This window comes from Oryzias latipes, chromosome 15 (assembly GCF_002234675.1).
Source record: "Oryzias latipes chromosome 15, ASM223467v1".
Classification (NCBI taxonomy): domain Eukaryota; kingdom Metazoa; phylum Chordata; class Actinopteri; order Beloniformes; family Adrianichthyidae; genus Oryzias; species Oryzias latipes.
The window spans coordinates 12,690,315-12,759,731 of NC_019873.2; the positions used below are offsets into that span (position 1 = coordinate 12,690,315).

Genomic DNA, 69,417 nt, shown 5'->3' on the forward strand with positions numbered 1-69,417 from the left:
TCTCCCACCATTGACTCTGCTCTCTTCATAACTGCAGTGGTGGAGAGCATGAAGGAAAGACTGTTTACAACAACAGCCAACAAAGCACAAAGTAGCGTGACAGCTGACCGCAAGGAGGCTTACAACAGCCTTATCAATCAGATGGCAGTCCTTCACCCAGAAAACTGGGATCAAGACAATCCTCGATTTGGAGAAGAGGAAGTCAGAACTTTGTGTGAACGTCTCAACATCAATGAGCAAGAGGCCCATCTTGGGTACGTTGAGTTCAAGGCTAGTGGAGGGAGAAGTATCCCTCCTCCATTAAAAAAATTACTTCTGGCAGTAGACACACTCTCAGCCAGTAATGCAGATTGTGAAAGAGGGTTTAGTACCATGAATAACATAATGACTGACCTCAGAGGCACCATGACGACAAAAAATGTCTCAAACCTCCTGTTCATCAGCTCATTTGGACCTCCCTTTATGAAGTGGGATCCAATGCCATACGTCAAAACCTGGCTAGGAAAAGGCAGGAGACCAGCGCACACAACAAGTGGCATGGCCCGCAGATCCCCTAAAACTGATGAGGAATATTACCAGCCTCTTTGGGACATTATGACTTAGTTCAACTAATTAAGGATGACTCAAGTTCTGATCAATTCGGATGTTCACATTTTTCATGTTCTGAAAAATTCACAATGTTCAATTAAAGATTGTTTTCACAAAAACACCTTGTCTACACACGTTATTTATGTATAAAATTTGATATCAAGTGCATTTATTTCCTTTAACTGCTTTAAAAAATATATATTTGGAAATAATTTGTCATAGTACCGGCAAAAGAAAAATTCTACTTTCACCCCTGGATGAGGGTCAGCAGCGCTAAATCTGAGGCCATGCTTCTTGACCAGAGAAAGGTAGTTTGCCATCTCTCGGTGGGTTGAGTGACCCTGCCCCAGGTGGAGGAGTTTAAATCTCTTGGGTGCTGGATACCGCGTTGATCAAGCAGCAAGAGTCGCGGTCAACCCCCACCCACCCACCCACCGAACACAGAATTCCCCGGTGGCCCTGTCGCAAATAGATACAATGGAAATTAATAATTACAACGCAGTATTCTTTATTAACAAATAAGAGTAACAACTAACTATCTAACTAATTAACTAACTGTATAGGTGTTAGAATGAGTATGTGGATATGCTGAAACCAGTGTGTCAGCGCGCTGCGTGTGTAGGATGAAAGAGGAGGGAGCACGTGCAGCGCAAGAGTGTTGGGAGTGCGCGTTCATGTTTGGTGTTACGGAGTGAAGGAGAACAGTAATAAAAGGTTTCCCCCAGAAGAACGGTGATTGATTCTTTATTATTTTACTTTATTACTTTATTATTATTATTAAGCCGCACTGGAGTAGAACTGTGACTGTGGGGGATTTTTAATCACTGCAGTGATGTAGCAACAAGAGTCGCTAGAGATTGGAGCAGCGTCAGTAGTTATGCGGTCGCTGTACCGGTCCGCTGTGGTGAAAAGAGAGCTAAGCCAGAAAGCAAAGCTCTGAATTTACTGGTTGATCTTTGTTCCAGTACTCTTCCACAGTCATGAGCTATGGGTCATAATCGAAAGAACGAGGTCCCGAATACAAGCGGCTGAAATGAGCTTCCTCCGTAGGGTGACTGGGCGCTCCCTTAGAGATAGGGTGAGAAGCTCGGTCAACCGCGGAGAGCTCAGAGTAGAACCGCTTCTTCTCCACATCCAAAGGGGCCAGTTGAGGTGGCTCGGGCATCTAGTCCGGATGCCTCCTGGACGCCTACCTGCCAGCGTGCAGGAATACGAGGAACTAGTCAAACAGGTGAGTCCACCTGTGCTCCTGTTGTGGTTCTGTTGAGCATGCCTCCTCCTTGGAGCCCAACACCTGCTGCTCATCTCTACAATCAGCACCTCCCCACCTGCAGGCCATCACAGACTCTATTTATTCCTGAGGAGGATCTCCAGCCAGCGCCAGATTATTGTTCACCCTGTGGTAACAAGTCCTTGGCTTTGAACAATCCTTCACACTCAAGAGCAACTAAAATAACTTTTGCATCTCTTTCCAGTCTGCCTGCCTGCCTGCCAGGTACAGGCCCTGCTAATCGCCTTTTTGTGCCAGACTCTGTTCGCTCACAGGTCATCCAGTGGGGTCACACCTCTCGCCGTACCTGTCATCCTGGTGGGGCCCGCACCTGCTCGCTGCTGAGACGCAGATTCTGGTGGCCGACCTTGGAGAAGGACGTACGGCAGTATGTTGCTGCCTGCCCAACGTGTGCTCGTAATAAGGCCTCGCATCAACCCCCTGCTGGTCTCCTCCGTCCTCTACCCGTTCCTGGCCGCCCTTGGTCTCATATAGCTTTGGATTTTGTCACCGGTTTGCCCTTGTCTCGAGGTAACACCACCATACTTACCATTGTGGATCGTTTCTCCAAAGCTGTCCATTATGTGGCCCTTCCCAAACTACCCTCTGCTACTGACACTGCCAACCTCCTTGTCCATCACGTTTTCCGTCTTCACGGGCTTCCTGCTGACATTGTGTCGGATAGAGGCCCTCAATTCACGTCCCAAGTTTGGAAAGCCTTTTGTCGGTCCATCGGTGCTACCGTCAGTTTGTCCTCAGGTTTTCACCCTCAGACCAACGGACAGGCCGAACGCGCCAACCAGGATCTGGAGACAGCCCTGCGGTGTGTGACTGAGGCAAACCCCTCCTCCTGGAGCGATTACTTGGACTGGGTTGAGTATGCCCATAATTCCCTCACCTGCTCTGCTACAGGTCTGTCACCATTTGAATGCTCTCTGGGGTTTCAGCCACCCCTGTTTCCAGCCCAGGAGGAGGAGGTTTCTGTGCCATCTGTCCAGCTGCACATCCGCAGGTGCCGTCGAGTGTGGAGATTGGCTCATCGGGCACTCCTGCGTGCTCGGGAACGTAGCTGCCGCGTGGCTGATGCCCGGAGGTCTTCTGCTCCCTGCTATAGCCCTGGTCAGAAGGTGTGGCTGTCTTCCAAGAATATCCAACTCCGTACTGACTCAAGGAAGCTATCTCCCCGTTACTTGGGCCCCTTTGAGGTTTTGGCTGTCATCAACCCGTCTGCGGTCAAGCTCCGGCTCCCTGCCTCCATGAAGGTTCATCCCGTTTTCCATGTCTCACACCTCAAGCCGGTCTGTTCCAGTGCCTTGGTCCCTCCTTCCAAGCCCCCTCCTCCCGCCCGGTTGGTTGGTGGCCGGCCCGCCTACTTTGTCCGACGTCTTCTGGATGTTCGTCGAAGTGGTCGAGGGTTCCAGTACCTCGTTGACTGGGTGGGGTATGGCCCGGAAGAGCGTGCCTGGGTTCCTCGGTCCTTTATCCTGGATGACTCCCTGATCCGGGATCTTCGCAGGCGTCGTCCAGACCGTTTTCCATCGCCTGGTGGCTCCCGTTGAGGGGGGGGTACTGTTGTGGTTCTGTTGAGCATGCCTCCTCCTTGGAGCCCAACACCTGCTGCTCATCTCTACAATCAGCACCTCCTCACCTGCAGGCCATCACAGACTCTATTTATTCCTGAGGAGGATCTCCAGCCAGCGCCAGATTATTGTTCACCCTGTGGTAACAAGTCCTTGGCTTTGAACAATCCTTCACACTCAAGAGCAACTAAAATAACTTTTGCATCTCTTTCCAGTCTGCCTTCCAGTCTGCCTGCCTGCCTGCCTGCCTTCCAGTCTGCCTGCCTGCCTGCCTGCCTTCCAGCCTGCCTTCCAGTCTGCCTGCCTGCCTGCCTTCCAGTCTGCCTGCCTGCCTGCCTTCCAGTCTGCCTGCCTGCCTGCCTTCCAGTCTGCCTGCCAGCCTATCAGTCTGCCTGCCAAGTCAAATTAAATAACCTAACTTCTATCAGTTTGTGTCTGCACTTGGATTCAGTTATCCACTCCCCTCTCCCAACAGCTCCTCTGTTAGAGTGCTCTAGTGGGACATTTATGATCTCTTGCCATGGTTACTTATCTCTTCCACCACAAACCACAGACAGGTGTGCTCCGGTCACACTCGTGGGGTTTGATGTTTCAGGACAGAAAGTAAGCTGACTGTCAGAGCTGCAGCTCAACAAGATCCAGAAGAACATGAAGGTGAGCACGGAAAGAGGCGAGACACTGACCACAGACTTGATCATCTGCTGCACCGGACTCAAGATCAACTCTGCTGCCTATAGCTTGGGTCTCAGTGAGTATGCTGCACTTTCACTGACTGAACACATGAGGGCAGCAGCTGCTCTTTGTCCTCATCACAGTGAGGACAAATTACCTGCCTAAGGTGCCCTAAAGTTGTCGCCAAACTGAGAAGCTCTCTAAGAGGGTTGTTCCACTACCTGGACTCCATGGGGATGGCTGGGAAAGGTTTAAAATGATTTATTTTTGGACTAAATACATGTGCTCTTACACATCACATATGATTATGGGGGTTTTAGCTAAAATGAAAAAAGGGTTGTAACATAGTTACATAGTGTCTGCAGAGCGGCAGGAGTTCATTAGAAATTTACCTCTGAATTGTGGGCAAGACTGTTGGCGCGGAGTAAGCCTGTCCCTACATCCTGACATTCATATGTTTACACACTCTCCCACTAAACCCCAACCTAGCATTACCTGTGCAACAAATATGGCAAGCAGTATTGGAGCTATCAAGCTGTGACGTTTTGATCCAGATGCCAGCTCGCACAAAAAAAATAAAGACGTACATGTGTTGTCTGGTGAAACCTTTTCCTGTCATTTTTTGCATGCTTTTGTGTTGAAGTTTGTTTTTGATGGAGGAAGTCTTCTCTGATTTTTGTTTGCATGTTTGTATGGTGGAGTTGGTTTTTGTGTTTTGTGTTGTTTCACCCCCATGAAGACTGAGTCCCAGATTGGACACACCTGGGTGTCCAATCAGTAAGCTGATGGCCCCACCCATAAAGCTGCACTGGCAGCAGGAGAAAGGAGGAAGAGCAGCTGGTAGCCGTTGAAGGACACAGCACTGGAGCAAACTGTGTGGCTGGAGCTGCAGTCGGTGTAGGAGTCTTCTCCAGGACAGGAGTGCCACAGCGCGACGTACACTCATAGGCAGGGTGAGGAGCCCTGCCGGTGTGTAGATGTTGGGAGGAACACCCCACCGCGCCTGCAAAGGGTGGACAAAGACAAGACTGTGGCTGACTGCAGGACCTGTCTCCCTGGTGTTTCATGGACTATTTCTTTTAATTATTTTAACAATGTTTTTATGAGGTCCCTCTTTAAAGTTTTTACTGTTTTTACTACCTTTTTAAACATTTGGTCTTAGTTATTTAGGTTTTAACCGTTCGGGCTTTGTCGTGTTGTGGCTGCATGTTTTTATTGGATTAAATTATTGCAGTTTAAAAAACAATTGTTCCTTGGGTTTTCTGTGTGGCGCTCTTTCCCTGGTCCTGAATCTTTTGGGTGTAGCAATTTAACCGGACCCCCCTATTTGGCAAAGGTGGGGCCTGACATAATTTTGGCGTTGTCGGCAGGACCAGGTTTTAAGAGTGCCCGCAGTAAACTACGGCACATATCATGATGATGCCAGTGTACCCTGGGGCCCCTTGGCTCCCAAAATTTAAAGGTGTTGATGACGATGTAAAGTACTGTGAATGGAAAGAACAAATGTTAGGCTTGTTGGCTTCACAGGACCTGTCAGAAACCCGGAAAGTTGACATTTTATTGGGTGCGTTAGTCGGGGAGGCAAAACGACAAATTAATGTGCTGGAAGATAATGAGAAGGATACAGTGCGGAAAATTGTTTTATATTTGGACTCATTATATGGGGATACAACCCCCATTCCTGTCTTAAAAGCTCAGTTTTTTAGATGCACGCAAAGATCCGATGAACCAGTATCCTTGTATATCCTCCGGTTAAAAGAGCTGTATTGCAGGTTGCGGCCTTACGACCCTGATGATGCCCCCTCTGATGCAGCCTTAAAAGAGCAATTGCTGTTGGGACTGCAGGAGGGTCCTTCGGCCCAGGCCCTGAGGACTTATGCCAGACACAACCCAGACCAAGACTTTTCCTCTATCCGGAAAGAGGCTCTGCTATTGGACACTGACCGAGAGACTCTACAGCCTGAGGTAACATGCGCAGCAGTAAGTGGCCCATGCGCACCTCTGTCATCACAGGACACCAGCTGGCGGGAGACTCTGAAACGAGAAATTATGGAGGATGTAAAAACGCAAATGTCCGGCCTCACACAGGAATTGCTTCGAGAGCTTAAGCCTCTTCTACAGCAACAGGTTGCAGAAAGACAACCCCCTTCCCAAGCCAAGAGGGGACGGCAACGACAACATCCAGCAGCAGCGATAAATCAATGGGATGAGCAAGGTAGACCCATTTGCCGCCTGTGTAAACAATCTGGTCACATTTCCAGGTTTTGTAGGACACCGACCACCTCACAGTCACCGTTAAACTAGACATCCCTGCTGCTGAGGTCCAAGGGGCAGAGATTGGACCCATGGTGGAAAAGAGGGCCCCAGAGGCTGTCATTGGTGACTGTCCCAATATTCGTGTGGGTATAGAGGGAGTGGAGCTGACCGGACTACTCGATACAGGGTCCCAGGTGACATTAATGCAGCAAAGTCTCTTCGAGCAGCATTTTACCCCAGCTAAGCTAGGGAAGGTCCCTGTAGTTTTTCAGTTGCGGGCGGCCAATGGTCTCGAAATCCCTTACACTAACTATGCAGTGTTAGATTTCGTGATAGAAGGTATTGAGATACCTGCACGTGGGGTTGTGATTGTAGAGGATGGTAATTGCTCGCACCCCCTTATTGTTGGGATGAGTGTTGTGGCTGCTTGCTGGGACACCCTTTTTAACTGGCCAGCTAGACACACTGCCCCCCCACCAGACTTGCAGAAGCAAAAGGCGTGGAGAGATGCTTTTGGCACATGCCGGAAAGTCAGGGCCACCATGGCAGCGGATGGATTCTTGGGATCTGTACGGCCAGACAGCCGGCACCCCATTAAAATCCCCCCAAGAGGCGAATTGTTGGTGCAGGGACGAGCTCAGATGGGCCCCGGGGGGACGGACTACTGCGCGTTAGTTGAAGCAGGGCCTAAAATGCAAAATATTGATGCGGCTAGGACGCTTGCTGTGGTTAAGAATGGCAGAGTCCCAGTGAGGCTTTTAAACCCACATCCTTACCCGGTTAGCATAGGTCGCTACCAGGAGCTGGGCAAGCTCTATCACGTAGAAGACGTGGATGTCCACGAGATCTGAGCTTGGCTACTAAATGTGACTCTGTCGTTGAAGTCCGTCTGGTGGATACAGCAGCTGTAGATGGCCAAAAGTCATCCACAGAGGTGGATGCACCCATCGATCAGTCACACCTCACAGAGGATCAACAGAAGGACCTACAGAGCTTGCTGCAAAAGTGGGCAAAGGTATTTGCACAACACGATGAAGACTTTGGGCACACTGATTCGGTGCAGCATACTATACATCCAGGGGATGCGCCACCGATTAAAGAACGTTACCGACCACTCCCTCCTACAATGTACCGAGAAATGAAGATATTACTGGCTGACATGCTTGAAAAAGGAGTGATTAGAGACAGTTGTAGCCCGTGGGCTGCCCCTATTGTGCTGGTCCGAAAAAAGAATGGCAGCTTGAGATTCTGCGTGGACTACAGAAAGTTAAATGCTGTCACTCACAAAGATGCCTTCCCCCTTCCCAGGATTGAGGAGACCTTAACCAACTTGACACATGCTGAGTGGTTTTCTACTCTCTATTTGGCCAGTGGTTATTGGCAGGTTGCCATGGACGCCAAAGATCGCGAAAAGACTGCTTTTACCACACCACTTGGCCTCTTCGAGTTTAACCGTATGCCTTTTGGACTCTGTAATGCACCAGCGACCTTCCAGCGCCTGATGCAACAGTGTTTGAGCAGACAACTGTCAGAGTCTCTATTGGTGTACTTGGACGATATCATCATCTACTCACCTGATTTCTCCTCACACTTGCAGGACTTGGAAAGCGTGTTCGAAAAACTGTGGTACCATGGCTCAAAGCTGCGCCTGGATAAATGCAAGCTGCTGCAACAGGAGGTAAAGTTTTTGGGCCATATAGTGGACCGAAAAGGGGTTAAGCCAGATCCAGAGAAAACTTCAGCTGTTCAAGACTGGCCACCTCCTACTACCATAAGGCCGGTGCGACCATTCCTGAAACTAGCTGGTTACTATTGGCGCTTTGTGTCTAACATTGCAAAAATTGCACGCCCATTAAACCAGCTATTGACAGGCATTCCAGCCAGTAAAAAGACCGAAGCCAGGGGAGTGTGTTGGTCTACAGACTGTCAAGAAGCATTTGACACACTGAAAACTGCCTTAACGCAAGCACCCATTTTAGCTTATGCAGACTACTCATTACCTTTCCTTGTTTATACGGATGCCAGTCATCAAGGGCTGGGTGCGGTTTTAGCGCAGGTTCAAGAGGGACGAGAACGGGTGATAGCCTACGCTAGTCGTAGTCTTCATCCAAGTGAAAGAAATGACGCCAACTATAGTTCCTTCAAACTTGAACTCCTGGCTCTTAAGTGGGCTGTGACAGAAAAGTTCAGAGATTACCTGGTTGGAGCAAAGTTCACGGTGTTCACAGATAACAACCCAGTTGCTCACCTGCAGACTGCACATCTAGGTGCGACCGAACAGCGATGGGTTGCACAGTTGGCTTCGTTCGACTATGAAGTAAAGTATCGGCCTGGGAAGAGCAATGCCAATGCGGACTCACTGTCAAGGAATCCAAGTAGCACCTTGCCAACACAGCCCCAGACAGGGGAGATGGAGATGGCTCCAGTGACATTGGCAATCGAGCTGGCCCCAGAAGGGAGCGGAGCAGAGATCGGTGGACCTGAGTGGCAGGAGACCCAAGCGGCTGATCTGGACATACAAGCAGTGAAGAGGTATGTGGAGACTCAAACCATGCCAAGTAAGCCAGAACGTCTGGCATTATCCCTCGGGGCCCGCCAGTTGTTGCAACAACACAAGAAATTGAAAATGCGAGACAAAATACTCTGTCGTCGAACCATTAACCCATTTACACACGAGTTGAGTTTCCAGATTGTCTGTCCACGCGCCAAGAGTCACAAAGTGTGGAAGAGGATGCATGAGGCTGCTGCACACGCTGGCGTTGACCGAACTCTGACTCGACTGCGTCAACTATTCTTCTGGCCTAACATGGAACAAGAGGTGCGTCAGTTCCATCGACGTTGTGTCGCCTGTAGCCTGCAAAAAGAGCAAGCAGAACCTAGGGCCCCGTTAAATCCTATTACAGTCTCATACCCACTTGAAATAGTGGGTATTGATTTTCTTTCGTTGGGTCGACCTGCAGATACTTACCCAAATATTTTGGTTGTAACCGACTTGTTCACCCGATTTGCCTGGGCTATCCCTACACGGGACCAGACGGCTCAGACTACTGTTAAGGCCCTTTGGACTAAGGTTATTCAGCCTTTTGGCTGCCCGGCTAGATTCCATTCAGACCAGGGACCCAATTTTGAGTCGGCGCTTATGAAAGAACTGTGTGAAACTTATGGCATAGCGAAAAGTCGCACCACACCGTACCACCCTGCCGGGAACGGCGGCGTGGAGCGACTTAACCAGACTTTGTTGGGAATGCTTCGTTCACTGGAGGTCTCAAAGCAAGACCGCTGGCATGAGTATTTACCGGAACTCTTACATGCTTACAATAATACCATGCACAGCGTGACGGGCTATACCCCTGCGTTTCTCATGTTTGGTAGGCATTTGAGGCTACCAGTAGATGTAGCGCTGGATGTGAGCCCTCAACAGACGAGGCATAACTTGGGTGGCTGGGTAGCTGACCATCAAAAAAGGCTCTCATTTGCCTACAGTTTAGTCAGAAAAAGAGTAGACAAGGCCACATCTAAAAGTAAACGGTTTTATGACAAGAGGGCGAATGCTCTGCCACTGGCGCCCGGGGAGCGTGTGTGGGTCAGAGACTGACCTGCAAAGGGTGGACAAAGACAAGACTGTGGCTGACTGCAGGACCTGTCTCCCTGGTGTTTCATGGACTATTTCTTTTAATTATTTTAACAATGTTTTTATGAGGTCCCTCTTTAAAGTTTTTACTGTTTTTACTACCTTTTTAAACATTTGGTCTTAGTTATTTAGGTTTTAACCGTTCGGGCTTTGTCGTGTTGTGGCTGCATGTTTTTATTGGATTAAATTATTGCAGTTTAAAAAACAATTGTTCCTTGGGTTTTCTGTGTGGCGCTCTTTCCCTGGTCCTGAATCTTTTGGGTGTAGCAATTTAACCGGACCCCCCTATTTGGCAAAGGCGGGGCCTGACACATGAATCTATTTGTCTGCAAGTGGATGCATCCGAATGGAGCAGAACAGAGAGCCTGTGGCTTTCCAACTGTAGCACCTACATCACTACAAGCTTTTTCCAACGGCCTTTTTTCATTTGCTCCTGATTTACAACAATTTGAAAAAAAGAAATTCTCAGAAATCCAGTTTAGACCTTTTTTTTGTTAATATACTGTATGAACATGCTAAAAACACCAAAAATGGGATTTTCATTTGGACATGGCCTCGAAGACCATGATTAACCAAAATGAAGTAGGACAGCACACTAACCAGTTTGTTCTGCTCACCTCAACAACATACCGAAAATGGGCGATTTGGTAGGAGAAAATTAGAGTTATGTTGCGTCCATCCATCTGCCAATCAAAGAACTCACCCCTAAAAAACACATTTAGCCCTGACAAAATTTATATTAATGATTTTTACAAATCAAGATTTACTAACCTCCACTAATGTAGCCAAGAAGGGGCCCAAGCCAGGGTCTCATTGTGCCGGTTCCAAGCCCAGATAAAAATGGAGGGTTGTGTTCGTGAGGGCAGTAAAATCTTTGCCATACCAAATATGCCAATCAGACCTACGATATTCATACCAGATCGGTCGAAGCCCGGTTAACAACGATCGTAATCAGTGCTCTACACCAACAGGGTGTCGGTGGGAATTGGACTTTTGTGGGTCTAAGAAAGAGAGGAGGAAGGCACATTTGTAGGGAAAGAGAGAAGAGGAAAGTCACCAGTGTTAGACTGATAGGAACTTTGAATGTTGGAACTATGACAGGAAAAGATAGAGAGTTAGTTGACACGATGCAAAGGAGGAAGGTAGACATACAGTGTCTAGGAGACCGGGTGGAAAGGTGGCACAGATAAAAGCTTAGGAGCATGGGCCACGTTGTTCTATCATGGTGGAGATGGGAAGAGAAATGGAGGAGTTATCTCAATAGAGGAGTTTGTTAGGAGTGTTTTGGAGGTAAAAAGAGAGTGAGAGTGTTTTTAGAGAGCGTCAGACGGTGGTATGTAAGATGACTCTGGTGATGAAGAAGAGGAAGGAAGAAAGAAAGAAAGAAAGAAAGATTTTTTTGATTTTTACAAAATGTTAAAAAACAAGGGTTCTTCGAGTATCCACAGTCCGGGAGTGGCATCCTGAGCACGGATAAACTTTAGAGCTCTCCAGGCTTCAAGAACTGAACTATAAAAAGGAGAGTGACCACTTAAATCTAGATGCCCTCTGGTCAAAAGGAAGAGCTGCTTGTCATAGCCAAGACCTCCCGCTCTTCTTAGGAGGATTCTGGCAGTGTTGAGCCATCGCATGCCGCTGTGTGTTATAGATCTGAAAACACTCATTAAGGGCGGTGACATCATCTTGATTGGTCAAAAACACAGTGACATCGTCGGCGTAGGCACTCACTACCAATGAAGAAGCCATCCCACCCAAACCTGGCAAAGAAACCCCGCTCATCTTAAGTCGTAGTCTACACAAGAGAGGTTCAATGGCCAAAACATACAGCAGTCCAGAAATAGGACAGCCTTGGCGTTTACCATGGGAAACTGGAAAAGGTCTACTAACACCGCCACCAACCTTCACCAAACACTCAGCACTATTATAGAGCAGTTTCACCCAATAAAGAAAAATCCCACCAAACCCAAAGGTACTTAAAGTAGAAAACAAGTAGGTGTGGTCTACTCTGTCAAAAGCTTTTTCTTGGTCTGAAGAAATTTTTCCACAGTGAAACTTAGCTTCGGTGCACAAGTCAAAAGCATCCCTCATAAGAAAGAGGTCGTCCATAATGTGTCTGTCAGGGACACAATACATCTGGTCTGGTCTCCATGCAAGTCAGGACCAGGAAAACAGAAATCTGAGCTGCTGCACTCACCCACTTTGTCTCCCACCATTCTTGCTAGCCTGTCCATGCCTGCAGAGTGTGTCAGTGGGAATAACAGCCGTCAGTCAGTATGTGTTTGAACAGAAAGACGAGACTGAAGCAGTGGACGCCACTCAGGTATCTTGGTTGCTATACAGATGTTGCAGACAGGGCCAACCTGTTCCACCAGCTGTGACATTCAAACATGATTCAAATGTGCTGTGTTCATGTACACGAGCTGCTGCTGCCCTGAGAGCTGACTTCAGGTGGCTGCGTCTTAGGGAGGAGGCACACCTCTGCAGGTGTGGGTGTTTCTCATCTTTGATGAAAAGATGATTCACAGGTGAACTATGTGGCACATAAACCAAAGTGATCCCCTGGATCAGGCAGACGTATTAAAACAAAACTGACCCTGACGTTGTGGGTCTGCTGAGTGAGATGAAGTTGGAAAAAGAGCCGATTGGCAGGAGGGAGGGGTCATAGACCTCAGATTGGTGATTAGATACTGTTTTTGTTTTCATTTTTTCGCACGGAGCCCTTCCAGAGCAGAGCTGTGCACAATCTTTGTTTCTGATAATATGTGAATGCAGTGATGTTTAACTCAAACTCCCATTTTAAAGTTGCTCTGGTTTTCTTTCCAACAGATCTAAAAGCCCTTCCACGCATGGAATACTCGAGTACATAGGAGGTAACTTCTGTGATCTTCAGAGAAGAATAATCTCTAAAACAAATGTATTCTTTCATAAAAAAACTCTAAGATTACTTTACTTTTAGGAAAGCAAATGAAGTCTTGCTTCATCATGATCCAAGTGTGAGTGGAAAAAAAATGCAATTTTACTCTAAAACTTAGAGTTCAGTAAAAGCGTGTTTTGGACTTGTTGAATTTCTTGCATCGATTTCTAAAGAACATTAAAAAAATGTTTTTTTCTCCTTTTGCTCCAGGTTTATCTCTGTATCTTGTTTGCTGCAAAATAAAAAATAAAAAGCAAGATTTGGTTGTGGTCCCCAGCCAAACTAAAATATCAGCTCATGTCAGCTGTCAGACTTCTGCATGAAGGATCTGAGTTCAGATCATTACAGATCTTCCCTTTAGTTTATGACCACAGCTGACTTTCCGGGGGTTCACTGCAGAAGAACCCAGTTCCTCTTCACCTTCAGACAGAACACAGCTTAAAGCTTCCATCTATTACAGTAGGAACAGAGTGGTCATTTTTCAGCTTCTCTTTTCCTCTCTTTGATGTGACTTTGAAAGTTTAATATTTGTGTGAAATGTGAGAAATATTCACATGTTCTGTTTCAGCTCCTTTACACTACTCAATCCCCTCTGGTAATATCTAGCTAATCTGCTGTTAAAACCATCAACTTTAATGTTTTTCACTTTTATGGATTTCTAAAGCTTAAACTGTTTCATGATTATAGAAAATGAATGAAAAATCTTCAAATGTTGTGCTCCATGCGAGCTGAAGACTTTTGCAACTTTCAACTGAAAAAAACCTTCAGACTTTGATTATTCAGACACCAAACTTGATTTGGCCCTTCCAGTCAGAGTGATTACAGGTGTGAAGACACCCTTGTGTGACAATTTTTTGAGGGGGGTGTCAACATTTCTTTGTGTTGAGAGTTATGCAGGAGTCATCCATCTAAGTGGATATCTGTTTTTAAACTTTTGGTTAATTTTTTAAGGACTTGAAAAAAGATTTTACATGAACCACAGTGTCATCAGCGTACATCAGTAGACACAACTCTGGATGTTTATTAGTTTCAAGACTGAAAGAAATGGTTAAATAATGAATTCTGGTTTCAATTCCGACTTGTGCTTTTTTCCAACTATCTGGAAATGGAGATTAGACTTTTCTTTGTGCTCAGTTTTGTGACGTTTTTGTGGGTTTGTCTCTCATAACTGAGTAAGGTGGTGTCAATTTGTGACATCTTCACAACTTGGTGTTTATGAGGAAAACACAGGAGAACATTTGACTTAAAGAAATTTATTTTTGTTGAGTACGTCACAGGAAGTTGATGGTCTTTCATGTAGGAAATCTGACATAAAAATGTGGACTCAGACTTCAGTTGCTCCTGTGGCAGACATGGATGAAGCTGATGAAGATTCTGCTGAGTTTTTACAGACCGAAGCTTCCCAGGAACCCTTTCGAACCTGAGAGCACACAAACATGAAAGTGTAAACTGTTGTGGTTCTGCCCTGGCAGATTGTGGGACATTTGTCATGAGGTGGGGCTACTACACCCACAGAAACAACTGTTTGGGTGGATTTGTAGGTCAAAAGGTTCCTTCTCCATAAATCTGCTCAGGAATGGCCGGAAGAACCTGACAGATCTTTCTGAAATTCTGCCCCTTCTTTTTGTGTCATGCCATTTCTTTCTGTCTTTAAAACTTACCTCCCTAAAATTTGCCCATTGTAGAAAGTGCGTCATCAAGACCAAAGCCCCCTTTTCCTTCCACCTTCGCTTGTGCTCCTCCTGCTTGTCCTTCCACCTTCACCCCTGCCTGTCCTCCTGGTTCCTTCTTTCCTTTCTGTCCGTCTTTCCCACTCAAAGCAGTCTTCACCGTTTGCTCCACCATTTGACCTGCAGAAAAGCACATGGTGAGCTCTGTCTGTCCTGTGTCAGTCAGTGAAAACATCTGCATAAGCATCAGAGCTACAGCATAGACTTCAGTCAAGTCGTCATCAAAACGGCAAAAGAACAGACCAAGTCAAGTTCTGGTCAGCGCATGATTTTTATTCATTTCATTTTTCCTAAATTCTTGTGCTGAATCACCACCTTCCAGCTGGATCACTAAAGGCAGTTGGATTTATATCATTAACCTTTAGTTTAACTATAGATCTGGACCTTCACGGTCACCTTCTCCAGTTCATGTGAAGAGATGCAACAATGTTCCCAGACCAGCAATCAAACGGAAACACTGAATCCATGGAGACAATTCTGAAACATCTCTGCTGGAGGCTAACTGGAGCCAAAAAGTGAAACAGTCTTAGAAGCTGACCAGAGTGAACTTGGCCCACCTTTAATATACCAATGTTTAAAAAGAAAAATTATAATGAGAAAAAAAAATGTTATTCACAATAATGACAGTGCAACAATAAATGCTTTAGAAAAATATTAGAAAATGACAAAAGAAAATCAGTTTTTATAAATTCATCAAAATCCATAAAACCCATCACTAGAATACCTCAGATAGCTAAAAAAGAATATAGAATTATGCAAAACATAGACCAATCTCAAAAATTAAAATAAAAAAATCAACATCTGAAGCTAAATTACCTGAAAAAGTTATCTCAAAAGAAGGTAAATAATCATATATTGTTACACCTTTCAAAAGTACAAAAAAAAAAAAAAAAATTTGGATCAGCTGAAGCAGACAGGAACTGAACACGTTTTTGTTTGACGCAGAAACACAGACAAAAAAACTGACAGGCTCACGCGAAAACTCACCTGCTTTCTTGCCGGCTTGTTCGACGACATCAGGATTTGATCCCACCATTGACTTGAGTTTATCCATGGCTGCTGAAGGATGTGTGCAGATTTGTGTGTGAGCAGTGAACAGCTCCCATTTTTATACTGTCGCTGTCTGATACTCCTCCTGCAGGAACCAGGTGTGGCTGCAGAGTCTGCAAACTGCCAAGGGAGGCACAACCCTGTTTGACTTGATATAGGTATGTTAGTGACTCATAAAAAATTTCATTTTGGACACACTTCTTTGTCACCTTGTGTGGCACTCACAATGGCTGGCGTGGCTCCTGTACCTTCTCTTTTAAACAATCCCAAAAAATTCTGAAGCAACACATTGCATTTTTCCAAAATTAAAATTAAAAATGTTCTCAACGAGCAATGTTCTGGCTTCAGGAATGCAGAAGGGGCACAAAAAGATTCTGTATTGAATACCAAAAAAATGACATTTAAAATCATGTGCAAAGAGCAGGATTGAAGTGAAGATTCATTGCCTACTGTGGTTTCACTAAGGAGAGCAAAGAAGAGAAGGAAGGTGACTAAAAAATGAAATTTAACTTTATTCAAATAGATATTTGTGGAAATAATATGGACTTTAATGTAGGAGAACTGTTTCTAAGAAAAGGGACATTTCCTCATAAAAATAAGTGCAAAGCAGCAGAAGGCATGATAGTGCTTTTCAACCTTGCTGCCATTCATAGAAACCATCTGTAACCACCAGGAGAATGTGGGGTTCAGTGTCTTTCTCAAGGACAACTTTGACTGATTGGTAGGTAAGGCGAGAGCTGAACTTGTGAGCTTCAAATCAGTGGTCGACCACTCTACCTCTGCACCACAGCCGCCCCAATGCAGCTTAGAGGAGCTAATGACTGTAAAAACAAAATAAATGGCTCAACCATTCTGGAAAATATAAATACAAACTTATTGTTGAGCTTTTCAATTTCACCAGCAAAAACCTTGAAGAGAGTTTAAAAATTCTTCTTCAGCCTTCTTTGCGTCGGTACACGTCAACAGACGTCTAAGGTTTTGTAGCCTCTCTATACATTTTACTAGTGATTGTCAATATGCTTTTTTCAAGGCTGTACCAGATTACCGGTACTATAAGTCAAATCCAGCCAATACCCGATATGAGTGGCCAAAATTAATTTGCAGTATAAGTATAAATGTTGGCATCACAGGGTTGCGGGAGCCTATCCCAGCTTCAGTTGGGTAAAGGCTGGGAACACCCTGGGCAGGTTGCCAGTCCGTCGCAGGGCCAAAACAAAAACAAATGACAAATAACGCACACTACACCACATCACATGCTACAAAGGCTAAATACTAAAAGTATACTAAACACGTAAATAACTATTTAGTATGATCTCAGTCTGCCCTAATCTGATATTGATGCCTGCTGAGAGCCCCAGGACCGTGACTACAATTCAGGTCCACGTGGATCTGTGAGAAGTCGGCTTCTGTTTGATGATTTCTACTTCCAGCTCCTCAGAATGGGGCTCATGAGAGAAGCATAAATAGAAAATTAACTCAAGCGTTTCAAAGAGAACAAACTTCAGAGAAAAACTGTTTCCATGATAGAGGGCTGCTGTTTTTGGCCTTTTGTTTCTTTTTTTTCTTGTTTTATTGAGTTGCAGAATTACTTTTTCACCTCCAACATTCCTTTAAAGCAGGTGCCGCTGAGATCTGATTGGCTAAGAAGCTGAGCTATCTGTGAGATATTTCAAAACAATAAACTAGTGGGGGGAACATAGGCGTGTTCAAAAACAGAAATAATTAGCATGGGTACCCAACAGCCAAAGAGCCTAAAGGGACAACTGTAGACTATCAATCAGTCGACATGTGATCTAAGATTAAAATGAATAAATTCCAACACCTTTTTTTCACATCTGAGCTGTTGTTTCATTGGTTTTTAATGCAACTGAAATTAAACTCAAACTCAAACATGACCTTCACAAAGATGGGAATTGAACAGCAGCAGCTTCTTCAGCACAAAAAGATACTGACTGACTGACTTTCTGAGCTGCTAACAGGGGAGAACACTTTTAAAGACAACGGGTTTGAACTGGCAAATTAATTCTGGGAGTTTTTATTTCTCTGATACTTTTGTGGTTGAGTTGACTCAGCCTGTCAGTCCACAAACACCTTCACTGTTTTACGTTCTAAAGCTCCAGGAGCTGTGATGTCTGTGTAGAGTCTCACATGGGGCCCAGATGGTGACCCAGACTAAAAGTGCCTCAGAAACCGTGTCACCTGGACCTCATGGTCCAACCAAACTTTTACAGTCATGAAAATAATTAAAAACAGCTCCAAAACCATCAGAATTTTGTACCTACTCAACAAATTCTATTTTAGCTGCATCAAAAACCTGTTTTCTATATGTAAGAACCTTTCACTTGTTCTGTCGGGCTGTTTCTGCAATGGTTCTGGTCTTGTGTTGAGAAGGTTTTTGGGCGTTCAGACAAACGGGTTGATAAAACGCGTTTGTCAGGAAACGCCTCAGTGGCTCTTGTTCTTGTAGTGTTTCTTTAAACTGGCAGCAAAAACCTGTTTGTGAAACAAGAAAGGATCATATGGTGTCTTAGTAATGGGATGGTACTTAATATTATAATATTTTAATTTTGTAAAAAAAAAACTTTGAGACCACAAATTGTAGTCTTTTTATTCCAAACAAAAATTCTAAAAGAAAGAAAAACTCTTTATGTTTAAATAAAATACTAATTTCAGAGATCTGCAGCTGCAGGTCATCAAACAGGAATGTTTCCTCAGACTCCCATGAATGGATTCATTTCATTATGCATTAGTGTTAAAGCCACAGATGCAAATAATATGTGCTGGAACACATTTCTTCTCGCTGGAACTAAAACAGTTGCAACACATCAACATACACTGAATGGCCATTTTATTGGACAAACTTTTCCAACTGCACATTAACACCAATTTCTAATTACCCAATCATATCACAGCAACTCGATGCATTTAGATATGTAGACATGGTCAAGACGATCTGCTACAGTTCAAACCGAGCATCAGAATGGGGAAAAAAGGTGACTGAAGTGACTTTGAATGTGGCCAGACGGGCTGGTCTGAGTATTTCAGAAACTGCTGAACTACTGGGATTTTCACCCACAACCATCTCTAGGGTTTACAGAGAATGGTCTGAAAAAGAGAAAATATCCAATGAGTGGCAGTTCTGTGGACAGAAATGTCTTGTTGGTGCCAGAGGTCAGAGGAGAATGGTCAGACTGGTTCCAGCTGATAGAAGGACAACAGTAACTCAAATAACCACTGGTTACAACTGAGGTCTGCATACTTTTGAGGTTGAAGAACATCTGTGAATGCACAACACGTCCAATCTTGAAGCAGATGGGCTACAGCAGCAGAAGACCACACCAGTGACACTCCTGTCAGCCAAGAACAGTGACTAAGGCTGCCATTTCGGTCGAGGTTTAGACCTCACCACAGTACGGAAACTGCACTAGTTAGAGTCTCTAATGACTTGTTATTGGCCTCAGAAAAGGGTCTACTTTCTATTCTTGTCCTATTGGACCTCAGTGCAGCCTTTGACACTATCGACCACAGTATTTTACTCCATAGACTAGAGCAGGACATAGGGATCAGAGGATCTGCTCTCCAGTGGTTTAAATCCTATCTGTCCGATAGGTATCAGTTCGTTAATGTAAATGGCCATTCCTCTCAGTGCACTCGAGTCAACTATGGAGTCCCACAGGGCTCAGTCTTGGGAACGATCCTGTTTACGCTTTATATGCTACCCCTAGGAAACATAATCAGGAAACACAGCATTAATTTTCATTGTTATGCCGACGATACGCAGTTGTATTTATCCATGAAGCCTGACCAGAATGACCAGATAGAGAAACTGAACGCCTGCATCAGTGACATCAAGACCTGGATGACAATTAATTACCTCCTCTTGAACCCAGAAAAAACTGAGGTCATTATACTTGGTCCTAAAAACCTCAGAGATACTCTGTCTGCTCAGAAAGTCTCCCTGGATGGCATAAGTATAGCCCCCAATTCCACAGTTAGAAACCTTGGGGTTTTACTTGACCAGGATTTATCATTTAAGGCTCACATATCTCAGGCGTGCAGAACTGCCTTTTTTCACCTGCGGAATATTGCTAAGATCAGAAATATACTTTCTAAGAGTGATGCTGAAAAACTCATCCATGCATTTGTTACGTCGAGGCTGGATTACTGTAACTCCTTGTTAGCAGCGTGTCCTAAGAGTTCCTTAAGAAGTCTCCAGCTTGTTCAGAACGCAGCAGCTAGATTGTTAGCTGGAACTAGCAGAAGAGATCACATCACTCCTGTGTTAGTTTCGCTCCATTGGCTCCCAGTTGATTCCAGAATCAAGTTCAAGATCCTCCTGTTAACCTATAAGGCCTTACATGGAATGGCCCCGTCCTATATTAAGGACCTCATAGTCCCTTACCATCCAATGAGAACACTTCGCTCGCAAAATGCAGGACTGCTTGTGGTTCCTAGAATTAGTAAAAGTACGGTTGGAGGTAGAGCGTTTAGTCACCAAGCCCCTGTCTTATGGAATAAACTCCCAGCTCATGTAAGAGAGGCCGACTCAGTTTCTACATTCAAAGCTAGACTGAAAACATTCCTCTTTGGACAGGCTTATTGTCAGACTAGTTAGTATTCAGAGATTATTTAACTTAATGTTAATTTGTTTAAATTAATAATAACTATTTCTTTTAAAAGGCTGCTAGAAGTTGAAGCTGGGGTAACTATGGTGCACTGGGGTTCTGTCCTCTTTCCTGTTTTTACTTCTACCCTTCCTCTCCTCTATTCTTGATCATAATTTATCATTTAGTTCTGGGGTTCTGTCCTCTTTCCTGTTTTTACTTCTACCCTTCCTCTCCTCTATTCTTGATCATAATTTATCATTTAGTTCTCCATGCCTCTGTTTGGTGCAGTGCGATTCATGTATTGTCCCTCTTTTCCTCTCCCCTCCTGGGGAGTGGGAGTGCTTCCAGACTCTAGTTGGCTCATCCGTGCTCCAGTTCCTGACCGTTTACCTCACCTTTGCTCCTGCTCCTACACCTGGCTGTGGATCCTGCCTCTGGCTCATCTCTGGCTCGTCTCTGCTCTGTACCTGACCGAGTACCTCGCCTCTGCTCCTGCTCCTACACCTGGCTGTGGTTCCTGTCTCCGGCTCGACTCGCGCCTTTGACTGTCCCCACAACCACGGCTGGATGAAGCTCGTCTGCTGGACTTTTATATATGTAGTTGTAGATTTAGATAAGTTAATTCTTCTCTAAGATTTCTGGTAAATCGCCTGTCCGTCCTGGGGGAGGATCCCTCCTTCATGTGGGCACCCCTGAGGTTTCTTCGTTTTTTCCGGAATCCGGTTTTTTTGGGAGTTTTTCCTTACCGCGAAGGGGGGTCTAAGGGCAGGGATGCCAGTATAGCTTAGTCAGTTTGTTAGTTCATTTTAGTATTTTTCTATTGAACTCTTTGTATTCGTGATCCTTTTGAGTTCATGTTTTACTTCGAAGCCCATCGAGACGACTGTTGTTGTGATTTTGGGCTATACAAATAAAATTGAATTGAATTGAATTTCACACAGGCTCACATTAGACAATAAAAGATTGGAGAAAATTGTCTGCTCTGATGAATCTCCATTTCTACTGCGACATTCAAATGGTAGGGTCAGAATTTGGCATCAACAACATGAAAGCATGGATCTATCCTTTCTTGTAGCAACAGTTCAGGTTGGTGGTGGGTGGTGGGGGATTATTTTTTAGAACACTTTGGGCCCCTTAGTACCATTTGAGCATGGTTACAACACCACAGCCTGTGCTTAAATTGCCTCCACAGTCACCAGATCTCAACCCAATAGATTTGCTCCAATTTCACAAAAACTTAAGTGTGATCGTCATACTTTTAAGAGATTTGTGGCTGAGTCAGAGCCAATAGCAGCTAGCACATATTTGACGCTGCTTGTGTCTCTGGGGTCAAGCCTTCTATTCAGCCACCCCTAAACAACACTCACAAGCAGAAATGGCTGCAGTGGGCCCCAACACACATAAAGACTCATTTCAAACAGTTCACTGATGTGTGCCATGCAACCCTGGATGGTCCAGCTAGATGGAGTAGTTGGCGGTTGGTGGATAGTCACTGTCATGTTTTGGGCTGGAATCATGGGGAGAAAGCTGGTCAATCCCTTTAGGGTCCCTGAAGGTGTGAAAATGACCTCTGAAAAGTATGTTACTGACTACTTTATTTCACTGTATAAGAAGAACCTAGCTTTCTGTAACAAAATCATCTTCATGTATGGCAATGCACCATCTCTTGGTGCAACGCATAACTCTGCATCATTGGCTGCTATAGGTATAACAGGATATAAACTGATGGTGTGCCCCCCATCCTCCCCTGATCTAAACCCTACTGAGAACCTTTGGAGCATCCTCAATCAAGCAAAATATCTGTGAGGCTGGGAGGCATTTCACATCCAAACAGCGGCTCTGTGAGACTATTTTTAAAGCAGAAACTCCAAAAGTTCAATGGATGCGAGAATTGTGAAACTGCCACAAAAGAAGGGGTCCTTTGTTGAAATGTAACCTTTTAAGATGTTTTTATTGGAATAGCTTTTGAGTTTAGTAATTACAACCTCCTAATGCAACACATTTTAAGTTCTTTGGAATTTATCAAGTATTGTGGAGCTCTGTCATTCGTAATGTTGTGGAACGGTGCGTTTTAAGGTTTTTATTAAAAAAAAATACTGTTATCTTTAGGAGTTTTTTCAATAACATTTAACATATACCCTGATGGTTAGTCACTTGAAAATTATGCTGAATTTCATTTGCATTGAGTATTCAAAAAATCATACAAAAATAGAATTTGCATTATTTGAAACACACTGTACAGTCAAAAGTTGCAGAAACTACAGGAGAGTTTCAGGTCCCAAGTTTTGAGAGTCCAGCAGCACCTGAATGCATCAGGAGAGCCCCACCCCTCGCAGAGAGCTGATGCCGTGCCCCGTTAATGGTTTTGTAAGAGCTAAAGTTTTCCTGGGTCCACTCAGACTGGGTGGATATCAGATTCGGATCAAGTACCTAAACAGGAACGGAACCAGATCTGTAGCGAGAAGAACCTAATCCAAGTCCTACAGAATTCCGGTGAGCGAGACTCTGAATGGTTGATTGTTTTTTTTCTGTTTTGACTAGGTGTCATGTGAATCTGAACTCTCTCTCCTTTTCTTTACTAAACATCACTTTTAAGCTGAATTTGATCTTACTTTTTCAGAAATGTCCTAATTCTATACAGAATATTATTCCATATGACATTATTTGGCAACTTCTTGGTGTAAGTTTTTTTTCTTTTTTAACTATGTAAATAAGCTTCCATTCAAATTTTCTGCTGTTCCTCGCCCGGCTTTCCTTTTACTCATTTACAAACACAACTTTTTCTCCTCACAGTTATATCATCTGGAACAACAAAGAGATTCTTTACAAACACAAATGTCTCTTCCTGGATTCCTGCTTTCCAAACAACATTAATTTTGGTTGATCAACTCTTCAACACAAAAGGTAATTTATTTTCTTACACTGACCAAAAATATAAACGCAGATCAGTTGTATCACACAGCACAATGCCACAGATGTCGCAAGTTTTGAGGGAGCGAGCAATTGGCATGCTGATAGCAGGAATGTCCACCAGAGCTGTTCTTGGGGAATTGAATGTCCATTTCTCCACCATAAGCCTTCTCCAAAGGCGTTTCCGAGAATTTGGCAGAACATCCAACCGGCCTCACAACCGCAGACCACATGTAACCACACCAGCCCAAGACCTCCACATCCAGCATATCCACCTCCAAGATCGTCTGAGACCAGCCACTTGGACAGCTGCTGAAACAATCGGTTTGCATAACCACAGAATTTCTGCACAAACTGTCAGAAACCGTGTCAGGGAAGCTCATCTGCATGCTCGTCGTCCTCATCGAGGTCTTGACCTCACTCCAGTTCGTCGTCGTAACCAACTTGAGAGGGCAAATGCTAAATTGCAATGGCGTCTGGCGTCTTGTCGGGCAGTGGAAGGAATACTTTGAGGATCTCCTCAATCCCACTGACACGCCTTCTTTTGAGGAAGTAGAAAATGAGGACTTTGGGGTGAGGCTGTCTATCACCCAAGCTGAAGTCGCTGAGGTAGTTAGTCAATGAGCTACTCAGTGGCAAGGTTCTTGGAGTGAATGAAGTCCTCTCTGAGTACCTCAAGTCTCTGGATTCTGTGGGAGTGTCTTGGCTGACACATCTCTGCAGCATCGCGTGGCAGTTGGGAACTGTACCACTGGACTGGCGGACAGAGGTGGTAGTTCCCCTTTTTAAGAAGGGGACCGGAGAGTGTGTTCCAACTACCAGGGAATCACACTTCTCTGCCTCCCTTGGAAAGTCTATGCCAGGGCACTGTAGAGAAGAGTCCGTCCGATGGTTGAACCTCAGATTCAGAAACAACAGTGGGGTTTCCCTCCTTGTCTTGAAACAGTAGACCAGCTCTACACCCTCTTTAGGGTGCTGGAGGGTTCGTGGGAGTTTCTTCACCATATGTGTTTCATAGATTTGGAAAAGGTGTTTTGACCGAATCCCTTGTGGTATCCTGTGGAGGGTGCTCTGGGAGTATGGGGTCCGAGGAGCCCTACTGAGGGCTGTCCGGTCTGTGTATGACCGGAGCAAGAGCTGTTCGCAGTCAGACCTGTGGATGTTGGACTCCGGCAGGGCTGCCCTTTGTCACCAGTTCTTTTCATAGTTTTTATGGACAGAATTTTTAGGCGCAGCCAGGGGCCGTAGGGGATCTGGTTTGGGGAACACAGGATTTCCTCTCTGCTCTTTGCAGATGATGTTTTGCTGTTGGCTTCATCAAGCCAGGACCTCCAGCGCGCATTGAGGCGGTTTACGGTCGAGTGTGAACCGGCTGGGATGCGGGTCAGCACCGCTAAATCTGAGGCCATGGTTCTTGACCGGAGAAAGGTAGTTTGCCATCTCTCGGTGGGTGGAGTGACCCTGCCCCAGGTGGAGGAGTTTAAATTTCTTGGGGTCTTTGTTTACGAATGAGGGAAGACCAGAGCCTGACATTGACAGGCGGATCGGAGCAGCATCCGTAGTTATTTGGTCGCTGTACTGGTCCGTTGTGGTAAAGAGAGAGCTGAGCCAGAAAGCGAAGCTCTCAATTTATTGGTCGAACTTTGTTCCAGTACTCACCCATCGTCATGAGCTGTGGGTCATAACCGAAAGAACAAGGTCCCAAAGACAAGCGGCTGAAATTAGCTTTCTCTGTAGGGTGGCTGGCGCTACCTTAGAGATAGGGTGAGAAGCTCTATCCCCCGCAGAGAGCTCTGAGTAAAACCACTCCTCCTCCACATCGAAAGGGGTCAGTTGAGGTGGCTCTGGCATCTAGTCCAGATGTCTCCTGGACGCCTCCCTGGGGAGGTGTTCCGGGCATGTCCCACTGGGCAAAGTCCCTGAGGCAGAGCAAGGATACGCTGAAGAGACTACGCCTCTTGGGTGGCCTGGGAACGCATCTGGGTCCCCCCAATAAAGCTTTCCCATAAAGATTTCCCCATTGTGGGATGAATAAAGTTATCTAATCTAATCCAATCTAATCTAATCTAATCTAATCTAATCTAATCTAATCTAATCTAATCTAATCTAATTTGAATTGAAATTGCTACTGCAACCTCACTTTGCCCATTCATAGAACTTGAACTTGACCCCGCCCCCCATCAAAACGGAAAAATGACAAAAAGGTTAGGTAAGAAAAATTTTGATCCAGAATGCAGCGTATTTAACCTAGGAAGTTGATCAGAGAGAGCAGACAGTGGTGTCTACTAGGCTAGCCTCCTGAAAACCTTCAAAACTGGATTATAAGGAAAGAACACAAAAAACGTTAAGAGACTGTTCATATGAGTCATTTAAGAGATTCTGTTCTTACAACTGAAGTTGACCATTTACCTAAGATTGTGCATGGATAACAGAAGCTTGATTTCTGTGAGCAACCCACAGAGATTTATTAGGTCATTGATTTTCTAAAATCTAAGATACTGTTACTACATATTTCCTGACTTTTTATGTAAAGAACCCAGAGAGGGTTGTATATTTTTTACTGATTGTCTTATTATATATTTGCTGATTATTAAAATTTTTTCTTCTTGGTGAAGAACTCAGAGAGGGTTATTTAATGTCAGATTTGGGTTATTAATATTTGTTATGTAAGGCTTTCAGTTTACATTTAGGCACCCCTGCAACTGTCACACTTTTTCTGTTTCAATCTGACCCCGGCCCCTGATCAGAGAATGGAAACATTGTGTGGCCCTCGCTGGAAAAAGTCTGGGGACCCCTGGCTTAGATCATCAAACTGATTTGTCTACGTGATGTGTATGTGTGTCTACAGATGGGGGGACAGGTCTCCATACCAGAGGGTGTCCACGTGGTGGTGGTGGGCGGAGGATTTGCAGGCATAGCAGCAGCACGGCAGCTGAAATCTCGGGGGGTTCCATTCACTCTGATCGACATGAAAGAGGCGTTTCATCACAACTTGGCTGCGCTCAGAGCATCCGTGCAGCCGGGTGCGAGGGAATTTGTGCTGAGTCACTGTTTGCAGAACACAAAGCGGGGCTGGAGCAGAGGGAGGAGCTCGGTCCTGAAGTGTTGTCTGGGGCCTGAGAGATGAAACTCCTGAACTGCTGAGTCATCATGTTGTGGAAGAAATAGTTTTTTGTAAAAGTTTGTCAGTTTGTTATTTTTAAATCTCCTGTTATGTTTTTTGTTATATCAACCCATTTTTAAATTTAAAAATAGTATAAAGTTTTTTCACTTTGAAACTTCTCCTGCTTGTCTTGTTTAGTTTAATCAGAATACAAAAAAAGGTTCAGTTACTCTATTTGTAATTCAGATCAAACAAACAGTGGTGTCACACAGAAAAGAACATGACAGGAGGGCAGGAGGGGTTGGACAGATCTAGATCATTTTTTAGCTGTGGCCATGCAGACATGCTTAGGGGGGCGTGTTCAGGCTGACTTTAGTTTCTTCCACCAGGCTTTGCTCAAAGGACCTTTATCCCGTTTGCTAAGACGTTTGGATCCAGCTTCGTTCAAGGCCGCGTGGAGCATGTGGACCCGGAGCGGCAGGCTGTGTTTCTGCAGGGTGGAAGGGTAAGGACAGCTGAGTGGGTGGGGGGGTGTTCACCTGCTGGTTCTGCTGCTGTGAGACGTGTGTTTGTGTGGCAGGAAATCCAGTATTCCCACCTCATCCTGTGCACCGGCACCAGTGGTACATTTCCTGGGAAGGTCAATGCAGTGTCATCGTTGGAAGCCAGCGTGCAGAAATACGAGGAACTGGTGGAACAGGTGAGTCCACCTGTGCTCGTCTGTTAGAGTGCTCTAGTGTGACACTCATTATCTCTGTATGCAGATCCAGGCAGCAGACTCGGTTCTGGTGATTGGGGGCGGGTCGACCGGTGTGGAGATGGCTGCTGAGATCAAGACGGAGTATCCAGAGAAGAAGGTCAGGAGGAGCTCAGCTTTGAGCCTTTCTCCACTTGTGTTTGCTCTCTGACTCCTTTTCTGCCTTTAGGTGGTTCTGATTAATTCCAGAATTGGACTGGCTGACCCAGTGATGATGCCTAGCATCAGACAGCAGGTCAAAGAGGTTCTTCTGGAGAAGGGGGTGGAGCTCCTGCTGGGTAAGAAGAGCTGTGTGTAGGGTGTGGTCTTCATGACAATTGGGGTGGGTTTAATGGTCATCTGAAGCACACCAAGCATCATTCCTGTTGCCATGGTTACCTCTTCCACCTCAAACTGCAGAAGAAAACGGAAAAGTACTGATGTTTTGACAGTTAGAGCAAAGTTGCGGCTTACTGCCAGCAGAGGGGGCGTCCCGGTACAGCCGCAGACAGGTGTGCTCCGGTCAGACTCATGGGGTTTAAATATTTTCAGGACAAAAAGTAAGCCGAATGTCGGAGCTGCAACTCAACAAGACCCAGAAGAACATGAAGGTGAGCACGGAAAGAGGCGAGACGCTGACCACAGACTTGATCATCTGCTGCACTGGACTCAAGATCAACTCTGCTGCCTATAGCTTGGGTCTCAGTGAGTATGCTGCACTTTCACTGACTGAACACATGAGGGCAGCAGCTGCTCTTTGTCCTCATCACAGATCTCTTAGATCAGTGTTTCTCAAACTTTTTCAGACCAAGGACCACTTAACCCATAACACAAACATTCACGGACCACCTAATTCTGAACTGCTCCCAAAACAACAGCTTTATCAATATCAAAGTCTCTACTCACTGACTGTCTTTTTTGCCATCTTAATGGGAAGAATGGTGCTGCTTTTTCTGGGCCATGAGTGAAGCAATGTCTGGCTCCAAACTGGAGAGTTTCAGTCTCATATCGTAGTCCACACTGATTCGGTTGCGCTGCCTTGTTTTCAGGCCAACAAGTGTGGAAAATCCAACTTCACAGTTGTAGGTAGTTGGAAACGGCATCAACAGTTTCAGAGCAGAGTCAGGACCAAAAGTCAGTCAAACCTTTCTCCCTGAAAGTTGTCTTCAGTGTCCCATCTGATGCAATGTCCACAAGGCTGTCAACCTCTCTTGGTGAAAGCTTGGAAGTTGATGTTGTTTGAAGGATGCAACTGTGCTCCCATCCACATCCTCCCCAGCAGCAAGGGGAAATCAGCGAGTGTTGGAAAACTGTCGAATTCTCTCCCATCAAGACGGCCACACCACAATTCCATCTTGAGGCGTGTAGCTTTAATTTTGTCCTGGACATTGAAGATGGTGACAGTCTTCCCTTGCAGTGCCACATTCAAAGTATTGAGAGTGCTGAAAATATCAGCCAAGTATGCCAACTTTGCAAGCCACTGGAAATCATGCATTCTGTCGTACAGTTCATCACTGTGGTGCAGGAATAACATTACCTCATCTCGCAGTTTAAACAGACGGGTGAGGACTTTTCCACACGACAATCAGCGAACTTCAGTGTGAAAAAGGAGTTTTGTGTGTTCACTTCCCATTTCTTCACACACAGCTTTAAAAAGACGCGAGTTGAGTGGTTTTGCTTTGATCTTTTTAACTATTTTCACACTCTCATCCAGTACTGATTTTATTCACTGTGGCATTTTTTTCACAGCCAGTTTTTCACGGTGGATGCAACAGTGTGTTGCTGCTGCAGATGGCGCTACTGCTCGAATGCGCGCTACTACAGGCCTTTCTGTTTTCCAGTCATTGCGGTTGCACCGTCGGTGCGAATCCCGACACATCTTGACCAGTCCAAGTTAGTCTTCACAATGAAATCATTGAGTGAATGAAAAATTGCTTCTCCTGTTGTGTTGGTTGGTAAGGAACGACAAAAGAGAAACTCATCATGCAATCCACCGGCATAAATGTATCTTACAAAACACAACAGATTTGCTTCATTCCCCAGGTCGATAGATTCATCCAACTGTAGTGAGAAAAACTGACTTTGGTGTAAATGTGTCACCAACTGATTTCCGACATTTTCAGCGTTAGCTTTTATGCGCTGCTGGACAGTGTCATTGGACAGAGGAATCCTGTTAATTTCGTCGAAATATGTTTCTTCAGTTCATCGCGTTTTCTTTCAAAAAATCCAATATGTTTCCCCTGGTACTCCTTGTGCTTATTTTCTAGATGCCTCTTCAATTTTGCAGGTTTCATAGCCTCGTTAGCTAATGTTTCATAGCACAAAACACAGTGTGGTTTGGGATCCTCCTCCTCTCCAGTCCAAAAAAACCCGAACTGTATGTAGTCACTGTGATATTTTCGTTTCACCTTAGCGATGGATTTTTCACGCTGATGGCGAGTTTCACAGCTTTGTGACGGGGTCTCTTTTGATGACTTTGACATCTTCCTGGGACTCCATAGCGTTGTTAAACTCGTAGCACCTTTACAGTTGTGTCAGATGTTTCATCTGAGTTTCTTTTAAGCGACCCTGTCCTAAGCCACTGATCCATATTTTAAGTTGACGTTCAACTCCAAGGCAGACTAACTTTCCCGGTTGCCGCCGTGCCGCCTCACGGACCATTAGGGGGCGCTCACGGACCACCAGTGGTCCGTGGACCACTCTTTGAGAAAGGCTGTCTTAGATGTTAGCATTAAACAGCTATTTGTTGCCTGATGGACCTGAGCCTTATGCCCAGGTGTGACAGCTGCAGGTGAATCTTGCTGTTTCTGCAGTGAGCAGCATGGCTGACAGTGGAGCTCTGAGGGTAAACCAGTATCTGCAGGTCCATGGATTCTCCAACATCTTTGCTGTGGGTGACTGCAGTGACACACAAAAGCCCAAGACAGCGTACCTCGCTGGGCTCCAGGCTGCTGTTGCCGTCACCAACATCCTCAACAGTCTAAGGGGGGCAGAGCTCAAAGTGTACAGCACAGGTGTGTACCAGCAGTCTCACAGTTCATGCTCGCAGCTCTCCCCCTGACAGTGTTCTGGTTGCCAGGTAATGTCACCATGCTGGTGGCGATTGGCAGGAATGACGGCGTGGGTCAGTTCAACGGTTACAGGCTGCCTCGCTTCCTCGTGACCCTGGGGAAAAGCCGCGACCTGCTGTTGTGGAAGAGCTGGAAGGAAATGCAACAGACCCAGCCCTGACCTCCAGAACCCAGCTAAAACAGATATGACCTAGCTAAAACTTGCAGAACCCAACTTTAACTTGCAGAACCTAGAATCTGTAGAACCCAGCTACAACCTGTAGAATCCAGCTATAACCCGACAAAAATATTGTAGCGACCTGGGGGTAAGCCCCGCCTTCAGCCCCTTAGACTCATGGGAAGTGGGGAATCATAGATGAAAACCATCAGTGAGAGGACTGGAAGCAGAAATGAAGTCCATGCTATTAGGCTCTTTGAGGTGTGTTAAATTAAATAGGAGTTGATATTGAAAGGGAATTTATACTCTGCTGCCTATTTCTTCCTCTCTGAGACTTATTTGGGTTTTGTAGTGTATGGGGCATGGACTGCTCTCCAATGTAGCCACTTACTTAGCAGCTTGGTTATAGTGATGTACCAGCTAGGTTGTTACAATATTTTTACCTTTGAGATGAAGGAGGTCTCTTTACATTCCTTCTGTTATTCTTTAATAATATTTAACATTGAACCTTTAATATTCAACATGTAACAATTAGTTTTTTTCTCTGGTTGGCGCCATGTCCTTTCATATAAAGAAGAAACCAATTTCATATTTTTTTGTTTATTAGCAGAAGGAGGTGTTTGTTTGGAGGTGTTTGTTTTGCCCCATTCCACCATTTTAACAGCACCCCTTTAGTATACACATGCACGCACACACCAGGAGGAAGATAGTCACGTCTGGCCCTGTCTCCCGTCTTGATCTGAGTGAGATGGGCCCTGAACGGAGCATTCAATATAATAAAGTACACTCCAGGAAACAGTCATCCAACTCGCCTGCACATTGACTTTGTACAAACATAGGTGGTAGATGTTTTTTTGCATGCGCAAATACTATGTATGCCTGTCTATGTGCACAAGAAAATACCAACTGGCACGATTTAAAAATAAGTCCTCTATAAATACTGTTAATTTGCATAGATTTATTTGATACTTGTAATTAGTTGTGTGGATACCATGTGATGGTGCGTGTATGAGCACCAAAGCATGCAATTTATGACACTCATCTGATCTCATGACTTTGTATTATCATCTGTCGTCCTGTTCGAGCAGCTGAAACTCAATAAAGTTCAGCATCAGTTACAAAAAAGGTTTTATATTAACACATTTGAAGGACTGTTAAACAACCCTAACTGTAAAAGCAAAACATGTCCATTACAATCTGTGTGTTCATTTGGTGGACAGGACTTAAAAAAGGCAATTCTCCAAGCTCCGTAGGATGATCTGAAGTTGTAGATCTTCCTGTTGTTCATGCATCAGATCCATAAAAATGTTTTTTCCCATCAGTTCCAATCATGAGGCATTTTTAGGGTTCATCTTCTTCTTCCAGATCTAACTCAAACACTTTGACTGTAAACATCTGATTCTCGCACGTCACTGCCAGTAATTTATGCTTAGAATAAACCTTTTTTTTTACTGTCCTAAGATGAAGTGGCGTAAAATCACACATGCATACTCACTATGCATCTAACCCTTACTGTACCATGGTATTTAAACTCCCACTCCAATCATCTTTTGATCTATTGTAAAAGCATTTCCAGTGGTCTTTCTATTATGAGTGATGATTTCAGTAACACAGGATTAACTTTAAGGTGTAGTGTACAGTTCCACTTAATTTAATTTGAAATTTTGCTGTGGTTTTTTGTGAATATTAATTATTTGTTGTTTTGAGTTTTTCACGTGGAGCTGTACCTGCTTAAGATGCCCTAAAAGACGCCTAAAAGAAAAGTTGTTACCAGACTGAAAGCTCTCCAAGAGGGTTGTACCACTACCTGGACTCAAAGGGGGTTGGGACGGGTTCAAAAGGATTTATTTTTGGACTAAATATCTGTGCTCTTAGCTGTGATAGCCTGGTCCATCACATATGATTATGGGGGTTTTAGCTAAAATAAAAAACAGGGTTGTAACATAGTTACATAGTGTCTGCAGAGCAGCAGGAATTCATTAGAAATGTACCCTTTGAATTGTGTGCAAGACTGTTGGAGTAAGCCTGTCCCCACAACCTGACATTCATATGTTTACACACTCTCACACTAAACCCCAAACTAGCATTACCTGTGCAACAAAAATGGCAAGCAGTATTGGAGCTTTCCAGCTGTGAAGTTTTGATCCATAAAAATAAAGATGTACATGGATCTATTTGTCTGCAAGTGGATGCATCGGAATGGAGCGGAACAAAGAGCCTGTGGCTTTCCAACTGTAGCACCTAAATCACCGCTACAAGCTTTTTCCAATGGCAGTTTTTCACTCTGTCCTGATTTACAACAAATTTGTTTTGTTTTTTTCCTTTTTAATTTGTTCCGTCCAACAGCCGAGCAAACAGATAAGGGCTGAAGGCCTTTTGTGTTGGACAGGTTTTGCTATCACAAAAAGAGGTTATATATCTTCAAAAGAGTGTAAATTTGTATAAACCGCTTTTTTTTTTTTTTTTTTTTTTAATTGTTACATTTAGTGTGTGGGTGGAGGAAGAGGCGAAGAATGTGAGGAGAGAGTGGAAGGGAATAAAAGGAAAAGAGGTGGAGAATGTGGGGGATTTGAAAAAGTTATTATTTTAAGCTGTGTAACAATTATACCAGATCTGCTGGAAAGACAAATTTTACTTTCAAAGGTGAAATTCTGACACAAAGATGAGGGGAAGATATCTGCCCATTAATACACTGTGGGTTAGGAGGAGGGATGAAGCAGACAGGGAGCAGTGTGGCAGTGTGCACGTGCAAGTGGGGGTGGAGATGCATGTGAACCGTGTGTTCATAAGGGGAACCAGATCCTTCAGCCCGACCTGGAGAGTGGGGGAAAGACCCCCAGGCAAGGAGCTCCCCTAGCCGGGGGGGGGGGGGGGGGGGGGGGGGGGGGGCGCGCCCCCCACCCAGCCAGTCACAGAGGCCGGCGCCGAAAGGCATAGGCGAGTCCGGCGTCTGGGCCCCCAGGCCACAGGACAGGCGTGATTAGCCGTAGCAGGCGGCAGCCATAGGGGCCACCGGGCGCTGTACACATGAACCCATGAGACGCCCACCACCGAGCCAGCGCCCCGTCTCCCCCAGCCAGCCCCGGCACCCGACCCAAGCAATCCAGATATCACTAAGCAACCACTGCCCCCCCCCCCCCCACGACCCTCCCCACCCGCCATATTATCCAACCCCTCCTCCCATACCCCCCTCATGCCCTCCCTGCACTCTGCGATGAAGAGGGAGAGCCCCAGAGGAACCCGGTGAGCCAGCCCCCAGTTCTGTCCCCACCCATGCACTCTCGCACACATATGCTCACAATCTTCTTGATGCCCCTAACCCCCCGCCACCACGCAGTAACCCCCTCTGGCCGATCGACCCCCCAGCGCTGTATGCCTGACCACCACTGCAGCCGACAGGATACCCACAAACCTGGCCGCCCTGAGAGGACCAGGCGGGTGAAGACCGACCGCCCCTCCCCGACCCCATCTATGTATGGTGGTGCGGGTGAACTGTGTGTGTGCTGCCGGTTAAATAGGAGTTCTCCAGTGTGGCGGGCCCCAATTCGAACATAGATTATATTCGATATAATATTCGAAAAAAATAAATTCTCAGAAATCCAGTTTAGATCTTATTTTCTTAATATACTGCATGAACATGCTAAAAACACCAAAAAATGGAATTTTCATTTGGACATGGCGTCGAAGACCATGATTAACCAAAATGAAGTAGGACAGCACACCAAGTAGTTTGCTCTGCCCACCTCAACAACATACCGAAAATGGGCGATTTGGTAGGAGAAACTTAGAGTTATTTTGAGTCCATCCACCTGCCAATAGAAGAAACTCACCCATAAAAAGCACAAAATTTAGCCCTGACAAAATCTATATTAATGATTTTTAAAAATCAAATTACAGGTAAGATTTACTAACCTCATCCAATGTGAAGGGTTGTGTTTGTGAGGGCAGTAAAATCTTTGCCATACCAAATATGCCAATGACGTTCATACCAGATCGGTCGAAGCCCAGGTTAACAATGATCGCCATCAGTGCTCTACACCAACAGGGTGTCGGTGGGAATTGGACTTCTGTGGGTCTAAGAAAGAGAGGGGGAAGGCACATTGGTAGGGAAAGAGAGAAGAGGAAAGTCACAAGCGTTAGACTGAGAGTAGGAACTTTTAATGTTGGAACTATGACAGGAAAAGATAGAGTTAGTTGACACGACATACAGTGTCTAGGAGACCGGGTGGAAAGGTAGCACAGATAAAAGCTTAGGAGCAGGGGTAACGTTGTTCTATCATGGTGGAGATGGGAAGAGAAATGGAGGAGTTATCTCAATAGAGGAGTTTGTTAGGAGTATTTTGGAGTAAAAAGAGAGTGAGAGTGTTTTCAGTGAGCGTTAGATGGTGGTATGTAAGATGACTCTGGTGATGAAGATGATGAAGATGAAGAAAGAAAGAAAGAAAGAAAGAAAGAAAGAAAGAAAGAAAGAAAGAAAGAAAGAAAGAAAGAAAGAAAGAAAGAAAGAAAGAAAGAAAGAAAGAAAGAAAGAAAGAAAGAAAGAAAGAAAGAAAGAAAGAAAGAAAGAAAGAAAGAAAGAAAAGGATAAGACACAGTAGAGGAAAAACTGGTGCAAGCCAAAAAAGGAAGAATGTTGCATAACTTTTAAGAAGCAGTTGAAAAAGGCTCTGGGTTGTCAGAACTTACTCCCAGATGCCTGGATAATTAAAGCTAATGTGATCAGGGAGACTGGTAGGAGTGTATTTGGTGTGTGATCAGGAAACAAAGTTGATGAGGAGAGTTGGTGATGGAATGAGGAGGTGCAGGAGTGTATATGGACACTGAGAGGACCGAGGAGAGCAGACAGGAGTACAAGGAGATGCAGTGTAAGATGAAAGTTGAGGTCTCAAAGGTCAAGCAAGGGGCTGACCTGTACAGATGAGCAAGGCAGAAAGACCGAGATGGGAAGGACATTTAGCAGGTTAGGGTGATTAAGAATAAGGATAAAAATGTATTGACAGATGTCAGTAGTGTAATGGAAGATGGGGTTAATACTTTGATATTAGTGAATGAAGGAATGAGAGAACAAAGAGTAGAAGAGCAGGTGACTGTTTTGGAGCAGGAAGTAAAAAAAATGAAGAAGGGTGAAGTGAGGGAGGGGATTGAAGAGGATGAAGGCACTTGGTCCTGGTGATATACAGTACCTGTTGAGGTATTGAGGTGTCTGGGAGAGATGGCAGTGGATTTTTTGACCGGGTTGTTCAAGAGGTGGTGAGAAGGTTCCTGAGGAATGGAGGAGACGTGTGATGGTGCTTATGTTTAAGAATAAGGGAGATGTGCAGAGTTGTGGCAACTACAAATGAATAAAGCTGATGAGCCATAAAATGCAGGTATGGGAAAGAGTAGTTAAAGCTAGACTAAGAGCAGAAGCGAACATTTGTGAGCAGCAGTATGGTTTCATGCCAAGAAATAGCACTATGCAATATTTGCTTCGAGGATGTTGATTGAGAAGTACAGAGAAGGTGAGAGAGAGCTACACTGTCTTTGTAGATCAGGAGAAAGCTTATGACAGGGTGCTGTGAGAGGAATTGTGGGATTGTATGAGGACAGCTGGAGTTGCGGATAAGTATGTTAGCCCTTGTGCTATCCAAGGCCCTTTAACATTGGGAGTGGGGTCATCTAGACCCCACTAGACAGTGCACTGAACCTTTTTTCTTCAATGATATGTGATCTTCACTGGTGTCCATGGATTACATAAAATCCTCTTCACCTTTATCCACCTTTGTCATGGTAGGGATAACACGTCAATGTAAGGGTGGGGTCATTTTGACCCCACAAGATACCACAAGGATTAGAGCAGTGAGTTGTGAGACAGTGGTGAGGTGTGCTGTAAAGGTGACAGAGGGGTTTAAGGTGGAGGTGAGATTACATCATTGATCAGCTCTGAGCCACTTTCTGTTTGCAATGGTTTTGGACAGAATCACCATGGACTGCAATGTTTGTAGACGATATTGTGACTTCTACCAAGAGCAGGGAACAAGTGGAGGAGAGGCCAGAGACGTGTGTGTGTGTGTGGGGGGGGGTCTTGCAGGATGGAGATGTAGACCAGGTCAAGACAGAGGAAAGGATTCTGATGGCCCAGAACACAGTAGGATAGGAAAGAGAATCACACAGATAAATTAAAGTCAATGATCCATAATCAGAGGTATATCGACCCGCATGTGCAAAGAGTGGGTGCCTGCTCACCTCTTCTGGTGGCGTCCGAGTAGGAAGACACTGTTGGCTCCGCCCATCTTCTCATTAGATTTTTTGCTAGACGATATCAAAGAAAGGCTAAGAAATTGCTTCCAGGACTGGAGAACTTTTCAAATTTCAGGAAACATGGACACATAAACAGATGAAGTGCTCATCATTCAATCACAGGAGCCTCAGAAGGAAGCCCTGCCATCTCTTATTTCTAGGAGCTTCTACCTCCGTAACCCTTGTGCTATCCTAAGCACTTTAACATTGGGAGTTGGGTCATCTAGACCCACTAGACAGTGCGCTGAACCTTTTTTCTTCAATGATTTGTGATCTTCACTGGTGTCCATGGATTACATGAAATCTTTCCACCTTTACCCACCTTTGTCATGGTTGGCATAACACGTCAAAGTAAGGGTGGGGTCATCTAAGATAGCACAAGGGTTAAGGGTCAGGGTTCGCTTCCTTACCTAACTGTCTGTTGTCATGGCAACATAGTCCTTTTGCACAGATTTGGTTCACAGAAAGCATCTCTCCCTGATGACAGGCAGAGTTATGAAAGCTGTGTCGATTCTTGCAGAAATATGATGCCTGAATTTTGTTAAAAAGGGGCTCTCCATCCTCTTAAATGTCTCACGCCAAGCAACCAACAATTCTTGTTTTCCCAGCTGGGTTGATGTCTGCAAAGCCATCTGTGAACGTCTCCACAGCTGTAAATGTGTTTGAATGTTTGTGCATGTGTGATTGAATCATTAGAAGGGTGGGGGTCATTCAAAAATGAGACATGCTTCACCCTTTAACACAGTTTTGTAACAGTGACTTGACATTAAAAAATGCTGTCACAGCAATTCAACTAAACATTAAAGTGTAGAGGTCCTCATGTAGGACCAGAAGCCGTTAAGATCCATGTACAGAACCTTCTGATCAGTTCTGATCAGCACACCGTGGTTCAGAGCTTGGTTCTTTGCTGTTAACTTCAGGGGAGTTTCAGGTCCAAAGTTTCGAGAATCCTGCAGCACCTGAACCTCAGACTGAGTGGATTTCCGATTCGAATCAAGTATTTAAAACAGGAGCAGAACCAAATCTGCAGCGAAAAGAACTTCATAGAAATCCTGCAAAATCCAGGTGAGCGAGACTCTGATTGGATTACTGTTTTTTTCACGATGAACTAAGTTTAGGTCCGATTATCTCATCTCGGTAAAAAGTTTGCATAGACAGTACCGGAACCGGAGACCTGGTTTCCGCTGCAGTTGCAGCTCGGGTTCTGATGATCCTGAATGAGCCTCGGCGCTTTTGGAGCGGAACGTTTGTTAAAATCAGTTCTAAAGCGAACATGGCTTCAGCTGCAGAACTTCAGTTGTCAAACACTGTCATGTGTAAAAGCGACATCAAAAGTCTGAGAATTCTGATGTCACTTCCGCTCCGACAGAGCTGTTTAAAAGGAGACCATACGAACCGCAGGAAAACCTGAACCGAGTATTTGCTGAGGAGAACCAACCAAGTGAGTCCAAACCAGCAGACAACCCTTTGACTTCCGTTTTGAAGCGCCTTCAAAATCAAAACAAACGAGAGGCGACACAGTTTACATCCATCACAGAGGAACGTTTTTTTTTCTTTTCTAAATTTTGTATTGTGTTTATGGGGTGTGTCCGAATTCCCTCACTACTTCAAGCATTATATATTTTGTGTTGCTGTTTGAAACCGCAATGCCAAAATCCAGTATACTAGAAATTTCCCAGAAGCCTTTGCAAAAAACCAGTGTGCATTAATGCTCTCTAAATTGGCGAATATGGACCACAATGCATTGCATTTAAACAAATTTTCATGTAAAAAGATGTTTTTGGGAAATCAGTGATGAGAAATTATGGAAGGAATTCGGACATATCCACTGCTAAAGTTGCGACCAGAATGGGCGTGGCCAATCTCAAAATGCTCAATGAGTGTGTTCTAGCAGCTTGCAGGTGTATTTGTATTTCTGCTGAAAGAAATCTGCTTAGATCATCAAACTGATTTGTGTACATGCTGTGTCTGTGTGTCCACAGATGGGGGGACAGGTCTCGCTACCAGAGGGTGTCCACGTGGTGGTGGTGGGCGGAGGATTCGGCGGCATAGCGGCGGCCCAGCAGCTGAAGTCTGAGGGGGTTCCATTCACTCTGATCGACATGAGAGAGGCGTTTCACCACAACGTGGCTGGGCTCAGAGCATCCGTGCAGCCGGGTGCGAGGGAATTTGTGCTGAGTCACTGTTTGCAGAACACAAAGCGGGGCTGGAGCAGAGGGAGGAGCTCAGTCCTGAGGTGTTGTCTGGGGCCTGAGAGAGGAAACTCCTGAACTGCTGAGTCATCATGTTGCGGAAGAAATAGTTTTTTGTTAAAGTTTGTCAGTTATTTTCAAACGTCGCGTTAAGTTCTTTGTTATATCGACCTATTTTGAAATTGAAAAATAGTTTTATTCCACTTTGAAACTACTGCGTTTAGAGTAATCAGCAAACAAAAAAGATTCAGTTACTCTATTTGTAATTCAAATCAAGTGCTGTTCCTCTGAAATAAACATAACAGGAGGGTTAAAGTCCCACTCCAACTTAGCTATAGTCAAAGTGTTTCAAGTGTTTTTTTTTATTATGACTAAGCAGTTCTTTGCCAAAATAAAAAAAACTATAATTTTTTAGGACATTTTCTGCAGAGTGGTGGTAGTTCATCAGAAATTCACCTCTGATTTGTGGGTGGGACTGTTGGCATAGACGTCAGCCTTCCTGATTTCCAGGCATCCCTTATATTCTCTCCCGCTAACCTACAGCCCTCACAACCTTAGAGGGTCAACAAGAATGGTGAACAATATTGGCGTTATCCAGCTGCACAGTTCGAGCCAGATGTCAGCTAAGACAAGGAAAATGAAGATGTTCTCGTATCTTTTATCTGCTAGTAGATGCAAAAGAATGGAGTTGAGCAGGCAGACTTATATTTGCTTCTACTCCATCGCGATTTGAATAAAGAAATACTCAGAAACGCAGTTTTACTCCTATATTATTTTATATTTGTCCATCATGAAAAAAATGTTATAAGAGCATGTTAAAAAACACCAAAAGCATGGTTTTCCTTGGAGTGGGTCTTTTAGATTGTTCTAGGTCATTTTTCAGCTGTGGCCATGCAGACATGCTCAGGGGGGGGCGTGTTCCGGCTGACCTTTGCTTCTTCCACCAGGCTTTGCTCAAAGGACCTTTATCCCGTTTGCTAAGACGTTTGGATCCAGCTTTGTTCAGGGCCGTGTAGAGAATGTGGACCCGGACCGGCAGACGGTGATTCTGCAGGGTGGAAGGGTAAGGACAGCTGAGCGGGGGGGGCATTTCACCTGCTGGTTCTGCTGCTGTGAGACGTGTGTTTGTGTGGCAGGAAATCCAGTATTCCCACCTCATCCTGTGCACTGGCACCGACGGTCCGTTTCCCGGGAAGTTCAATGCAGTGTCATCGTTGGAAGCCAGCGTGCAGAAATATGAGGAACTGGTGGAACAGGTGAGTCCACCTGTGCTCGTCTGTTAGAGTGCTCTAGTGTGACACTCATTATCTCTGTATGCAGATCCAGGCGGCAGACTCGGTTCTGGTGATTGGGGGCGGGTCGACCGGTGTGGAGATGGCTGCTGAGATCAAGACGGAGTATCCAGAGAAGAAGGTCAGGAGGAGCTCAGCTTTGAGCCTTTCTCCACTTGTGTTTGTTCTCTGACTCCTTTTCTGCCTTTAGGTGGTTCTAATACACTCCAGAATTGGACTGGCTGACCCAGAGCTGACTTCTAGCGTCAGACAGCAGGCAAAAGATGTTCTTCTGGAGAAGGGGGTGGAGCTCCTGCTGGGTAAGAAGAGCTGTGTGTAGGGTGTGGTCTTCATGACAATTGGGGTGGGTTTAATGGTCATCTGAAGCTCACCAAGCATCATTCCTGTTGCCATGGTTACCTTTTCCACCTCAAACTGCAGAAGAAAACTGAAAAGTACTGATGTTTTGACAGTTAGAGCAGAGTTGCGGCTTACTGCCAGCAGAGGGGGCGTGCCGGTACAGCCGCAGACAGGTGTGCTCCGGTCAGGCTCATGGGGTTTAATGTTTCAGGACAAAAAGTAAGTCGAATGTCGGAGCTGCAGCTCAACAAGACCCAGAAGAACATGAAGGTGAGCACGGAAAGAGGCGAGACGCTAACCACAGACTTGATCATCTGCTGCACTGGACTCAAGATCAACTCTGCTGCCTATAGCTTGGGTCTCAGTGAGTATGCTGCATTTTCACTGACTGAACACATGAGGGCAGCAGCTGCTCTTGGTCCTCATCACAGATCAATTAGATGTTTGCAATAAACAGCTATTTGTTGCCTGGTGGACCTGAGCCTTATGCCCAGGTGTGAGAGCTGCAGGTGAATCTTGCTGTTTTTGCAGAGGACAGCATAGATGACAGTGGAGCTCTGAGGGTAAACCAGTATCTGCAGGTCCATGGATTCTCCAACATCTTTGCTGTGGGTGACTGCAGTGGCACACAAAAGCCCAAGACAGCGTACGTCGCCGGGCTCCAGGCTGCTGTTGCCGTCACCAACATCCTCAACAGTCTGAGGGGGGCAGAGCTCAAAGTGTACAGCACAGGTGTGTACCAGCAGTCTCACAGTTCATGCTCGTAGTTCTCCTGACAGTGTTCTGGTTGCCAGGTAATGTCACCATGCTGCTGGCAATGGGCCGGAATGACGGAGTGGGTCAGTTCAACGGTTACAGGCTGCCTCGCTTCCTCGTGACCCTGGGGAAAAGCCGTGACCTGCTGCTGTGGAAGAGCTGGAAGGAAATGCAACAGACCCAGCCCTGACCTTCAGAACCCAGCCATAACAGGCAGAACCAAGCTTTCACATACAGAACTCAGCTACAGCATGTAGAAACCAAGTTATTACCTGCGGAACTCGGTTTTAACCTGTAGAACCCAGCTAAAACTTGCAGAATGCAGCTATAACCAGCAGATCCAAGCTACAACCTGCAGAATCCTACTTTAACATGAAGGACTCAGCTACAGCATGTAGAAACCAAGTTATAACATGTAGAACCCAGCTAAAATTCGCAGAACGCAGCTTTATCCTGCAGAATCCAGCCATCTCCCAACAATACGTTATGTGAAAATGTAGGAATTCTCTTTAAGTTTCTTTAATAATCATTTTAATATTTAACACTTAACACCTAGTTTTATTCCACTGTTGGTTTCATTTTTTCGTTTATTTGAAAATGAAGCAAATTTCACAATTTCTGTTTTCTATGAACCCCCCTCTTGATGTCACAAATAAAAATAATGAAATTGTCTTTGAACATCTCTCAATGTCAAACATTTTTTACATGGTTTTTCATGTCAATAATATGTCAAAGTATTTAGCTTTAACATGTTCATTGGTTTCCAACTTTCAGCTTAAAAACGGAATTTTATTAAATTGAAATATAATTTTTTAAAGATATTTTTGTGTATATGAGTCTGATCCAAATAGTCCCCACATGCAGCTTTAGCTGAATCATTTAGCAACAAACTTGATTTGGACTCCATTACCCACAATGCTCAGAGCAGATACTGTAGGATCATCTCTGAAGATGAAGAGGTCTGCTGTGGTCTTCTCCCATGATCCTTTAACCCTTGTGCTATCCTAGGCCCTTTAACATTGGGAGTTGGGTCATCTAGACCCACTAGACAGTGTTCTGTACCTTTGTTCTTCAATGATTTGTGATCTTCACTGGTGTCCATGGATTACATGAAATCTTTCCACCTTTATCCACCTTTGTCATGGTAGGGAGAACATGTCAACGCAAGGATGGAGTCATCTAAGATAGCACAAGGGTCAATAGTGTTTCTGCTTTTCCATCAAGCTGTTGTGGCCTTTACAGTTCAGCTTCTCATCAGTTCCAATCATAAGTCACACTGTTAGGGTTCATTTCCTTCTTCCAGGTCAAACTTAAACACTTTGATGGTCCACATCAGACTCTTGCACTTCACTGTAATTTCTGCTTAGAATGAATCTGTCTCTACTATCCTCAGATGAGGTGGCACCCCCTTCCCTATGCAAGCAGACATTTACAAAAAGAGATGTGTCGGGACATCTCTTGTGATGGACCCCTCTCATCCATCCCAGCATCTGCTTGTGCTCCTCCCCGCTGGTTGTAGATTTCAGGTCAGTCAGACTGAGTCAGTGTTTCTTTCGTGAAACTATCATGGACGTGTTTAAAATGATAACGCTGCCTCCTTCCTTTGGTTACCACGAGGAATGACAAATGTAAAAACACTCATGCACAGTTACCGTGCACCCTGTCTAACTCTTACTGTACTGTGATATATAAATATTATACTTTTAATTTTGTGTTAATTCTTTAGCCTTTACCACATCCCCGTGTGGATGAAAACATATTGAGCACAACATTTAGATCTGCTAAAAACATAAATGACTGATTGGCAGGAACTCAAACGCATACAAATATAATTTTTTAAAATTATTATTCACAAACCTTCCTTCTCCGCCCAAGCAGTAGTCGTAAAAAGAAAATTAATCCAGAAAATTAAATAGATTTTTGTAACCACTCTATACATTCATTTATTTTTGGTGTGAAATCAGACAATTAATTTAACATGGGAGTCAAAGCTCTCCTCTGACATCAGCCTCTAGTGGTCATTTCCAGAACTGCAACACGTTACTTCCTGGTTTGCTTCAAATCTGGAAACAGAAGCATGGTTTGAACCTGCAGAAAAGGTTTCTCTGAAGCTCTGATACCCACCAATGTCTTTTGGCTTTTGCTGCAGGTTCTGGATCAACAGAACCTGGTTGGACATTCTTCAGTGACAGTTTTTATTACAATTCATCAGAACATTAAAAGTTCTTTTAACAAACAAACCAGAACACAGAGCCCACACCAGCTCAGAGTGCATGTGAGCGTGCATGGCTGGTCCAGCCTCATGATCCTCTCAGGGTTTCCATGTAGTTGAAAGTGGCTCCCAGAGCCCAACTGGTCTCCACTTGGTTGATGGTTCTGGCAAGCTGCGGCACAGAAACCCAGTCAGAAGAAACAATCAGCTTGATAATCAATAAGAGTGATGGCGGACTGACCCTGAGCTGCTGGTGGGGGGGGAAGCCGAACTCTTGCAGAAGGACGGAGATGTAGACCAGGTCCAGACAGAGGAAGGGATTCTGTTGAGGTTCGGCTGACGGCCCAGAACACACTGAGAACAAGAACCACACACATGATCCATATTCAGAGGTGCATCGTCCCCCCTCCGTTCTTCGGGTGCAATTCATTGCATGCACAAACAGGGGGTCCCAGCTCACCTCTTCTGGCTGCATCTGTGTAGTCAGACACTCTGATGGCTCCGCCCAGCTTCTCATCTGCACACAGAAACAGGTATGACGATGACTCAGAGGTGGGAACGATCATCCCCCCCACCTGCTTAATTTTCAGGAGCCTCTTAAAGGGGTTCTGGTGTCAGACTGACCTAGTTAAACTCTGACCCCAAAACTCTTATGTGACCTTCCCTCATAAATAAGTTTACCCGTCCACTTTTATTAGGATGGCATCTGTCTAGATATAAACAGGAAGCAGTCATCAACTGATTCTATTTGGCAGGAGTCTTACCGATGATGCCTAAGTTAACAGCACGGTCATAGTAGAAGGAGAAGGCGTAGAAGTCCATGGATACCACCTCTGACACCCTCTTTATCTTCCCATATAGAACCTTTTGCACTCTGGTGAGGCACGTCTCAAAAACCGGCTCCCCTGAAACACACAAACTTGGTTCCACCTGCTCCAGCTGCATGATGGGTATTTATAGGGCTTCACTTCACTTTACCTGCTTTCTGTCCCTTTACAGTGAAGACAACATCCGCATGTTCCCACCTGCCTGAGTACTGCGGGGGGAGGCAGGGGCTGACGAGCTCAGTGCTGCCCCCTATGGAACGCACACACAGAAAAACCAAAGAGACTATGAGCTGCAGCTTCTTACAGCAGCCAGACCACAGCAACAGCTGGCAAGCAAGGAATTAATCTTGCAGTGTGTTGTTAAAAGATTAGATAATGGCTTATTTATCTGGGGGGGCGGGGTATAAAAGGCAGAGATGAAAGCCAGATGAAAAACAAGAAAAGAGGGTCAGATACGTACCAGGCGGATCAACAGAACCTCCTAAGATGGTGAGCCGGGCGGACATCAAACCCAAACCCAGATAACTGTAGACAACAAAAAAACAGGTTCTGCTGAGAACAGCTGCTCTGTCCCAATAAAGTGCTAACTGTGAAGCAGAATTTTTTTAGCACAAACATTAATTTTAATCAGAGACTCTTTGCTTTTGAGACCCTTTTTTTCCTTGTGCTCTTGTTAGAGGTCACAGACAGAAGAACCGACTGCAGAGATAAGAGGGCCAAATAATTGTGTTTTAGCTCGCAGTAATGTTTCCTTGCAGGTTTGTGCAGAACCTCCATGTTCTGGAATCACTGAGACTTTTCAACATCAAGAGCTGCTGCGGGTTCAGCTGTGTGACGTGGAAACAGTTTGAGTGTTTGCTTTAAGGCAAGTGAGGCCTGAATTCACGCTGCATCTGAGATTATACATTTGCCACTAGAGGGTAGTGTGGACAATGCAAGCTGTGTATTTCCATCTAAAAGAAATTAAAAAAGATAAAAACCTGGATATTTTATGAGGATATTTTGTCTAGCAGTCTAAATACCTACTCTGATCCTCCTCTATTGTAAAAGGGTTCCCAGTGGTCTTTCAATTATCATTATGCCGTTTTTAGGTAACATCAAAAAACAAGATATTATCTGCAGAGCAGCTGCAGTTTATTAGAAATTTGGCTTTGTGTTGTGGATGGGACCGTTAGCGCAGACCGTCCCCCTTCCCCTCGCCCTTTTTTTTTTTTATACAAACCAGACAACACCCCCCCCCCCCGTTATTGGAAGCAGGCTCGGACAGGGGTAATGCTTACCTGTGTGTGTAAACAGTGTGAGTCCTGTCGAACATCTCGAAGGACCTGATGAAGTCGATGGGAGACATCTGGATGGTTTTCTACACCCGAGCACACACAGAAAAGCACAAATGCGTTAAATTGAAGACTTTTAAAGACTGAACATGCTCCCATCATCTTCCACTTATCCAGAACCAGGTCATTGGAGTACCAATCTAAGCAAAAACCTCCCTCTCCTCAACAACTTCATCCTGTTCTGCCAGAAGAACCCCAAAGTGCTCTTAGGTCAATTGAAAAATACTGTCCCTCCAATGCCTTTTTGGGTCTTTATTGGGTGCTTCCATGCCTTGAATGCTTCTCCAGAGAGAAGTCCAGGAGGCATCCTTCCGTCACTTGTGAAAAAGACCCAAAGATACTTGAACTCTTCCACTTGGGGCAGGAGCTCTCTGTCTACCCAGAGAGGCAAATCACCTTTTCTGGTCAAGAACCATGGCCTCTGACTTGGAGGTGCTCATTTTCATTCCAGCCGCTAACTTTAACCTCTATCAGACACGGTTCCTTCCAAAGTCATCCTCACCTCATCACGGGGGCTGAAGGTGATCTGAGTTGAACCACCACCTAGATCCAACATCCCCACTGTGGTTAAGTCAGCTCTGCTGAGACCACCTTTAAAGGAAAGACAACAAACTAGAAGATTAATCTGTGACTCCAGGGCAGATCATGCAGAAAGACCTCTACACTTCCGGAAAATAATGGTGGAAATGAGCAGAACCTAAATAGAAGGATTCTGGGGGTCTGTAAGAAGCTAACCTTCAGTAGATCTTTGCAGCTACATACATACAAAGACCCGTGACGTTAGTCATTCTAGCCTTGTGACCTTTACTATCTGGAGTTTCATTATGATCATTTTTCTAACTTTTGTCATCATCTACATTTTGACCTTCATCATCCTAACTCTTATTGTACTCCTGGTCAACTTTATCTCATCCTGACCATCTTTCTGACTTTTGCATCCTAACTTTCTTCACTTTGACTTCATCATCATGACCCTTTTCTTTTCCTGAGATTTGTTGTGACTTCCGTTCTCCTAATCTTTGCAGTTTTAACTTTCATTGTGACATTTGTCCTTCTGACCCTGTTTGCCTTGACCTTTAACATCCTGACCCTCAATATGACTTTCTTTATTTTGACCGTCATCCTGACTTTGGTCCTGACCATCATTATCCAGACCTTTGTCATCGTAACCTTCATCATCCAGACTTTCAATGTGACAATCATCCTGGCCTCCACTCTGAAGTTTGCAGGTGCACTAAAGAATCATTCAGGACCAACAGCAAGAGATAAATGTGGCAGAATGGACTGCTGGATCCCCCTGACACATTTATGCTGGCAGACGCCAAAGGAACATCAGTTCTATCTGCAAGTACCAAACCCACCCTGAACAATGAATGTTTCCCCCATTGCCCTCTAGAAAAAGAAGCAGGTGGATCCAGAACCAACACAGGGTGGACCTTTCGGCTTTTAAATGCGAGGAACCACCGCGATGGACGTCAGGAGGATCTGATTTGCCTCAGAACTTTAAACAGGAGCGTCATTCAGACGCTGCTGACCACCAATAAACCTTCTCCTAATCCAGCTCGAAATTAAACCGCAAACCTGATTCTTGCAGGTTGAGAGGTAAAAGAATGGGTCTCACCGATGAGGACGTTGACAGTGATCCAAGCAGAAATTCCTGAAAGAACAGGTAAAGAGAGAGATGAGCAACCCTTTAACAGTTCAGATGCAAATTCATGATCATCGTCGCTGACTGAAACCACAGTCCTGCATGAGAAAGTTCTGCTCTGCTGCAGCAAGTTGGGATTTATTCCTCCTTTACAGATAACAAAAACAACCTCAAAGCTGTTTCTGAACTACAGTTAATAGTCAGTCTGGTTCTTTGGAGGTTTCTCTGCTCTGGGGGATGGGGGTCCAAGTTGTCTCAAGTCTGGACCTCTAGAATTCAGCTAGCAGGGCGTTTCTCTGTGGTCCTGGATCTGCGCTCAGCTCTTCACAGCTCCGACAGGGATGGTTAATCAGTGGTTCCTGCCGTTGACCCTTGAGGACTTGCAGGTGTGAGGCCTGAGACCCCTCCCCATCACTCTGAGGCCACACGCCTTGCCTCTGCGGGTGGACGCGTGCAGGAATTGCAGACCTTGCATAATCCTTTTAAAGTAGTTCATATAGCAATTATAGCCATGTGGGATAATGTCCCACTTAATCTTAAAGGGGAGTGGATTATCCATCCCGTTCTTTCTGCAGCTGGAATGTTTTCTCCTCGGTGAGCGGGATCAGATGACTGAAGGATGGGTCAGGAGCCATTAATGGACAGATTCCCAGCGTGGAGCTCGAGCTGAAAGCTCCGGGGTCCTCTCACGGTCTAACCAGATTCCATCAGCCTTATTATCTTGCTGATATTTGTCATTCCTTCTGGCGTACTTATCCCCCATCCAGATTACCCTCTGCCCGCCTGCGAGGAAGAGACTTATTGTTAATGGAGATATGAGCGATCGGTGGAAGCGCTAAGTGCCCGTGTTTAGTTCCCTGACCCTCGCCAGGACTTGTGTGTTTTGTTTGAAAATTGATTCTTAGCGTCTCTGCCTGGGAGTTTTGCTGTAAAGCTCCCATGATACGGTTTGCGTGTAGCTGGTAAACGTGCACTCCTGCATGCAGCAGGGGTCAAAGGACACGGTTAAAAGGCTCTAATGCAGCTGAGCACAAACATTCTGCCACAGACACTAATGTGGATCTGAGCTGACCTGGTTATGCAGACCGCGAACTCCTCTGGTCACTTCTTTACTGCCACAGTCCGGTGATCCAAGTCTGCTTCAATTCTGAGCCCATCAGTAATGAACCCAACCTTCCTGCTACTCAAACATGCCATATTCTGTAACCTCACAATCCCCAGAATTGCCAAACGTCTTCATCTATTAGGTCAAAAGGTGAGAAAAAACAAAAAAACTGCAGACTACATAAAGCTGATCAGATAAGACTTCAGGTTGGGAAATTACAGAAAAGTCTGTTTTGAGAATTTTCTCATCTCTTCTTCCCTCCATTCCTTCATACACAACTCTGACAATGCTTTCCCCTCAGGTTTTGATGGACACATGGACAGTTTTGAAAAAAAGAGGGTCAGAACCAAACCTGTTCGAAAAATCCCACCAGCCCAAAAGAACCTGCAAAAACGGGTCAGATGTTTGTTTTCCAGGTAAGACGTTTGTTCAGGGAGATGTGGCTGAGATTAGGCGCTGCTGTGGAAGCTAATGCTTTGCTTGTTCCCCGCATGCCAGCCATTTTTCTCACAAGGTCACCACAGCTCCACGATCGATCAAACATCTGAAATGGGTTTGGTTACCTCCAAGTCCAGTGACGAAATCTGTACTTGCGATCATTTCTCCAGTAACCGCTAAAAGAAAACTGGTTCTCCTCGGGTTCAGACCAGAGCTGCATGAGCTGGGAAGAGTTTATAGGGACTCCTTGCACTTGAGCTTCTTAGGCATTAAAAACAAGCTTTGTTCTTTTTGTTGAATAACCACATAATGACCACAGCAGCAGCTCCAGACTAGAACATCAAGTCTGGATCAGCCCAGCTCCATCATGAGCAAACCCAGGTAACAATCAGGACTGCTTACCTTCATCAGTGCCGTCCATGATGGAGACGCTGTCGTCTCTAGACAGGAAAGGAGACTTGTGGAAAATCTGTCTTACCTGGATACAAACAAGAAGTGCAAAGTACAGTTGGGCAAAAGAGTATTTAGTCAGCCACCAATTGTGGAAGTTCTTCCACTTAAAAAGATGAGAGAGGCCTGTAATTTTTTTTATCATAGGTATACCTCAACTATGGGAGACAACATGAGAAAAAAAAATCCAGAAAATCATATTGTCTGATTTTTAAAGAATGTTTGTAAATTGTGATGGAAAATAAGTATTTGGTCAATAACAAAAGTTCAACTCAAGATTTTGTTATAAATCCTTTGTTGGCAATGAAAGTCAAACGTTTTCTGTAAGTCTTCACAAAGTTTTCACAAACTATTGCTGGTATTTTGGTCCATTTCTCCATGCAAATCTCCTCTAGAGCAGTGATGTTTTGGGGCTGTCGGTGGGCAACCCAGACTTTCAACTCCCTCCAAAGATTTTCTATGGAACTGAGATCTGGAGACTGACTAGACCACTCCAGCACCTTGACAAGCTTCTTACAAAGCCATCCCTTTGTTACCCGGGCGGTGTGTTTGGGTTTGCTGTCATGCTTAATGACCCAGCCACGTTTCATCTTCAATGCCCTTGCTGGTGGAAAGAGGTTTTCACTCAAAATCTGATGATACACGATGCATTTCTTTCATTTCTATATAGCAGATTCTAGTTAGGATTCCTGGAACTGATCCGGTTTGCTGTGATACAATAGCTGCACATGCTCAGTTGGGCCGAGGTTGTGTCATCTTCACAAATGGGTCTCCTTGAAGAAAACATGGCCTGAAATAACTAGCATGTTACTATCTTTTTATTGGATTTTCCTCAAACTCACTGATCCTAACTCCTTATATTAGAGACCTGTTTTACAGATGTTGTGTTACGTTTTCACGGAAAACTCAGAAAGTGCTTCACTTAGACTTTGTAACCAAGTTGTGTGTGTGTTTCTGATCTGTGCATGGATGGTGTGACCAGGTCAAGAGAGGCTTACTTACTTTCTCCAGCAGCTGCTTGGCTTTTTCTCCAGGCAGCAGCCTCAGACCGGCTGTGGCCTTCAGGACCAGTGGAGTTTTAGCCCACATGGAAGGGGGGACACTGGACTTTGCCACATGCAGAAGCTCTTGGATTCCTGCTGCACACTGAACAAAGAAAAGACAACTATTGTTACCGTTTCTCCTGAGAACTTCTCATTTGTGGTGACTTGAGTTCGCTGAAACTGCAGTTAGAATTTTGGTCTCCAGCTCCCCACCTTCATCTGATCACACGATGGGACACTGTTAAGCTACATTCACACTGCTCCCGGCAATGTACGTTCAAGCGGCCACGTCCGAAGGAAAGCATGTACCGTATTTTCCAGAATATAAGTCGCTCCGGAGTATAAGTCGCACCAGCCCAAAAATACATTATAAAGTAGAAAAAAACACAGATAAGTCGCACTGGACTATAAGTCGCATTTTGACGGGAGATTTATTTTACAAAATCTGAGACCAAGAACTAATAAGTTCCACAACCTCATATGACACAATCATAGCAGACTGTTTATCTCATAATTTCACAGTAATTCTTTCTCATAATTATTTATTTATTCCTTTCATGAAGCATCATTGCCCAACTAATACTCTGTTTTCATCCTGTATTTGTAGAATGTAGTCATTTTTATTGCATTTCTGAATTTATGAAATCATTGGAAAATAGAATATTATGTTTTTAACCTTCAAGATCTTACTTTAAAAAAACGTTTGCTGATTCTCTGAGTCACTTAACATCCTCTTAACACTTAACATAACTCATAAATCAAATTGACCCAGGAACATCATCTCTGTTCCTCACAAATGAACATAACAGGAGGGTTAACAATGTATTTATTTCAATTTAGTTCTAATATAAGTCGCTGCGGAGTATAAGTCGCACCCCTTGCCAAACTATGAAAAAAAGGGCGACTTATAGTCCGGAAAATACGGTAAATGCGAGTTTTGGGCTCCCACGCTCTAACGTAGCTATGTGTTGGGATTTGCGTAATCATCATTTGCTTACACGTTATCACCATAATATGATTGTGTCTCAGTTCTGTCTTTCAGTACGAAAACACTGACATGCTAGGGGCTGACTATACAAGATATGATGTTCCTGTACTGCCTGATTGAATGACCAACTTTTATGTTATCAACCTGGCCACCAATAAAACCAAACTGGATTCACTGGGAAGGTGAACTCGTCTGTCGTAGCTTGTGCTGTGACAGGCTTCTCCTTCTGCAGAAGTCTAAAAAAAAAATCATTTCCTATGTGGTTCTTCTCTTTGTTGAAGAAAAGGCATAACCCTAACACTATGCACACTATTAAGACCATTTAGGTCTGTTTAACCAGGTCAAACTTTGACCAATCAGGGAGTCTGATTTGGTAATGACGTTTGAATAGTGGCATTTTTAACTCACCAAAGTGCCAACTGCTGCAGAGGTTGCAACCGTGGCAAAGGTAGAACAGTCAACCTCTGATCAGAAGATCGCAGGTTTGGTTCTCACCTTGAAGTGTCTTCAGGCAAGACACTAAACCCCACATTACTGGTGGTTATAGTGTCGTGCGTGTGAATGGGACTGTGACTGTAAAGTGCTTTGGGCCTTCCAAAAGGTTAGTAAAGCTCTACATAAGTACAGTATACGGTCTTTACCATTTAGTAAACAGTAGAAAATGAAAAAGACGGAGAAGCCCCTCAGGCTTAATAGCCACAAAGGAGCTTTGTGAGGTTCCATTGCATCTCCTGGTTGATCTTGAGAGATGTTCTGACAGTGCATGTATCAGCGCATTTGTGGCAGTCCAACATGAGAAATCATTTATGTTCTCCTGGTCCATTTGAGGATAATTTCTCTTTTTCATGTATTGGTTTTGTGTCTCTCATTCAAATGTAAACAAAAAGTAATCATTTGAATTTTCATCAGATTTAATGCGTGTGAACCATCTCACCTTCTCGGGATCATCAGCGTACGCAGACAGCCCAGGTTTGATGGCCTTGAAGGTCTCGTGGTCCACTATGGGGGGTTCTATGGAAACAAGCAAACATCAGCACGGAGCTCCTGACACTCTTTTTGCACATCTCTGTTCTGACGGCCTCTATCTGAGCTGTCATTAAGCTCCTAATAACAATCCCAGTCTGCATAACTAACAGGTGCTGCCATTAGTCCGGTTAGCCCTGATGCTAACAAAGAGGCCAAAATTGCACTCAGTCCGCGAGTCAGCTTAGCTTTAAATGCGATAACGAAGGCATTTGGCTGCAGGAACCCCCTCTAAGCCTAATAAAGCAGAGAGCTCTCAAACACTATAATGAGTTTGTGTCGTTTTAACCCAGAGCTGCGGGACTTAAAGGCTCAGAGCTCCTCTTGTCTGCACACGCTCATCTGGTAATTAAGGTTCAGGGCCAACATGTGTGGACTTTAAATACACTAAAAGCAGTCCTCTGAGAGGATCCACTGCATGTCCACTGTCATCACAGCGCCATCGCTCCAACACGCTGGGATTCTGGATACCAAACAGCGAGCCAATCGGTTTACTGCAGCGAGAAATAACATCACTGATGAACAAATCTGCTCAGTTTCTGTCTGCAACAAACCAACGGGTTTAAAATAATGTGTCTCTCTGCAAACCAAAATTCAACAACACACTTTGATTTTAGAAAAATCCTTTCTAGTGAAATAGTCAGAACTTTCCTGGTACTGATTGGCCAAACCCAAACCAGCAGCAGGGCTTTCCAATCTTCACCTTTACTCTTCATCTGGAGCTTGAAAATGTGGACTCTGGTTCCGGTGCTGCCCGCGTCAAACATGACGCCATATTGGAAGTCAAATCCGTCTGCAGAGACAGGCCGGTCGTCACCGGCTCTGACCAATTTGGACTCGGCATGTGGAGGTGGTCTGAAGTTGGAGGCCTTGGAGGTTGAGTAGTGGTACTTCAGAAACAACAGGTAGGCCAGCAGAAAGGCCATGAAGAGAAAGACACCGAGCTTTGGTCTCTTCATCACCATTCATTATGTGTGAAATCTGTTTAAAAAAAGAAAAAGATCCCTGAAGCAACATCCAGACCCAAAGAACCTGCAAAACCTGCAGGACCTGCAGCTACTGGTCTCCCTCATATGATATTGTCTCCAAAAACCAGTTTGTCCAGAAAATCTTGAAGCTTATTTGCTCTTTTCACTCCCATTAAAAATTGTTACAGTCAGAGCAAGCAAACATGGCCGGCACTTATGGTGCTCTCCTGAACGTTACTAATGTGCCTTAGAGAAGTGATGAGGGCGGAAAGAGTCAGGGTCAGTTCTGTCAACTCCAGTCAGACTTAGATGACCCTACATCTGGACAGTTTTGACCCACAACAAAGGATCTCAAATGTATGCCAAATACTAAAATGTAGAAACCAGGAATTTAAAAATTCTTAAAAACTGTCAATGCTTTTTCTAAAATCCCATATACTTGCTCTTACACACATTTAAAGTTTAAAGTTCTGTGGGACTTGGAGTCAAACAAAGTGACAAGAGGAAGTTCTTGAAGCAGACATTAAGTTTGTTGTTTTATTCATTTATTTAACTTGATCGAATTATATAAATACACACACATAAGAAAGAAAAACTAACCGTTTAACAGATTACCATGTTGACGGTTTGGAGTAAGCCCAGACACTGACCCGGTACAGACTTCTGCTCCTCCAGACAATCTCCCATTTCTTTTCACACATCCATACCGCGCTTGTTGATGACGTCAGGGCACTCGGTGGTGACGTTTCCGCACCACGCGCGCACAAAAGCCGAATTTCCTCGCCTCTTTAAGTTTAGCTTCAGAAATAATCCTGGAACCCACAGTTTAGGATGTCTGTTGGTTCGAATTCATGGTATTTAACGAGCCAATCCCCTCTACTAGCGTCCGTGATGTGGAGGCACAGGTGTATGAAGGCGCGGCCGTGTTATTCCGGGATCATGTGCGCGCATACATCCGCGAGCGTGAATTAATACACAAATAGAAGACACGAGTTACACGTGCGTGTTGACGATTTTTTTGTTTTTAATCATAGAAGCTACATGGCAGGATTCAGAAGCCCAGGGACCCCCTCATGCAGCACATCAACTACTGTATTTGTAATCATTTAAATAACTCCCCTAATACTTAAACTGCACCAAAAGAATACTGTATGCTAAATAAAAAAGAGAGAAAACAATGCAGCAAAATATCCTTAAGGCTCTGGCGGACAAAATTATTATTATTAAATGTTTTGTGGACTACATTTTAGAAAAATGCTACATGCTTTATAGTTCCTAATTTTAAGAAAGGACATATCTTCCAGTTGCTTTAGAATAAAGCTCCCTGGGTTAGCACTCTGGGAAACTCCATCTCTGTTATGCTTGTAACCTTTTCGTACAGCTAAACAGTTTTCTTTAAAGCTTCACTATCAGCTGGGAAACATAAAACCTCACTTTTAGTTTAAGCTGATCTTTATAAAATAATTTTTGAAACCTTTTACCCTTAAACTGTAAATTCACAGAAGATGTTTCTCCTCCTCTTCCTCTGAGCCTTCCTCATCACTCTGCTGCAGCCATGTCATTTTGTCCATAAGCCTCTAATAGCTGTTTATCAGTTAATGGACATGGTGACCTTAATGGTTCTGTAATCTTTCTGCCGCTTTTTATTTTCATCACTCTGATGATCAGCAGAACAAAAGCAGTGCTGAGTGGATCCTAATCGTCTCGCAGATTTACATACGAATGACATTTAGACACAATTACGTCAGTTTGAGACTCTAATCCAACTCAGTTGTTGGTCGACACGAGCAGGGAGAAGTTCCACTGTTATGCTGACGGTGGGACATGGAGCTTCATCTGTACTAGTTTCACGGTCAAACTTAGTCCTAGCCCCCCCCCACCCACCCCCCACCCCCATCCATGTGCCAGCAGGATGAAGAAAGCCCACAGGAGGGACGTATATGGAACGCAAACAGTCCACAGGTGGTGCTCCGACCTGAAAACTTCATCTTATATTTTGACAACTGATGAATTTTGTGAAAAAAATTGGTTTTTTTTATTGTTGGTTCACTTTAGCTACAAGTACAATCTTGACATATAAAACATTTACAATATTTATTATTTTCACTGAGATATTAAAACAAAATAATTGTAAAAACCCTCCAACAAAAAATGTTAATCTGACTCAAATCCTGAAGGTGAGATGAAAACCAGCACTCCTTGTCTTCCACCAGTGACAAATTTCTTAGAACTTGTTTTAAAGTCAAGTAAAAACAGCCAAAAAAGGTTTCAGCTATGAAATTAAGAGGAGTTACCTCGTTTGTCATTCTCTTTTACCCTGATCATCTTAGATTTTCAGTGGTTGATTGATTAGTTTTTGTTTAGGTAGATTTAGGTAGATTTATTTGTTAATTGTTTACTAATCTAGTATTGAAACTGTATGAAATGGAGGCTTGTCCGGGATCCACAAAGTTTGATTTCCTGCCTTTTTCGCAATGCCATTCTGTCTGTCAGGCTTCAAGCAACTGAGTGACTTTCATGGCTTCAATGATATCGTGCATAAAACCTGGGGTCAGATTTGATTCTCCAGAAACACAAATGTCAGAGGAATGAGCTCAGATTCACTCTAAACCAGAAGTGAAATTGCAGCTTCTTCTTACAGTTTTGTTTCTTGCATTTCCGTGCTGCACTGCAGAAATCCCTGCTTGTTGGTGAAAACATCTTTGGATCTTACAGATGAGGAAGGCTGAGCTGCTGCCGCTCCATCTGGGTTGTGTGATCCCATCAGGAGGATTATTAGGATTATTTGAAGGATTTCTGCAGATATAATTCAACATGTTAGGATAATAATTGATAGAAGATTCCACTTTTATCCATTAAGACGCTGCCTTGGTGTGGATTAGACATCTGGACTGAGCTCCCTTATTTTCCTGCAACTTGTTTGTTTCATCATGTGGCCAGTTCTGATGGTGGTGATTGTCTTCTGCAGCAGGTTGCTCCCAAACCTGAAATTTGTGATGATCCATCAGAGCAATTTGGCCGCAGCTCTGCCTGTTTTTCTGTAGTTAGTTGAGATCTCTTCCTACAACACTTTTTGTTTTTGGCAAGTGTTTGAATCTTTCCATTTGTTGACAAAAGTCTAGAGAAGTGGAATATTTGAGGAAGCCACAGGAAACCGGCCAATCATCCATCGGGAAGCTGCCGCAGCTGTGGGTCCGGGAAGAAAAGTTTTGTTCCTGTAGAGTAAATTGGGGTCATGATGGCTTTTCATAAAACCATCACAGCCTCTAAAAACCAATAAAGGAGAGTGAATGACAGAGTCTCTGCCCATCCAATCCCCCTGCTGCTGCTGGTCTATTTTGAGAGAAGAAAAAGAAATGATGATTAATGTTATTGGATTATTTACATTGCCCTCAACATGACTGAGCTGCAGAAATGAAATTAAAATTTGTGTTGAATGGGATTTTCCAGGAAAGTCCTGTAAAAACCACGACGGTAATAAGGAATGACTAATTCCCCCAAAGTCGATTAAACACCATCTCATCCCGCAGGAACGTCCAGTGCAGCTGCAGCCAGACGAAGACGAGGATTAGATGAGCGGCCACATTAAGAGGAAGATTAAACTGTTTCCATCGATTCTTTTATTATTATTCTGCCTGTTCTTGTTGTGGCGGCTTAACTCTGCTGGTTAAAGCACCAAACGAGCTATTAGGCGCACAAGTGATCACAGCAAAGTGCAGGCCGAAGCATGCCAGCCTTCATGGGGGTCCAGAGGGGGCTCCTCAGGGACAACGCCGTTCATTTATGCCACAGACATGCTTTGGAATCACATCAGAGTAGTGTTGTACTGTTACTGCACTGGAGAATCCGAGTACCTGCTGCTAACAGGCTTTCATTTGAATGCAACCGCATAAGAACTGAACAATCCAATTCATCTGCAGCAGAGCTGCTCTGTGGATGAGCCTGGACCACTTTCTTTCATTATATAATGTTGGAGCAGCAAATATAATATTATTAATGGGATAATTTAATTTTCTTTATTTGATGCGCTCCGCTTCTGACGGCTAATCTGAACACATTGTTTAAAATAGATTGAAAGAGGAAAGAAGTCCAAACAGCTAATCCTCAGCTGAGGTCAAACAGAACGCTTGCAGAACCTCATGGATCTGCAGCACAGAGATGGGTGGAAGCTGCCAGTGGGGCAGCAGTGAGTCTGAGGATGACAGTACTGCTTCGCTTCACCATCACACTTGGAACTATTCTTTGGGGACATGAATCCAGTCTGCAATATCCATTCCAATGAGTGAGTTTTTTAACTTGTAGCATTTTTCTCAATGAGGACATGCAAAAAAATTAAACTTTAAAATGCATTTCTGGGTTTTACATTATTCAAATCATTGTGAATCAGGAGCAGACAAAAAATGCAGTTGGAAAAAGCTCATAGGTATGACATAGGACCTACAATTCCACAAGCTCCCTGCTCTGCCCCCTTCTAATGCATCGACTTGCAGACAAATTGATCCAATAACGTCTTCATTTTCCCAGTGTGTGCTGGCATCTGGTTCAAAACTGTACACTCCAATATTGCTCTAATATTGCTTGTTTTTTTTGTTTTTTTTTCGTACCGGTAATTTAAGGAATTGTGGGGTGTGCAGGGCTGTAAGCTAGTGGGAAGAGAGTATCAACAGATGGATGATGGGAAATGGGAACAGGCTAACTCTGGCCAATGGTCCTTTCCACAACACAGAGGCAAATTTCCAATGAACTCCTGCCACTTTGCAGAAAATATGTCCTAGATAACGACAGTTTTTTTTTTTTTTAAATTGTGGCTAAAAAAAAATCCTAATCTTAATTAAAAGATCACTGGTGAGGCTTTTACAACAGATCAAAAGATGAGTGGGACTATAAGCACATGTCCATCTTATTACTAAAAAGACAAGCTGAATTCATTTCTGAAGGTCTGTGTGAGTAAGAACCTTTGACATCACATGCAGAAACTGCTGGCTATTGGTTTACTGATTGAAGTGCATTTTAACGCTCAAGTAAAATCAAACCTGCAATTCATTGAGCAAGTTTGCCATTAATGAAAATGAATATACTGTATGTGGGTTTCTGACAAAATCCCCCGAAAAGTTGTTCCCCATCTTTGAACCTATAATGTGCATTATCAGCTCAGGTGGAGTCCTAACCAGCTGTGCCCCGCCTTAACATTTGTGTCACATAAACTGTCATGTGTAACAGTTGTCAGACTATCTTCATTCACTGATGTTCCAGTTCCCTGCTCCTTTGGGCTGCATTTGTCTCTTCATGTGGATCATCTCTTTTTCTGCCTCTGGTTGTCTTAACTACTGAGGTTTTGTTGCCATTAAGAAGAAATGTCCATTTACTAAATAACCTTTGTCGTTCTTCTGTCGTTCTTCTGGTTTTCACTAATGTCTTTCATTGCTTTGACCAATTTATTTTTGGTTTGTGAGATTCTAGCTTTTCTAAGATCTCTATGGTTAAACCACAGCGTTTGCTCAATCTTGATTCCATCTTTGTAACTTGCTTTAAGAAAATTCTTCAAACTGGTTTCAAGTTTTCCTTTAATGAGCTTTTGTCTGCACACAAGGTAACTCAAAAACAGATTACATACAGTCAGACAGAACAGAAGGAAAAGCTGTGAAGATTTTTATCGTTGCCATGTTTTGTGGGTTTCTGCTGATTGAAGTTTGCCTGGTGTCTTCTGCACCTTTACCCTCAACCTTCAGTATCACTTACTATCTGAAGCATAAAAACTCTATAGAACATTGTATTGCTTCAAAGGACTCTGTTGATATTGTGGACCTTTAAAGAAAGAGTTTAAGTCGATTTCTGTGAAAATAAAATCCTCTGTATTTAATCACAGCCTTTGTTGGATCACAGATTGACTGCCAGCTTGTTAGATTACATAGTTTCTAACTTACAGTCAGCTGAAGTCCAATTCAGTGTGGGGATGCATTAAAAGCTGAAGGCAATCTGCTGCTCACATATTGGAGTAAAGCTGATCAAACACAAAGCAAATGAAGTGAAAGCTAAAGTTTCTCCTCATTCAGAGGTCGGATCTAAAAGGACTTTTCTGTGTTCGTGTGAAGGTTTGACCTCACATGTGCAGAGCCACTCTGTGTGAGTGTTTCTGTTCCAGAGTTGTCTTCATCAGTGTCTTTGTCAGCTGAAAACATACCTGGAGTTCCTTTGGGATCCTCTCTTGGGTTCTTTCTCTTTCTTTGTTTTATCCTGGTGACAAAAGGTGAGTGAAGCCACATTGCAATGATGAATTGTAATGACACTGTGGCCGCCTGCAGCCATTGTCACACAACACAAGCTACCACGAATTGGATGAAACACCTTCATACAACAGCAGAAAGACAACCACATATGCTGATGACACGTCAGGGTTTTATGATCACTGCAACAACAATAATCTGCATCTGAAATGAGCTGAACAAAGAAGATCACCGTGGATTTCAGCCAGAAACATATGGTGCTCGGTCCACGTTATTAAAGTAAGTAAGTAAATTTGATTTCTAGAACAAATTTAAACACAGCTTAAAGTGCTGGAAAGACCTGTGAGTGCAAAGAAACACAAAAAGCACAAAACAAAATCATAATGAAAGAGGCGAATGAAGAATTGCAGATTGAAGGATTAACTGGATACCAATGAGACTATTGGAAGACAGACCAGATCATAAAATACAATAGAAAAATATTCTCTGTTCAGATAAAACCGATTTTTTCAAAATGTGCACTTTTCAAATAATAAATATATATAAAATACACAAAGAAAGAGCAGCCTATTCAGAAGTGTCTAAAACTGTTTTTAGAAAAGGGGATAAAGGATTCTAATAAACCTTTTTCTGGGCTCGAGGGTTCAGTGGGGTTTGCCTGAAAGCAGCATCATGATACTGGGGTGGGGGGTGAAGAAAGCTGCCCTCGTCACAAACGACTTTTGGGGAAATGAGGCTCACTTACTGGCCTGAAGGTGAAAGCAGGATATGGAATGTAGGATTAGGTATAGGGAGTGATCTGAAGACTAAAGATGAAGCATCTTTGCTGATGTTGAAGTTCCTCGGTTTCCTGAACAGGTGGGAACACCTTTGTGCCTCTTTACAAACACAGTCAGAATGTTGGTCAGAGGTAAGTCACATGTCAGGTGTTGGAACGGTCCTATGAACTACTCCTTGTGGACCTGCTGCTCCTTTGTCTTTGTGATGCTGAAATTTCCCGGAGGTTTGAACTAAAGATTGTGCTTTCTGATGATACCATGTCAGGGGTGCAGCACCACCTGGCCATGGCGTGCTTTCAGGGTGGTAGTGGACAGGCAAATGTTGCAGGTGAACTTGATAAGTCTCAAAGTGTCATCACACACAGAACTACTGTATTTTTTGACAGATCCAGACAGTAATAGACAGCAAAGATGACCAGCACCTAAGGACGTATGCACTCAGACAGCTGCAGGCCCGTTTTGTGAGAGGTAATGGGGTTTCCAGACAAACTATTTGAATCTGACTCAATCGCTTTGACTTGAATGCCAGACATCTGTTTCAGGTGACTTCACTGACACCAAGTCACTGCCGTGAACGTTTGCAGAGGACACAAGACCATGTGACCTGGACAGTGCAGCAATGTTCTACCGTCACAGAAATGGTGTGTATTTTTTTGTTTTTTGCATCAAATATCTCCAACAATGGAAGACCTGGTGGTGTCTCACCATTCTGCCAATTTAAGAATGTGTGCTAATGAAAACATCTTTTTCTCGCAGACTTCTGTATGAGTTCTGATAAATCGCCTGTCCATACTGTCCATCCCTCCTTCATGTGGACACCCCCTGAGGTTTCTTGGTTTTTTCCGGAATCCATTTTTTTAGGAGTTTTTCCTTACCGCGAAGGAGGGTCTAAGGGCAGGGATGCCCAGTTTAGTTTAGTCAGTTTGTTAGTTCAATTTAGCATTTTCCTATTGAATTCTATGTATTCATGATCATTTTGATTTTATGTTTTACTTTTTCAATTACCGATACAAAGCCCATCGAGACGACTGTTGTTGTGAAGTTGGGCTATACAAATAAAATTGGATTGAACTTCTTTCTCTCTAATGCTAAGAGGAGGGAGGTTCTTTTTCTTTTCTGAATTGAAAATGTCACAACCATATATAGTACAGTATGTTTTAAGACACGGAAAGCAGATCATCAACTGACACTCAGGGTCAACACCTCACAGCTGCTTTATACAGGTCCACAGATGAGCTCCAACTTATAGAAGCACAAGCTGTCACCCAGGCAAGATCTGCAAATGACAAGAGTTCAGCAATGATTCAAATCAACAACTCTGCTGAGAGTCCCAGCAGCAATGAGGACAAAATCAAGAAAACCAGTGTCCCAGTCATCAGAAAGATCGGGAAGAAGATCAAGATATTGAACCAAATTTTGACCTTCAACATCTTTATGCAGAAATGTTAAGATTGGATTTAAAAAACAAAACAATATCCAACTGAAAGAAAGCCAAAATACTGAGGCAATACAGATCAAGAGTCAGAACACTTAAAAATAAAACAATGAAGCGCTGAATGAAAATATCATCTCAAAGAAACCCATATTTTTTAATTATAGTTTTCGTCTGTTGCACACAGAAAGATACCTTTTTCCAGCATTTAAGTACAGACTAGAGCAGGTTCTGAGCTTTCTCTTTGAGACGCCACCAAGAATACTGACGTTTACATATGATCATCTTGCAGCTTTTATAATTGATCCAGGAGGTTTTGTGTTAAGCGTCCAACAGGAAGTACTCATTTACGATAATTTTTAAATAGAGACACAGGTACAGATAGAATCCTCTGTCCAAACAAACATATTTTGCATTGAGTTACAGTGTTTCTACCTGTTACTCAAAAACATGCAGATATGGACCTAGCAACCATGTGGATGCTGTGAGGACATAGTGCTCAAAAGAAGACAATGGGGAGGACGAATAAATATTACACATTGTGTTCACCCCTGTATATTTGCAGCAATGCTCAATGTTGACATGCTGATCAATGTGCAGCATCACATCACCTGATGTTCAGCTTTAGCCATACTTCACTTTGTTTCTGTTTTTTACTGTCATCAGCAGTTTATATGTCAAAACTAATACAAAGTGCTCCTTCAGAAGCTTCACAGCAGAAGAAGCTAAGATTCTCTTGACGAGTAAAAGGAGATTCACATGGACACATGGGAATCAGAGGTCCAGAAATCATGGTTAGCAGATCAGAAAAATTGATTTTTGGTTGAGGAGGATCTTCAAGTTCTAAACTTACATATGACGGCTCATCAAACTGAGCTCTGGAGGTCAGAGACTCATAATACTGAATTTTCTGGTCAAGAAAGTCCATGAACTCACAAGCATCTTTCATAGCAGTGATCATGGAGATGTCATGGTCTTCATAAAAGGGCCAGATAATCCTGCAATCAGGTGAATAAAATCCTGTTTGTGTCCTTCCAGACCTGCCCCCCCACCTTAATTTCCTGATAACCTGTTAATTTTATTGTTTTTCCCTCACATTACATGATTACTGCAATGACCTGGCGACTCAAATCACTTAATGCATTGTTATTGAGGCCACCCCCCCCAGGCTCCTCTCCTTTAAACAAATAACTGTTGATATTTGCTTTTAATTTAAACAATCCACTACAAGACTCATTAACATGCTGCTAGATTAACTGCCTCCAAGCTGAGGTTATCCGCCTCTTAATGCCCTTTCCATGCAGATAATCCCCGCTAACTTGGATTTGAGGCTACAATGAGATAAGCAGCAAATATGAAGAGATGCAGGAGAGCCGTCTGATCTGAGTGAGCCTGTTTTCCACTCTCAGCTGCAATTTGCTTAATTTGGGTGTTACTGCCCTCCAGAGTGATTATCGATCACCTGAGCAGCAGGAAGCCAGCCTTCAGCATCTTCTTGAGGAAAAAACATCTCTGCAGGGAGATTATAAACCATGCCTATGCCGGGATTATTCTCACAAATCAGAAAAACACTTATAGACACTGGAACCTGGCGTGTAGAACATGACATGTCCTATGAGCGGTTCTGCTGTTTCCACTGATTCATCTCTCCTTAGTCAGACATGACACTTCTGCAAATCAGGCATTGGATTCTGCCCATCATTGAATTTTGCTGAACAGCTGCCTGAGGAGTACTGGTTCTTCCGGAAATAGTCTGGAAATAATAATAGCCGTTCTGGGCATGCTCAGACAATAAGGGGGCCAGCCTCATTTCCTATCCCCAACTCTTTTTCAAGGTTATCCCCTTTGGTTCTGTCGCTGATGACATCCTTGACCCCTCCCTGATCAGTGATTTCCACCGATACCACCCAGACAGACCAGCACCCCGACATCGTGGTCGACATCGTGGTCGACTTCTGCGTCAGAGGGCCCTTCGCAGGAGGGGGGCTCTGTCAGAAGTCAGAGCTCTGTCTCCTCTTTGGTCATCGCCGGGAACCATCTCCAGAGTTCTAAATACACTACATCCCCCAGCAACCCCAGCGCACAGTTTCTGGATGCCACACACCTGACTCTCATGTGCAATCACACACAGAACACGTCAGCACTGCACTCAGTCTCACTTAGTGCGAAGTATTGTTTGTGCCACCCTGCCTGCATTACCGAGCGTCATGATCTCATGATTTGCAGCCTGCCCCAACTCTTGCCTGGATGCTGATAACTCTAGGTTACTCCCTGATGCTACCATGCTCGTTATCGACCCCTGCCTGTCTCACCCTGATTTAGCTTTGTGGACTTTTAGCTGTGCTAATAAAATGTGCTGCAATTGGAACCACGCGTCTGCCTATTTTGACAGAAATTATTTTGTTGCTGGTTCAGATCATCTTTAAGTCACTCCAGTTTTTCAGTAGCACTCTTTCTGATGCTCAGAGGAAGGAGGTTCTATCAGAGATGTTCTGTAATTAAAGAGAGTTTAGAACCTGACAGGAGGCATTGCAGCATTAGGCCACATTGATAAAAGGATTCATTAAAATGTTTTAATTCCGCAGTCATTCTTCTAGATTAGGACTGAACACAGATGAGAGAAATCACATGAGGCACCTTCACAAACCACCTGGAAAAAACAACAAATCATACAACGCCATTTTTGGAAACAGTGCTGTTTAGCTAGTCAGACCTGGACTTAAAACTCTTTACTACATGACAATTACATTTTAGGTTTTCTCATGACTTCAGATTCATGCTGTGGTTTTTTTTTAATTTTTTTCATTAATGTAAACGTAGCTAATATCATTTCCTCCCCTTGGTTCTTTTCCTCTCTTTGGTCTGTGGAAAGTCTGTCTGCATTCATACTAAAGTGAACTGCGCCAGAGTTCATCTTCAAATGAAAAGAGACCCTTGTTCTCAAGAAGGCCAGAGTTCTCTTTTTTGGTCCAAACTAGAGTTCAGGTGAACTTTTATAGCTGCCAAACTTAAGGGATAATTAGAAGAAATCATCTCTGGATCAGACCAGCATGAAAATTGTTTCAGATCAGAACCCAAACTGCTTTAGACCAAGGATGAAGCTGCCAGAGAGGATATATTTTTGGACAAAAAGTGAAGGGAGGAGGACAGGGAATACAATTTTTGGATTATTCTGATTAAATCAATATTTCAGGTGTTTAAAGCCGTCGGTTTGTTATTGTTGGCTCAGATGGGAGCAGAAGGATGAAGATGGAAATATGCACATAAATCTTCATTTGTGGATTATCCGATGCTCGTCCTGCAGCTTTGAACATATGGTTTTGTCTTCACGTCAGTAATCAACAAAATGACTCCATGACAGAATCTCAGAGCTGCAGGATTGGATCTGTGGGATTGGGCGGCACCTTTTGAGTTTACAGCAGATTAGGAGATTACAGACAGACATCGAGGAAACAATGAGACGGAGGCAGAAAGGCAGGACTTCGTCATTTGAGATGTTTCAGTGATGAGCAGCTCCACAGAAGTTCTGGTGTTTCTCCTGCAGTTAAATTCAGAACCGCTCCTGCGGGTTCTTTGTGGCTCTGAGATCAAGCAAGCTCTGAAAGTGAGCCGGAATCGGACCAGATACCCAGTCCATCTGTAAACCGAACTCAAACACTGACAGTGGAGCAGACTGAAGCTGAGGGAAGGAGACAGTCCACTGAGCTTTCAAAGACTCTGACCACAATTTCATATTCAGGATTTTAAACCGATTCCCCCCTTCTTTCTCTCTCCTCCAATCTGTTCTTAGCCTGATTGTGTTAATCCTGACACACTTTCCTCTTATTAACCACAAAACAATCGTTCAGAGACAAAGACACACACAAGGACACACATGAAGACACACACACACTAGGTACAAAGACTCACACAAACAAACAGCAGCAACTACAAAGACATACACAGACCCAAGCGTGCTGGCTGGTTTCTGAGTGAATTTCCTCTGAAATGCTTCAATGGGCAGGCTGATCTGGACTTCAAGCGGCATTAGGTGCTGGAAGAATCATGATCAGCCTCCCCATCGGGTCGAGGTTCAACAGGTCCTAGGTGGGGGTGTGGCATCAGGTGGAAGTTCTGGTCTTTTGACCCATGAGGAAATCTAAAACTTTTCAACTTGAGATCACTTCAGAAATCAAATCAGGGACCATCTGAGCACCTGAAAAGACTGAAGCTGGATGTTCATCTTTTCAACTCAGCAGGTGAGGAGGAAAGTGTCCATCCTAGTTAACAGGAAACCACTGAAGAAGGAAAGCAGATGAAGATGCTTTAGATTAGCATCCTGAATGTGGCTCAGTGGGCACACGTCGGCAGCATCGTGTGGTGGGGGCAGAGTGGGGCTGCTGGTGCTGATGGTGGCCCGTTAAAGAACCGGGTCAGACATGTGCGTCTCCTTAAGCATTAGCTGTTAATCATCAGCCCTCAGAGCCGCAGCTCTGATGCTGCTGTTAGTCTGCCTCCTCACTTTAAAGGCTGATTACCAAATGTAAATGAGGGTGGAGGGGCAGGGGGGGGGGGGGGGGGGGGGCACATGTAAGAGTTGATGTTCTAGACTTCCAGACACAGCCTCCCGTCTAATTTAAAGTTTAATCCCAACCCAGGAGCTGTTTACTCTGCTGAATTAGGTTAATCTATTTGCATAAATGTGCATTTATGAATAATTAGTGGGCCACACAGGGGCATCGGGGGGTCTTGGACGCGTGGTCAGACCATTGTTACCGTTGCTGGTGGTAAACAATGGAACAGCAGTAACAATAAAAAAACAGCCGGGGTGGGGGGCAGTCTGAAGCTGAATGGCTGCTATCGCTTACAGGTGGCGGGTGGCGGCATGACACCACCCCCTCATTAGCACAACCGCTGCTGTAATTAGTTTTATTTAACACACTTCAGCTGCTTTCTGCTACCCCCCTCAAGCAACACCACACACAAACGGGCGGGAAAACCCCATCCACACTGACTACGCCCCCCAAACACACTTTGGTCAGTCATAAACTCTGGATTCCCTTCTATAACTTTTTTGTTTGCAGTTAAAGTAAAAGCTCAGTTTTCACAGACAAACATAATGTTTTTAATCTTTAGAAGACATTTAACAACAGTGAACTTTTAACAATAAACAGGGAAAGTGTTGGTCTGAAATTTTCTTGTGTGTTAATCTTTTTTTTATAATTGGAAAAAAATATTAAGAGACTGCACTTTCTGACAGAAACCTTAATCTATAAAATGAAAAAGAAATTCGCAAAAACTGGAAAAAGAGAGGAAAAACTAAGGGAAAAGTGTGGCAACAGGTGACCTGACAGAAGTGATCCGAGATTCAGACACTTCAATTCGCTGAAGGTAATTTCTATAGGAAACCAGGTGAGGTGGTTCTGGGGGCAATACACAAACCAAAGAAAACATCAAACTAAACTGAAGAAACAACAAAAAGGACACAATCCTCACAGTTGTAAAATAATATTTGGATGTAAAAGTCGTTTTGGAAAAAATGTTAAACCATTTCAATTTTAAGCATAAAATCTCTTCGTAAATTTTAAGTGAAAATAAAAAATAACGTGTTCAAAATCAAATCTGTTTGGTAAAAGAAAAATGGTAATGAAGGTGAAAAACTTCAGTTTCATCAGTCAGACTCCTCTTTGACAACAGGCTGACCTGATCGGTCCTGAGGGGCCCAGGCCCCCTCCCAGGGGAGCTCCAGCCCCTCCTCTCATCAGGCAGGTCAACCCCTCCATCCTGAAACAATCAGTGAAACCGCTGAGTCCTCGGGAACAGAAGGAGGAACATCAGCGCAGCCAGCCACAAGCTGCCGCCGTGTGAATTTTAATATACATTTATAAACATCAAAATACAAAAAAATATTTATAAAAAACTGACATGTAAATATCAAAACTTTAATTTAAAAACGAAAATAAAATCATTATAGACCTATACAACTATAAAGGTATTAAAAAGGTCAACAAGGGGGAAAAAATGGGAAAAAATTGTTGAAAAATATCAACTATTGATGAAATCATTGATAAATATTTCTAAAGCAGACAATAATATGTAATGAAGTGAAAATCATATGTAATAAAATGAAACATTTAAGAATAATTTTTAATAAAAGGCTATTCAAAATATTGTATTGACATCAATAAAGACACATAAAGAAGCAAAAGTAAAAAATAACATTCTTTTATTTTGTAAAAGCCACAGACAAAAGTGATGAATAGCAGATGAGTGACTGGCATGCTTCCACCACCACAGCTAACCATCAACAATGCAAAACCCGAATCACTGCAAAGGAAAAAGAAAAAAATGCAAAAAGATATTTTATATTTGTTATATTTGAAAATCAATAAAAATATTGATTTGCCAAAAATATTCTTAAAAATGACACTAAAATAGAAAAAAAAAATGACCAGAAAAAGTAAAACAAAAACTTCTTCACTTAACTCTGAAGCTTTAAACTGGAGATGTCAACATATTTCATTTGATGTATCAAATTATCTGCTTTCTGATTATAGAGTAGAGTCAATATTTCATTTTTCTCCATTGACAAAACGAATGAAAAAGCCAAACTATTTTGTGCTGTCGCCGATTTTAGTGACCCTCTGGAAAATAGAGGGAAAAAAATTCATATTTGCTTCTTAGAACACTTTAAAAAAAATGAACAAACAGGTGATCGTGAAAAGAAGACCCAATAATGAGATCATCAAAAAGAACAGAACGAAACAGCGAAAAGAGAAAATCTTCATCCACCCTCCATCACCCCCTCCTCCCAAATGGAAATCAGCTGCTTGTTTCTCAGAGGACAGGAAGCTGTTCGCGCTCAAATTAGGGCCAAATTGTGGTTTAATCCCTGCAGATTGACTGCACTCTGTGCTCGTGCGCGTGTGTCAGAGAGAGTAAACCGGTAAAAAAAATGGTCAACTGGTTAAAAAAAAGCAATTAGTTTTCAGAAATCTGCTTATCAGAGATAATTACAGCAAATTTAAAGAATCTGGGTTTTTTTTTTGTCTGAAGAGGAAGACATTTCTCATCCTCATCATCTTTGAACTGGAACTAAGGATCAAAACACGTATATCAGTTATGGAAAAATCCATCCCATAATTTAGATGTGGTGAGGCCAGGATCAGCCAACCTGTCGCGTTGAACCGCTTGAGTCCTTGGTGATCTGATGGACTCCTTTATTTAATCAAACTTGACGCCTCGCTCGCGCACACTTTCATGCCCCCCCCCCCCCCATCCAAAAATCATTTAAGCCTTTCTGCTAATAGGCGCGTGCCTGTGTTTGTTTCTGCGCCCGTGACACCCATGATGATTGGTGGAGATCAAAGATAAGCAGCAGAAATCACAGCCCCCCCGACCCAAAATCCAGATCGGATTGAAGGGAAATTGGTGGCAATTAATCCTCTGGGATTGAAGGAGAAAGGCGGGAGAGGGTCACCCCCCCCCCTCCTCCCGCAGGGATTGGCTGCCGCTGTGATCCCTCGGGGTCTGGCCGCATAAATGGACCCGCCGCCCGGCCGGTCCCGCTCTGAGTTCGCTTTGCCTCCTCAGGAACATGACGGGTCGGGAGGAGCTCAGCGACGAGAAGCCCCGGGTGAAGATGCTGGCCCCGGGTTTCGGCATCGACAAGTCTCGACTTCACGGCTCCGGGTTCCGCTCCAAGGGCTTCGCCATCACCGACCTGCTGGGCCTGGAGTCGGACCTGCAGGCGCGGCAACAGCCCGGCGGGCATCCGGGCTCGGGTCTGTCATCGGCGGGCCCCGGGCCGGAGCCGCAGGGTTCAGGCGGCGGG

The 69,417-nt window shown here is 44.0% G+C and overlaps 6 protein-coding genes across 10 annotated transcripts in view; 4 read left to right on the forward strand and 2 right to left on the reverse strand.

The window, feature by feature from the left end:
* The window catches only part of LOC111948739 (E3 SUMO-protein ligase KIAA1586-like), a 1,224-nt gene extending 388 nt beyond the window's left edge, over positions 1–836 (forward strand). The window contains exon 2 of the mRNA XM_023963094.1: positions 1–836. This exon is cut by the window's left edge and continues 156 nt beyond it. Coding sequence (XP_023818862.1) covers positions 1–603 — 603 coding nt within the window. The 3' untranslated portion in view covers positions 604–836.
* Positions 837–14,148: 13,312 nt separating this feature from the next.
* On the reverse strand, positions 14,149–37,730 carry LOC111948738. 3 transcript variants are annotated; one of them, XR_002874693.1, is made up of 7 exons: positions 37,716–37,730; positions 36,501–36,566; positions 35,459–35,537; positions 34,265–34,350; positions 15,629–15,811; positions 14,573–14,761; positions 14,149–14,331 (listed from the first exon to the last, which is right to left on the reverse strand). XR_002874693.1 is itself a non-coding variant. In XM_023963093.1 (7 exons), exons 1-6 carry the CDS (start codon positions 37,023–37,025, stop codon positions 14,738–14,740), a joined length of 576 nt encoding a protein of 191 aa, XP_023818861.1. In that variant the 5' UTR covers positions 37,026–37,040; the 3' UTR covers positions 14,149–14,331; positions 14,573–14,737. The 3 variants fall into 3 exon arrangements, 1 of the variants encoding a protein (XP_023818861.1); XM_023963093.1 differs by lacking the exon at positions 37,716–37,730 and adding an exon at positions 36,965–37,040 and having other exon boundaries at positions 34,188–34,350; XR_002874694.1 differs by lacking the exons at positions 35,459–35,537; positions 37,716–37,730 and adding an exon at positions 36,965–36,979 and having other exon boundaries at positions 34,188–34,350.
* Positions 24,476–31,400, forward strand: LOC101167643 (apoptosis-inducing factor 2-like). Its single transcript, XM_020709381.2, has 8 exons — positions 24,476–26,231; positions 26,701–26,816; positions 26,892–27,011; positions 27,076–27,168; positions 27,238–27,346; positions 27,600–27,752; positions 29,861–30,061; positions 30,127–31,400. Exons 1-8 carry the CDS (start codon positions 26,057–26,059, stop codon positions 30,276–30,278), a joined length of 1,119 nt encoding a protein of 372 aa, XP_020565040.1. The 5' UTR covers positions 24,476–26,056; the 3' UTR covers positions 30,279–31,400.
* On the forward strand, positions 27,735–41,811 carry LOC101167894 (apoptosis-inducing factor 2). Of its 2 annotated transcripts, none has more exons than XM_023963092.1 (9): positions 27,735–27,752; positions 38,537–38,711; positions 39,694–39,809; positions 39,883–40,002; positions 40,067–40,159; positions 40,229–40,337; positions 40,589–40,741; positions 40,909–41,109; positions 41,172–41,811. In XM_023963092.1, exons 2-9 carry the CDS (start codon positions 38,537–38,539, stop codon positions 41,321–41,323), a joined length of 1,119 nt encoding a protein of 372 aa, XP_023818860.1. In that variant the 5' UTR covers positions 27,735–27,752; the 3' UTR covers positions 41,324–41,811. The 2 variants fall into 2 exon arrangements, with proteins under 2 accessions (XP_023818860.1, XP_011482528.1); XM_011484226.2 differs by lacking the exon at positions 27,735–27,752 and adding an exon at positions 37,496–37,619.
* A 1,235-nt stretch (positions 41,812–43,046) lies between these two features.
* On the reverse strand, positions 43,047–54,004 carry entpd6 (ectonucleoside triphosphate diphosphohydrolase 6 (putative)). The gene is made up of 14 exons (XM_023963517.1): positions 53,770–54,004; positions 52,905–53,182; positions 52,113–52,189; positions 50,150–50,293; positions 49,100–49,175; positions 47,128–47,163; positions 46,009–46,097; positions 45,453–45,532; positions 44,633–44,697; positions 44,324–44,422; positions 44,110–44,250; positions 43,806–43,862; positions 43,587–43,699; positions 43,047–43,517 (listed from the first exon to the last, which is right to left on the reverse strand). The coding sequence occupies exons 2-14, from the start codon at positions 53,164–53,166 to the stop codon at positions 43,434–43,436; spliced, it is 1,323 nt and encodes a 440-aa protein (XP_023819285.1). The 5' UTR covers positions 53,167–53,182; positions 53,770–54,004; the 3' UTR covers positions 43,047–43,433.
* Positions 54,005–69,129: 15,125 nt separating this feature from the next.
* LOC101168145 (visual system homeobox 1) overlaps positions 69,130–69,417 on the forward strand; it is a 3,428-nt gene continuing 3,140 nt past the window's right edge. The window contains exon 1 of one of the 2 annotated variants that reach the window (XM_023963737.1): positions 69,130–69,417. This exon is cut by the window's right edge and continues 181 nt beyond it. In XM_023963737.1, coding sequence (XP_023819505.1) covers positions 69,181–69,417 — 237 coding nt within the window. In that variant the 5' untranslated portion in view covers positions 69,130–69,180. The other variant, XM_023963736.1, reaches the window with a different exon arrangement.

Coding starts and splice junctions, on each gene's coding strand:
- LOC101167643 (XM_020709381.2), top strand. CDS start 26,057: ATGGGGGGACAGGTCTCCATACCAGAGGGTGTCCACGTGGTGGTGGTG. Junction 26,232..26,700: donor CAGAGCATCCGTGCAGCCGG/GTGCGAGGGAAT, acceptor TTCTTCCACCAG/GCTTTGCTCAAAGGACCTTT. Junction 27,012..27,075: donor ACGAGGAACTGGTGGAACAG/GTGAGTCCACCT, acceptor CTCTGTATGCAG/ATCCAGGCAGCAGACTCGGT.
- LOC111948738 (XM_023963093.1), bottom strand. CDS start 37,025: ATGCTTTCTGTGAACCAAATCTGTGCAAAAGGACTATGTTGCCATGAC. Junction 36,567..36,964: donor CCATGACAACAGACAGTTAG/GTAAGGAAGCGA, acceptor GATATCGTCTAG/CAAAAAATCTAATGAGAAGA. Junction 35,538..36,500: donor CTCGGACGCCACCAGAAGAG/GTGAGCAGGCAC, acceptor TCCATTCCTCAG/GAACCTTCTCACCACCTCTT.
- LOC101167894 (XM_023963092.1), top strand. CDS start 38,537: ATGGGGGGACAGGTCTCGCTACCAGAGGGTGTCCACGTGGTGGTGGTG. Junction 39,810..39,882: donor TGATTCTGCAGGGTGGAAGG/GTAAGGACAGCT, acceptor TTTGTGTGGCAG/GAAATCCAGTATTCCCACCT. Junction 40,742..40,908: donor TGCCTATAGCTTGGGTCTCA/GTGAGTATGCTG, acceptor CTGTTTTTGCAG/AGGACAGCATAGATGACAGT.
- entpd6 (XM_023963517.1), bottom strand. CDS start 53,166: ATGGTGATGAAGAGACCAAAGCTCGGTGTCTTTCTCTTCATGGCCTTT. Junction 45,533..46,008: donor CCTTCAGCCCCCGTGATGAG/GTGAGGATGACT, acceptor GCTCGGGTGTAG/AAAACCATCCAGATGTCTCC. Junction 44,251..44,323: donor TGTAAAGGGACAGAAAGCAG/GTAAAGTGAAGT, acceptor TGTGTGTTTCAG/GGGAGCCGGTTTTTGAGACG.